At 36.4% G+C, this 66,297-nt stretch overlaps 2 protein-coding genes and 1 long non-coding RNA gene across 3 annotated transcripts; all 3 read right to left on the bottom strand.

The window, feature by feature from the left end:
* Positions 1-21,677: 21,677 nt before the first annotated feature.
* LOC141555047 (proprotein convertase subtilisin/kexin type 5-like) lies at positions 21,678-26,819 on the bottom strand. The gene is made up of 2 exons (XM_074287607.1): positions 26,702-26,819; positions 21,678-22,147 (listed from the first exon to the last, which is right to left on the bottom strand). Exons 1-2 carry the CDS (start codon positions 26,811-26,813, stop codon positions 21,759-21,761), a joined length of 501 nt encoding a protein of 166 aa, XP_074143708.1. The 5' UTR covers positions 26,814-26,819; the 3' UTR covers positions 21,678-21,758.
* Positions 26,820-34,228: 7,409 nt separating this feature from the next.
* Positions 34,229-44,498, bottom strand: LOC141550592 (uncharacterized). The gene is made up of 3 exons (XM_074281403.1): positions 44,274-44,498; positions 37,968-38,195; positions 34,229-37,217 (listed from the first exon to the last, which is right to left on the bottom strand). Exons 1-3 carry the CDS (start codon positions 44,473-44,475, stop codon positions 37,036-37,038), a joined length of 612 nt encoding a protein of 203 aa, XP_074137504.1. The 5' UTR covers positions 44,476-44,498; the 3' UTR covers positions 34,229-37,035.
* Positions 44,499-45,128: 630 nt separating this feature from the next.
* On the bottom strand, positions 45,129-59,328 carry LOC141555055 (uncharacterized). Its single transcript, XR_012486059.1, has 3 exons — positions 59,244-59,328; positions 56,206-56,401; positions 45,129-45,340 (listed from the first exon to the last, which is right to left on the bottom strand). It is a non-coding gene; the product is annotated as an uncharacterized LOC141555055 (long non-coding RNA).
* Positions 59,329-66,297: the final 6,969 nt, after the last annotated feature.

The following is a 66,297-nucleotide window of genomic DNA, read 5'->3' on the forward strand; positions in this document are numbered from 1 at the left end:
CAGGACAACCTAAATCCCTTTCCCTTATAAAAGATAGACAATGGAGGCATCCTTGAACTCCTGGGTGACAACTTCCTCTTGCTATATAACTCAGAAAATTTCTGTATGTATGAGCAGTGGACCCCCTTCCTAGTAATCTCAGCTGAAATGAAATCAACACCATTGCTTTGTCACACAAAAGGAGCATAATGGTGTTCAAAATGTGAGAAATGGATGGCAATTTAGCTTCCACAAAGTTATGAAAAATTGGAGAAATATAACAAATTAGAAAATCAAAAGCTAAGAAATGGAAGGCTGGTACCTAAGAGGAAATTTTTTTTTTTTTTTTTTTTTTTTTTTTTGAGGCTGGGGTTAAGTGACTTGCCCAGGGTCACACAGGTAGAAAGTGTTAAGTGCCTGAGATCAGATTTGAACTGGGGTCCTCCTGAATTCAAGGCTGGTGCTCTATGTGCCACCTAGCCGCCCCTTACGAGGAAATTAAAATAATCAGGAGTAGAGGTTTTAGATTTAAAAAAAGAACCCTCTGGACTTTGCCCTCTTTCCCTATTCAGGTTCCTTTCTAGTGTTATCTTCCTCCACAAGAATGTAAACTTTTTGGGAGCAGAAACTGGCTTATGTAATGAGGGATGGAGATTCATGTCCTGTAATTTTCTATAACACCCAATTAATATGGAATCAGGGGGTTATGCTTCAGGATAGGAAATAAAAGATTGCCTTTGAAGTTAAAAAAAAAAAAGTGCCTATTACTCTAAACACCCATTCTTTCAAGAATGTAAAATAAAATCTTTCTAGCATTCATCACAGAATCAATGAAATTCTTGGTAAGATGCTTTGTTTCATACAAAATAATTAAGTCTTCTTCAGCAGGAAATTTGGTTAGAGAGGGATTGACTTCAACCTGAAGTATATGATTAGTATCTTCATTAATTGTTGATGATCTGTTGAAAACACTAAGAAAGTGTCCAGTCTATCTCTCTAGGATCATATTGATGCAACACCATCATCACTGAGTAGCTAAGATGGATCATAGATTTTTGACCTATAAATAGTCTGTAGGAAATCATAAAAGTGTTTTGAATTGTTACTATAAACATAAAACTGAATTTCACCTGCTTTTTTATTGAACCAAAAATCCTACATCTCTCTAAGTTTTATTTTCATTTTACTTTTGATGGGGAGTGGGGAGGAGAGCTAAACATTACCTTCTTAGATACAGATGAATTTTCCTGTTATTACACTCTGTGGAGTTTTCATTTTTTGTTTAGAAAATTCTGAATTTCCTCATCATTTTTGTCAAACTAGTCTTGATGTTTGCTTGTGATATGGTATAGCTTCTAGGGAAATATAGCAGTGGTTTTGGGATCCCCTGACTTTGGGGGCTTCTGTTCTAACAATGTCAGTAGTTCTAAATTTTCTAGCTTTGAAATCTGCCTCAGGACACTCCCACACCCAATTTTTCTAACAATTCTTTAATCAGCCTCAGGAAACTCCCACAGATCAAACTCCTGAGACAATAGTAAGGATCTGGTCAATGAGAACCAAATTCCTTCCTACCTGAGAACCATAGAATTAGCATATCAATGCAAAAAAGCTGGATAAATGTGTCTTCTAGCTTTTATTTCTCTGCTGAATTCCCTTACAATTCAGTCCTCTTTGTAATAGCATTACAATTGCAATAAAGCTTTGCCCCTTGGCTAAGGAGATGGGGCCAAGCCTCCAAATTCTTTTGAGACATCTTGCAACATGGTCTATGACCCTTTTGGGGTCCCCCTTGCCAACCTCAACACCAATATTCTGGCCCAATTGAATATATGTGGTGCTATACACTAAATCTCTGAAAGTTGCCCATTTCTTTTCTGCTCCATGGTTGCCAACTACGTGTTGCTTAGCTTTTCCTCCAAGTTAGTCCTATCAAAAAACTCTGTGGAATTCAGCAGGATTGAGGAATAAACCCAGGATCAGTTTCCATTGCCCACTGCTTTCCCAGATGCAAACTAGTCCAAGAGTAAGGTTACAACCAAATGCCAGCAGCAAGCTTTATACTGTTAGTTTGTTACCTTACTTCTCCCTTCAAGGTTTGGATGGGTAGGATTTACAGAGTTAGTTATAATTGGTTGGTTTTATAATTTGAATTATAATTTGGTCAGATTTATAATTAGAGTTATAATTTATTGGATTTACAATCCTCTTTATTTGTTCATTCCATATGTCAAAAGACTTGTGTCCTGTCATTGACTCTAGCCATTTTGGGCCAGTTTAAGCCCGTTTCCCTTTATCAGGACTTTTATTTAGTCAGTTCTTTGACTCACATGGTGATTAGTTGGATATAAATATGAATATATATTTAAATTCTGCAATTTAATTTTTAAAATTAGTTTTATAATTATAACTTTTTTTTTTTTGACAGTACATAGGCATGGGTAATTTTTTACAACATTATTCCTTGCACTCCCTTCTGTTCCGAACTTTCCCCTCCTTCCCTCCACCCCCTCCCCTAGATGGTAGGCATTCCCATACATATTAAATATGTTATAGTATATCCTATATACAATATATATATATATGTATATATATATGCAAAACCGAATTTTTGTTGTTGTTGCTAATGAAGAATTGGATTCAGAAGGTAAAAATAACCTGGGAAGAAAAACAAAAATGCAAACAGTTTACACTCATTTCTCAGTGTTCCTTCTGTGGGTATAGCTGATTCTGTCCATCATTGATCAATTGGATTTGAGTTAGATCTTCTTTATGTTGAAGATATCCACTTCCATCAGAATACATCCTCATACAATATTGTTGTTGAAGTATATCATGATCTCCTGGTTCTGCTCATTTCACTCAGCATCTGTTCATGTAATTCTCTCCAAGCCTCTCTGTATTCATCCTGCTGGTCATTTCTTACAGAGCAATAATATAGTTAGAGATTTTTTAAGTCTATGATCAGACAAGCAGTCTGTGCTATATGTTAACTCTGTCAGTCTTGAATCCTGTCTGTTTCTTCTTATAGCGACATAGTCTACTAGATGCCAATGTTTGCTGTAAGGGTGATCAATGAAGTTTTATTGAGTTTAGGTAAATGGAAGACAATGTTAGCTATATGAAGGTCAAGAGACTCACAAATCTTCACAAAAATCACAAATGGTAAGTGACCATTGCTATTGCTGCTGCTGAGACCATTCTTTCCCTGTCATATTCTGATGTTAAAGTCACACAGAATTATCAACTTAATTTATCTTCTTTAGGTACACTGATGATGAGGATCTCCAATTATTCCTAAATTTTTTCTTTGGCTTTAACTGGTTTTGTCATGATGTAGCATACACACTGATAATGGTGGTGTGGTGTTTTCTTGAGTGGCAAATGTACAGTCATGAACCTGTCATTCCCTCCTTTGGGGAGGCATACAAACCTGTCAAATTGATTAATTTTGATTGCAAAACAAACTTCATGGTGTTCCCATCACTGCAGCCACTCTAAGAAAATCTGTATCCGAGTCTAACTTGGTAAATTGGCCTTCATTTGCTAGACTTATTTCACTTGGGGTTGCTATTTGGATGCAATACTGCTGAATATTCTCACAACAAGAACTGTTTGTTTTTCAAGTCCCCTAGAGTTTGTGTTATTCATAAACTTGTACACATGATGTTAGGATTACCAGGTGAGAACTCAAGTTGTCTGGACAGTGACAAGGTGAGAATTCAGGTTGTCTGGACAATTACAAGGTGAGAACTCAGGTTGACTTGACAGTTCTCTGGCTCAGACCTTTGGTTTGGGCCTTTAAAAGGAGTTTACACCTTACTTTACACTTTTGTGTACAGTATAAGATTTTACATACCACGGGCATACCCTTCAATCCTCAAGGGCAGGCAATAGTAGAGAGAAGAAACAGAGATATTAAGACACTCCTCCAAAAACAAAAGAAAGGAGGAGCCACAGGTAACCCTAGAGAACTTCTAAATTTAGTTCTCTATACCATTAATTTTCTAATTTTTGACAAAGATGTACTGGCTCCGGCAGACAGGTTTTATAACCCACCAGAAGAGCAGTGTCCAGTGCAAGCAGCTCCACTGTCCTTAGATAATCGCCAGGTGATGTGGAGAGACCCAGAAAATGGTGAATGGAAGGGACCAGATAGGTTAACTGCCTGGGGGAGAGTGTTTGCTTGTATTTCTTCAGCAGGAGAAGGAATCAGATGGGTGCCAACAAGTCGTATTCGCCTTATCCATCAGAGAGAGATAGAAAAAGAGAAAGACCTCAAAAAAAAGGGTAAAATCTAAGAAACATCTGACACTGAAAGAGCATGGCTAATAAGAAGACTGTTAAAGAACTTTAAAACCAGCAGGAATCATTGGGCTTCCAAGATGAGACTAATGGACAATGGACGTATGGACATTTATAAATTTTCAATTTATGATTATTTGATCATGTTATTTGTTACATACTTCTAGCATGTTATGTTACTATGTTACTATGTGTTTATATAATCTATGTAATTATGTGTAATGCCTCCCCTATTGATGGATTTATGTTTCAAGGTCATGACCACCCCATGTTCTAAATCAAAAGAAAGGGGGAGATGTTAGGATTACCAGGAGAGAACTCAGGTTGTCTGGATAGTGACAAGGTGAGAATTCAGGTTGTCTGGACAGTTCTCTGGCTCAGACCTTTGGTTTGGGCCTTTAAAGGGAGTTTACACCTTAGGAATTCTAAGAGGACCAAGTTCATTGGTTGGAGTACTTCTTCCCAGAAGCCCTTGCATTATCCCACGCCTATTCTCTGGGAGGATAAAAGATCCAGAGATAGAAGAAGTCTCTGCTCTACATCAGGCTTGACGCGGCTATTTGCAGGAAGGGAAGTCACTTCTCTGAACAAGAGTTAACAGCAACTGTCTGGAAACAACGGTTCTCTACAGGAAGAAGAATCTGTCAGAGAGATTTGAGTTGACACAGCAGATCTCCTACCAGAGAGGGATCTGCAGCTTCTGGAGACAACAGCACGTTACAACATTCCATGTATAGATGGTGAGTGAAATTATTTTCACAAAAGTATTTGTATTTTGTGTGTATGTGTATGTGTATGTGAGCGTGCTTCAACCTCAAGCAGCCCAGATATAGCAGACAATTTTTAGGGTAACTACGTCTATATGCCAAAGACATCCAAGAAAGGGGAAGAGTCATATTTGTATAAAAATTTGTACAAAAATATTTTTAGGTAGCTTTTTATGGTAGCTAAGAATGGGAAATTAAGAGCTTGCTAGTCAAATGGGGAATGGCTAAACAAGCTGTAGCATATGATTGTAATGTAATATTATTTTGCTATGAGAAATGACAAGCAAGATGATTTCAGAAAAAATCTAGAAAGACTTCCATGAACTGATGCAAAATGAAATGAGCAATGTACTTGAACAATGTATACAGAATTGTACAATGAAGAACTATGAATAGTGTAGCTATTCTCATCACTACAATAATCCTAGACAATTCTAAAAAAGACTTAAGATGGAAAATGCTATCCACCTGCAGAGAATGAACTGATATAAAACTGAAGCTGATACTGTTGAGATAGGTAAAAATGGTAAAATGGTTTGGATAATCTCTTTTGACTGACACATAATTTGGATTTAAGTGAGGCAGAGTTGCTTGAAGTCAGCCTTACTCTCTGTTCCAGAGTCATCAGAATCCAGTACCAAAATGAACATCAAGACTACTGGCAATGATATGTATGATAAAGCAAGTCCAGAGGAGAAAATCCAGTGAGGTGACTGGAAATCATACTCTAGGAGCAATGATTGGTTTGCAGAAGACAAATAAACAGTATTTCTGAGTGGCTATTGATCCAAGAAGAGCAATTTCAACCTTAAGTTTTGATTTAACTTCTAAAGAGAAAGATTTTATTTTGCCAAACTGTATGCTTGAATACAATTACCTCTCTCTTTAATCTCCATCTTTGCTTTTAATGAGAGAATACATCTCATAAGCCCAGTGGAAATGCTGATTAGATTTCAAGGCAATGATAAATCTTCTTCATTAGTGACACTTTAGTTAATTAAGGAAAGCAGATTCCCTCAAGCATTATAAATGAACATAATGTATTAATTACTTATGTTCATTTGACTTCTGAATGCATGGTTATATAGATTCAGCCTGAAAGATTGGATCAAAAAAATTTTTGATAGATGAGTAGCTAAAACAACAGCAAGAGTTGCAAAGCTTCAAACTTTGCATAATTATAGGTTTTGCTGAGTTAAATGCAAGCCTAGTTTCATCAAATATCAAACATAGATGGAACAAAGATGAGATAATTTGGACATTGCCACGGGGTACTGAAACTCCTCTCTCAAAGGAGAAAAACAGAGAAACAAGTAAGTTCATTAGTAAGAAAAATTTGTTAAAATAGTAATACATATAATAATATATAGTAGTGCACTACTTTCTCTTCTAACTGTCATATCCCAGGTGAACTACTTCTCTTTTCCTTCCTACTCTTTCTCTCCCAATACCAAATTACAAGTACATTGGAGTCTCAGGAACTGGATATTATTCCTTGTAGCAATAATTGTGCCATACCTTGTATAGCAATAGATTATTCTGAGAAGAATTGAGTTATCATAGTCTGTATCAAGCACGTCCCGAATGAAATTGTTACTTTGGGAAACAATTGCGAGTCAAGGCAGGAAGTTCAAGGGAATCAGGATGAAGCAAAGGTTTGCAAATAGGAAATTAGGTAAGGAACAAGGAAATACAGTTTGGCTTGCTTTGTTGTTGTTCAGTCATGTCCAACCCTATGTAACCTCATGGACTTTGTCTTTTTCTTGGCAAAGATACTGGAGTGGCTTGCCATTTTCTTCTCCAGTGTGTCCCCTTTTTACATATGAGGAACTGAAACAAATGGGATTAAGTGACTTGTCTAGGATCACACTGCTGAGGCTGAATTTGAATTCAGTTCTACTTGAGTCCAGACTATTTCATCAGGTACCTTCTCTATGACTTACTTAAAGTCTAAAAAATCACTATGATATGGGAAAAATTGATAGCAACGTCACCAAGGTAGGTGATTTGGTAATATTTTAGAGGAGTGTCATGGTGAAACATGGAGTCAGTTCAGAGCAATGCAATAAACTTTATTAAATACCTACTGAATTTAAAGCACAGTACTAATTTTCCACCTGGATTTTGTCAAGCCCAGGAACCTCTTCATCCTGGAGGATCAGATCAGCCTTGGAATTCACAAAAAGGGAACATTTCAAAATGTTGTAAACCAAAAACAACAACACAGAGTTGCTGGTGGCTATGTGAATATGTGGGGCCTGTACTTTAGAAAAATCATTTTAGTGGCTGTAGAGAGGATGGATTAGAGTAAGGAGAAATTTGAAGCAGGCAGACCACCAAGAAGCTTTTGAAAGAATCCAGATTTGAAACCATAAGGGTATACTACAGTAGAATGATGGCAGTTCTGTCAGAGAACAAAAGAGAAGGAGGGATATTTAAGAGATGTCACAAAGGTGAAAATTGACAAATTGGGAGAGTGTGAGGAGTCCAGGATGAATCCTATATTGCAAGCCTGAGGGACTAAAAGGATGCTGTTGCTCCACGAAAAATAGGAGTGGGGAAAAGATAAGGAATTCCCTTTTGGACATATCGAGTTTAAAATTCCAACTGTACATCCAATTTGAGACATGTGAAAGCAAAGAGTTTGGGGTAGGAAAGGCAGATTTGAGAATCATCAGCATAGATATGGTAATTAAACCCATTGTTTTTCTGTTTTTGCCTTGATCAGTGTGAAGTGGAATCTGAGATTAGCTTCAATTAGCATTTCCCTAATTAGTATTAATTTGAATCATTAAAAGAATTGGCAATAGATAAGTCTAGATTTCTTCCCTTCTAAATGTTCTGTTCACATCCTTAGATGATTAATCAATTGAGGAATAGATCTTCTTATAAAATTGAATTAGTTCCTTATATATTTTCAATATTAGATCTTTAACAGAGAAATGTCATTATTGAGCTAAGGACTTACTATTTGATCAAAAAACCACTGGACAAATTGGACAACAGTATGAAATAAATTTAATTTAAACCGACAGCTTCTTCCTTATGCCAAAATAAGCTCCAAATGGATGTTTAAATTAGATAGAAAAAGCAATTATCACAGACAAATTAGAAAAACATGGAAAATTACCTATTAAATCTATGGATAGAAGAAAAGTTCATGACCCAGCAAGATATAGAGAGGATTAGAGAAGATAACTGGATGATTTTAATTATATGAAATTTAGGTGTTTGCAGAAATAAATCCAATAAAATCAATATTTAAAGGGAAACAAATAATTGGGGAAAATCTTTATAGCAAATTCTATTTTCTTATTTTATAATATAATTTTAATAGTTAACTAATTCATTTGGAATGTGTTCTGATATATGATATAGAATATTATCCTAATTCTTTAATTTTCCAAATTAAATCTACATTATTGCTTTCCAATTTCTAATATCTTTTTATTAAATAATAATTCACTTCTCTATTATTCTGTCAAGTTGCATTCATCAAATTATAGTCCAGTGTTTAACTTCATACTAATTCTATATTATTGATTCTATTCCACGTAACTTTCCTATATTTTACATCTGACAGTACAAGTTCTTTCTCTTCCTTAAGAAAACCACCTCCCAAATTCTTATGTGCCTATTTCTTTTTAATACTAAAATCTATAAAATAGCACTTTGACATAATTGCAATAGCATTAAATCTATATATAAACTTGGGGCTTCTCTTCCCCTAATACTTTGTTTTGGGCCTCCTTTTTTCCTCCCCCTATTCTATTGTACTTAGTAATCCCATCAACTCCCATGGTTGCAATGATCAAGTCTATGTTGAGAATTTTTAGATCTCTATGTATGTTGTTATTTTGTCCTTTCTGACTCTCTGTGAACCAACAAAAGTTTTCTTGGAAAAGCTACTGGAATAGTTTGTCATTTCCTTCTTGAGTTCATTTTACAAATAAGAAATTGAGGCAAACAGGATGAAGTGATATGTGCAGAGTCACACATTTAGGAAATGTCTGAAACCAGATTTGAATTTAGGAAGATAAGTCTCCTTGATATCAAGCTTAGGACTCTATACACTGTGCCATTAGTTGCCACAGATCCAGACTTAATCTTCCTCCTGAGCTAGTCATGCAACTTGGAATCCCTTCTTGACATCTCAAATTAGATGTTTTGTAGACATTTTAAATTTGGCATGTCCAAAACTGAACTCATTATCTTCCTCCCTGCAACTCCTCTTTGTAATTTGTTGTCAGAAGTACCACCATCTATCCTTTCAGTTGTCAAGGTCCAATGTATCATTCTATGACTCCCTCATTCTCTCTTATCCCACATATCCAATCTGTTGTCAAATCCTGTAGCTTTTACTCTTATAATATGTCTAGTATATACCCCTTTCTCTGCTCTGACACTACTAACATCACAGTGCAGGTGTTTATTACTTTATGCATGAACTATTGCAATGGGACCTGCTCCAAGTCTTCCTCCTTTCTAACCCATTCTTCATTTAGTTATCATAGTAATCTTCCTAAAGTATAAGTTTATCCCCTACTCCCATTCAGTACACTCCAATAATTCCTTATCAACTTCAGCATCAAATATAATTTGTTTAGCAACCAAAATTCTTCACAACCTGATCCCTCCTACCTTTTTAGACTTGTTACACTTTATTTCACTCAATCCTTATTGGATCCAATGACATTGGACTCTTTGCTTGTTACTTGAACAAAGCAGTCCATCTCCTTAGCTCATGGCACTTTCATGGCTGTCCCATATGCCTAGAATGCTCTCCTTCTTCATCTATATCTCCCACATTCATTGGCTTCCTTCAGATCACCAAAATTTCACCTTCTGTAAGAAGCCTTTCCTAAAAAGTAGGCACTAATTCTAGTGCTTTCCCTCCATTGAACATCTCCAATTTATCCTTTCCATGTTTTGTTGGTATATATTTGTTTATTGTTTCCCCAATTAGATTGTGAACTCCAGAGTTCCACTGTCTTTTGCCTTTCTTTGTAACCTCAGGCTTAAGTAAAGTGCTTGACACATAATAAATACTTAACAAAAAAGTTGGGTGACTGACTGGTTTGATATAGATAAGCACATCAGCTGTCTTTTTCATTGTTTATTCCTACCTTATTTCTGTTTACAAAGTTTTTAGCTTTGTTTATATGTTGATACATATCTATGTATACTAATGCTCAGGTACTTGATACATTTTGTCTTTAATATGAATTGTGTTTATATCTATCAATTTATTTTCCTTTTTGTTAATGAAATGTTGACATGATGGGGATATTAATGAGGTTGTCATTTTCTCCTGGTACTGAAGTGGTTATTTATCTTTATTCATTTTTGTTATTGAATATCTTAAGTATCATATAGTGCCTATCATATAGTATAGTATAGTATAGTATAGTATCATATATCTCTTGTAGTTTCTATAGTATCATATATATGCAAATGAAATATTTAAAATTCTTTTGCCTTAGATTAGCTCCTTAATTTCTTTTTCTGAGAACTATGGAGTCTGAATGTAATTTGAAGTATACTATTTTTACCTTTTTATGTTTATTTTTCCTTTCTTGAAGTTTTTCCCTGTTGTTCTGATTCTCCTTTTACAACATGACTAATGTAGGTATATGTTTAATATGATGATACATATATAATCTTTACTAGATTGTTTAATGTTTTGGAGAATGGAAGATGGAAGGAGAGGGAGAAAAATGTAGAACTCAACATCTTACAAAAATAAATGTTGAAAAATTATTATACATGTATAAGAATTAATTTCTTTTTCTGGAATTTTTATAACTAACTTTCTAAAATTATATCAAATATCAATGGTGAGTTTGGAAGTATCTTATACTCATTAATGGGAAAGATTTAAATATTTCACCACTAGTGTAGTAGTCAGGCTAATGATTTCTTATCCTTCCAGCCATATAGCATCCATTTCCAATCATTTTTATAACTATATACTATTACCAGAAGAATTTTGGTTTAGAAAAAGTGAGTTATTTTTCAAGAGTGATTTGGGGTTATAGAAAGGATTGATAGTTTTTTGAAGGTAATCCAATCTTCTTTTTCCCATCTCTTCTGGGATCCATGCTAAAGGTTGTTTATTGGATATTCTGTGTGATAAATATTCTTTAGTCATTTTGTTTTCTCTACATGTATCTTTAGGTTGAATTCATTTAAATGAATATAGATCTTATTTAGGAGACTCACCTGGCTAACAATTACCAATGTAATTGATAAATGTATTCTGGATTCAATGTAATCAAAACAATTTATCAAAGGATATGAACACACAATTTTCAGATGATGAAATTAAAACTATTTCCGCTCATATGAAAGAGTGTTCCAAATCACTATTGATCAGAGAAATGCAAATTAAGACAACTCTGAGATATCATTACACACCTGTCAGATTGGCTAAGATGACAGGAACAAATAACGATGACAGGAACAAATAACGATGAATGTTGGAGGGGCTGTGGGAAAACTGGGACACTGATACATTGTTGGTGGAGTTGTGAAAGAATCCAACCATTCTGAAGAGCAATCTGGAATTATGCCCCAAAAGTTATCAAAATGTGCATACCTTTTGACCCAGCCATACTACTACTGGGCTTATATCCCAAGGAAATACTAAAGAAGGGAAAGGGACCTGTATGTGTAAGAATGTTTGTGGCAGCCCTTTTCATAGTGGCTAGAAGCTGGAAGATGAATGGATGTCCATCAATTGGAGAATGGCTGGGTAAATTATGGCATATGAATGTTATGGAATATTATTGTTCTGTAAGAAATGACCAACAAGAGAAATACAGAGAGGCTTGGAGAGACTTACATCAACTGATGCTAAGTGAAACGAGCAGAACCAGAAGATCATTATACACTTCAACAATGATACTGTAAGAGGATGTATGCTGATGGAAGTGGTTATCTTCTATGTAGAGAAGAGCTAATCCAATTCCAATTGATTAATGATGGACAGAATCAGCTCCATCCAGAAAAGGAACACTGAGAAATGAGTGTAAACTGTTATTTTTACCTTCTGAATCCAATTCTTCCTGTGCAACAAGAAATTCGGTTCTACACACATATATTGTATCTAGAATATACTGTAATATATTTAACATGTATAAGACTGCCTGCCATCTGGGGGAGGGGGTTAGGGGAGGAAGGGAAAAAATCTGAATAGGAGTAAGTGCAAGGGATAATGTTATAAAAAATTACCCATGCATATGTACTGTCAAAAAAAAAAGTTGTAATTATAAAATTAAATAAAAATTAAATTAAAAAAAAAAAAAACCAAAAACAATTTGTTGTGCCACAGTTCCCTTTTAAAGTCCTGACCCAATTTCCCTAATTGTCCTATTCAGTTACTCTGCCTCAGGTTATAACCATTCCCTCTTAATGTTAGGATAAAGGTCTTATATCTTAGACCTTAGGCTATAGTCAGTCCCTCTTAATGTTTGGTGGGATAAAGGTCTTTATCCATTTTAGACATCATTAGAATATCAGGAGCCTTAATTTGCATTTCTCGGATCAATAGTGATTGGGAACACTCATATGAGTGGATATAGTTTCAATTTCATCATCTGAAAATTGTCTGTTCATCTCCTTTGACCATTTATCAATTGGAGAATGGTTTGATTTCTTATAAATTAGAGTCAGTTCTCTACATATTTTGGAAATGAGACCTTTATCAGAACCTTTAACTGTAAAAAATATTTTCCCAATTTGTTACTTCCCTTTCTAATCTTGATTGCATTAGTTTTGTTTGTATAAAAGCTTTTTAATTTGATGAAATCAAAATCTTCTATTTTGTGATCAATAATGATCTCTAGTCCTCCTTTGGTCATAAATTCTTTCCTCCTCCACAGGTCTGAGAGGTAAACTATCCTATGTTCCTCTAATCTGTTTATTATCTCATTCTTTATGCCTAAATCATGGACCCATTTTGATCTTATCTTGGTATTTGGTGTTAAGTGTGGATCCATATCTAATTTCTGCCATACTAATTTCCAGTTTTCCCAACAGTTTTTTTTTTTTTTTTTCAAATAATGAATTCTTATCCCAAAAGCTGGGATCTTTGAGTTTGTCAAACACTAGATTGCTATAGTTGTACCCTATTTTGTCCTGTGTACCTAATCTGTTCCACTAATCCACTAGTCTATTTCTTAGCTAATACCATATGGTTTTGGTGACTGCTGCTTTATAACATAGCTTTAGATCAGGTACAACTAGACACCTTCATCTGACTTTTTTTGATGAACTTTCAAGAATCACAGTAAGAGATTCATAAGTTATATATATATATTTTTCATATCTAAGTAGATTGTTTTAAGTTCAATATTATACATTTCATTTCAAGGACACTGTCCTGTGTCATTAACAGAATCTTTTTCCTGGCTCACCCCTTCCCAGAGTCCAGGCCACCTAAGGATAGTCTAAAGACATTAACAGATAGTGCTCCTGTGGATTAGGCATGCAGAAGTTACCTGGCTTCCTCATCTTTGGAGGCTTATATGCTTTTCTGTTTGTATATGAGTGTCTCCCCTAGGCCCATTCTTTACAGAAAGGGAGGCTGAGAGTCTGATCCCCAGGATGGTCAGAGAAAACCTGGAACCTGCTTATTAGAATGCCAGCCATCTCTCTGGGAAGCCACAGATCCTGGACAAGCTCCCATAAACTATGTGGGACAGGTGTTAGACCCCCTTCCCCAAATTAACTGACCAGCGACATCTTCAGGTACAAAGAGAAAGCATTTATTTAGTCCCTGCAGGGAGAGGCCCAGAGACACAGCTGGGAGTCATCCCAACTCTCACCATGTGCTTGTGGGATCTGACCAGCTTCCAGTTTGTTAGGATTTAAATAGCAAAAGAACCAAGCCTTTTCACTGGATAGGCTAAAAAGACATAACCATCCTTGACCAATGGTCACTTCCTGTAACTTCCTGAGGGTCTGACCTTTAGAGACCATGTGACTCCCTGCAACCAAAGGTCCAAGACCTGATCTTCTGGCTCTGGGAATAGGAATCATGTGACTTAGGCCTAGGCTCATAAACTGAAAAAATTTCACCCAATCAGTCTCATTCAATAATATATCAAAATTGCAATAGGGAGAGTTGTAATGTGGAAAGGATAACTGCATCTTCTATTTCTTCCATATATATTTCAATTAAACAGATCTTATTTTTCCTAATTATACAGCATCCATTTTTACTTTGTGCTTTTTATTTTTTCATTCTGCTTGCAGGAACTCCCTTTATATTGTATTTCTCTTTATGCAAATCCTCACCTTCCTACAAGGCCCAATATAAAATCTCACTCCTAACCAAGTCTTCATGGACTAGTCCAGCTCTCAGTTCTCTGAACTCCTGTAATACATATTATCTGTCTTCTTGTCTGACAAAATTCATTACTTTCTGTTGTTGCTTATGTGTTTATATATATTCTCTCTTACCATCCCTAATGGAAGTTCTCTAGGGCAAGAATTGAGTCTTATAACTCTTTATATTCCTAGAACCCAATAGAGTGCCCTGTACAAATAGAGGCTTAATAAATATTTGTTGTTATTCAAGAGCCTTCCCCAAAACATAAGGAGCCAAAGGATAAAAAATTTTCAAAAGAAGGATCGCAAATCATCAGTAACCATGTGAAAAATTTTTCAAATCACTAAAAATAAGAAAAATGTATATTAAAAGTAATAATACATTTCCATGGCACTTACTATTTGCCAGAGAATGGAATAAATGAAGATTTCTCAGGAGACTGTAAAGTAGAGCAGACCTTAGGTCTAAGTTTTAGGAGTCATGTGACCATCATGAAACAGAATGTGCACTGTAATGTCAGCCCTTCTGCTAAATAAGGAGGCATTATTGCACATTGGTTAATTGCCCCTTCCATGTTCGGGAAGAATTAAAACAATCCAATGAATTTAAGAATCAACAGGATAAATCTGTACTCTGCCACACACCTTGCTGGACTGCCCAATTAGTATGCTGGCCTACTTCTTGCAGGAAATAAAGACTTTCTGTTTGTACCTGGATACACCTTCGAGAAGTCAATTTGGGTAAGGGGGGTGTCCCTAATACTTCATCTCATTCACCAGGCATTGTGCTAAATGGTTTATGACAGTTAACTCATCTGATCTTCACAACAACCCTTGGAGGTAAAACTATTATTATTCCCATTTTAAAAATGAAGAAACTGAGGCTATCAGAAGTTAAAATTGCTCACGGTCACCCAGATGAAATGTCTGAGGCTTGATTTGAACTCAGATCTTCCCTAATCCATGTTAGTATTCTAAGTGTCTTAATAATGTTAGGGCTTCTTTTCATTCATTATTCATTATTTCATTCATTTATTCAAAATGGCAATATAAAGGGTGGAAATATTGTTAGAAAAGCTGTGGGAAGGTAGTTGAGTTGTTGGCAAAATAGTGAAATTATTCAACTATGAGAGAAAACAATTTGGAATCACTCAAGAAATGTTACTCTATGTTTGTGCCCTTTGACCTTCAAAGACCTTATTATCTTTTCTTCAGAAGACATCAAAAACAGAAAAAATGACAAACTTATAAATACTAAAACATTCATAGAAATAAGTGCTTTTTGTACTAGATAAAAATAAAATTGTAGAAAAGTGTAGATTCCTTCATGTTACATGAAGAGTAATTGAGTAATATTTCACTTTAAGAAATGACAGACATGAGAAAAAAAAAGAAATGTCTGAAGGCTGTTTTGAACTGATGCAGAATAAAATAAACAGAAATTAAAAAAAAAAAACATACAGTAAAAAATATAACACTGAAAGCCAATCTGTTTTATTATAATGACCAACATCAATCCTGGGGTTCAGATAATAAAACACTTTATTCCTCAATAGAAATGAAGAATTATGAGGATAGAATGTAGCAAACATTGTCAGGATCACAGTGTTAGTGGATTTTGCTTAATAGTTTTTCATTGTTATTAAGTAAGGTCATTGAAGGAGGGGGAAAATGACTGGAGTGGAAAGACATCAATAAAAGACGTCTTAAAAAAAACAAAACAAAACCAAAAACTTTCTGTTGATCATGATGATAGCCTAATATCTTAGAATTGTTTCAGTGAGTCCTTCCTTCCTGATGAGAAAAGAGATTAGATGAGTTCTCAAATTTACTTTTATTTCTGAAACTGAAAGACTATTTGATGTGAAACCTGTAAGATTATTGTTTACCCTTTCCAACTTTCTGAAGGAAAATAGCTAATTTCTAAAACATCCTACCCTTATCCTACTCTTAAAGTTATCAATTTAAAATGTAAGATTATAGCATCATTCCCAGACACTCTAGGATGAAGTTTATTCTTCCATTACCATACAGGGCAGATCTAGCATCTTCTCAATCAATGAGATTTTCTCTAGTTCTCATCTAGTGCCTGCTTGCCCTCCCTTCTTTTTCTTCTTAAATAAGACTCATCCTTTGAATCCCATCTCAAGTCCTATATCTTCATGAAGCAACATTTTTTAGAGGTTTTATAATATAATGGATATGATGTAGGATTATAGAGTAGGGGCTAGAAACAGTTCATTTTCTTTTATTAATTTTTTTTCCCTAGGCAATTGATGTTATTTGTCTAGAGACACAGCTGGTAAATATTAAGTGTTTGAGGCTGGATTTGAACTCATGTCCTCTCCTGCCATCAGGGTTGGTACTCTATCCACTATACCATCTAGTTGCCCCTCCCTCCCCCCTTTATTTTACAAATCAGGAAAATAAGGTGAAATGATACATACAAAGTCACACAGAGTGGCAGAACTAGGATTTAAGGACAGGTCTTCTTAGCACATCAAATGTAAGGAAGTGAGCACATATTCTAGTTCTTCTACTGGCATGGTACCTGTATAATCCTTGGCCATACATTTAACCTCTTTCAGTTTAGTTCCTTTTGCTGTCTCCTTTTCTAAAATTCCTAGTCACAACAGTGCAATTTAAAGGCTTACTTCAATCTACTTTGTCTAATTTGAATTTTTTGAGTCCTAATAAGTGATTTCACCCATTAAGGAACTCCCTTGTGTGGGAACTCTTGGTACTGATGCTGATCAGCACTTTCTCTTTAATTTCTAGATTTAGAAATCTGTCTGTGGCACTGAGATGAAGTAATTTGCCTATAGTCACAGAGATATTATGTATCAAAGGCGAAACTTGAATCCAGAGCTTCCTGATTCCAAGTCTGGCCTTCTAGGCATTTTATCATGCTGCTTCTGTCTTGTGTTATTCCATTATCACTATGAGCCTGCAAGTTTTACCTTTCCAAATAAATTAAAAAATCCAAGATCATGGGGATCATGCCTTATATTTCTAGTGTATCCATATCCATAATTCTGGGTTAATCAATTGATTGCATCCCCATTGTAGAGCAAAAGTCCCTCTAACATTCAGCATTTATTTCCTTTCTGTCCTCAAATTTACATTCATAATCTTGAACATCCCAACATATTATCCCTTTTTTTCGTGTATTCCCAGGGCACACTGATTTATCAGAAAATTACCAAGATTTTTGCAAACAGAAGACAAAACAAAAATGTTTATTTTCCCCCAATGTGTTTTTATCTATTAAACACTTGTTTGCACATTGTTGCAAAGCAACCTGAATATAATGTGTTATTTCTGACAAGGAAGAAGAACATAAACTAAATGTTAATAGCGGATACAAACAGAAGATTCTCATTGTAAATTACAGCCACAATGTGTTCTCAGAATTCAAGGACCTTTTAAAAACTTTAAGTAGTGTATCATAAACACCAATTCTTTTCAAAAGGGGGGACGACAACTCCTAGTTGCCTGAGAGGAGTGTCAGTGCTTTGAAAATATCAAGAACAAGAGACACTGTGCCAGCAATTTAGATGATGTTTATGACCTCAGAGGGGTCTACATTAGATGGGGAATAATCCACTCTGCAAGGTGACTGATTTGTTTATATTCTTTTATATTTAAATATTGTATTGGAAGAGAAATAGCAGAATTTTAAAAAGATTCTTATGGCTAAAGAGTCAGTGTGGTATAAAGGATAGAATGCTGGCTCTGGCATCAGGAAAACCTTTAAGGCTTGCCTATGCCATATATTGACTGTTTGACCCTTAATATCTTAATGCCACAAGCAACTTGTCTAAAAATAGAAGTTGCAAAGTCAGTGTTGATCCACACTCTTAGAGGAAATTTGCTCATTTGAATTCCTTATACATATGAAATTGCAGGTGTGAAGCTCACCCCTTCTCCTCTTCCACCCGGTCGAGTACATTGTGTGTGTGTGTGTGTGTGTATGGGTGTGCGTGTGTGCATGGATGTGTATGGATGTATAAATAGCTGACAGGTTTTTTAAATATGGGTCCATGAACTTTTTTTTTTTTCAATTAAAAGATATATATTTTTAAAATAACCATATTTTTATATAATTGATGTCCTTTGTAGTCCTTTATATTTTATTTTATTCACTTAAAAACATTATTCTGAAAAGGGGCTCATAGGATTCACTGAGCTGCCAAAGGAGTGTATCACCTAAAAAAAAAGATAAAAACCTAATATAGACTTTAAAATTAGCTTTGTAAAAGAGGAGTCCATTAAAGGAACTTAGTAATTCCAAGAATTCTTTACCATAAATGTAAATAGTTACACTTTCCACTAAGAAGATGCTTGCTTTAAAGAAGATAATTCAAGTGTCATAAAAATACTGATGACAAGGGGCAGCTAGGTGGTGCAGTGGATAGAGCACCAGCCTAGAAGTCAGGAGGACTCCAGTTCAAATCTGGTCTCAGAGACTTAACATTTCCTAGCTGTGTGACCCTGGGCAAGTCACTTAACCCCAGGCTCAGGGGGAAAAAAAATACTAATGACACATATGTATATAGCACACACAGAGACATTTTCACACACTATTTCCTTTCCTCCCACCTAGACCCCACTGCACACAAGGTGATTATCCAAAAATGGTTTATCCACTTCCTGATATTTGTATCTCTGCTTCTACCTCTAGGATATTTTTACTTCTTTTAATGGGAAGAACAGTAGCACCATCTAGTTCTGACCACCATGTTTGAAATGTAGTTTTTCTTAGGGGAACAGTTTGACGGAAAGGCTAAATATTATTGCTACTGACATATCTGAAGCCAAGAGTTATGTCCAATCAAAATCTCTGTGTAGACTTCTAGTTTGACAAGAGACTCATTCCAAAATAAGCCAACATATAAAAAGGGCTTTAATTATATTTTATAGTAAAATTTTTTCACTTCATTGTTTATTTCAAGAAAGTCCTTTCTTTTTTAAAGAATTTTAAAATGGACTCAATTTTAAAAACCCTAAAAAAAGAATTTTAAAATGTGACACAAGTGTGGATTCTAGAGCCTCAAGTCTTTGCAAAAAAGTGTTAAGAAGCAGAGAGAGAGAGAGAGAGTGAGAAAGACAATTTGTAGTCTAAGAAATCAAATGCTGATTTTTTCCCTTTAACCTTAAGACTATTTTCAAATGTTCTATCAAGAGTCAGCAGATCTGAAAGCCTTTTTTGAAAAACTTCCCTGTTTTTGTAGGTAAAGCTGTTTTGAGGAGAAAGGATATCTTTTTTTTTTTTTTTTTTTTTAATTTTTTTTTTTATTTTATATATATATATATATTTTTTATAATATTATCCCTTGTATTCATTTTTCCAAATTACCCCCCCTCCCTCTATTCCCTCCCCCCGATGACAGGCAATCCCATACATTTTACATGTGTTACAATATAGTCTAGGTACAATACATGTGTGTGAATAAACATTAGATTCTGAAGGTACATGCAACCTGGGCAGACAGATATTAGTGCTAACAATTTACATTCACTTCCCAGTGTTTCTTCTCTGGGTGTAGCTACCTCTGTCCATCATTGATCAACTGGAAGTGAGTTGGATCTTCTTTATGTTGAAGATTTCCATTTCCATCAGAATACATCCTCATACAGTATTGTTGTTGAAGTGTACAGTGATCTTCTGGTTCTGCTCATTTCACTCAGCATCAGTTGATTTAAGTCTCTCCAGGCCTCTCTGTATTCCTCCTGCTGGTCATTTCTTACCGAGCAACAATATTCCATAACTTTCATATACCACAATTTACCCAACCATTCTCCAACTGATGGACATCCATTCATCTTCCAGTTTCTAGCTACAACAAAAAGAGCTGCCACAAACATTTTGGCACATATATGACTCTTTCCGCTCTTTAGTATTTCTTTGGGATATAATCCCAGTAGTAGCGCTGCTGGGTCAAAGGGTATGCACAGTTTGATAACTTTTTGGGCATAATTCCAGATTGTTCTCCAGAATGGCTGGATTCTTTCGCAACTCCACCAGCAATGTATTAGTGTCCCAATTTCCCCACATCCCCTCCAACATTTATCATTATTTGTTCCTGTCATCTTAGCCAATCTGACAGGTGTGTAGTGGTATCTCAGAGTGGTCTTAATTTGTATTTCTCTGATCAGTAGTGATTTGGAACACTCTTTCATGTGAGTGGATATAGTTTCAATTTCTTCCTCTGAGAATTGTCTGTTCATATCCTTTGACCATTTATCAATTGGAGAATGGTTCGGTTTCTTATAAACTATGGTCAGTTCTCTATATATTTTGGAAATGAGACCTTTGTCAGAATGAAAGGATATCTTTTTTAAAAATCACATCTGTTTGGGGGTTGGCATTGCCAATTATCTTGTATTTCTTGATATTTTTAGTTGGTTTTCTAGAATAAATAGTCTTGGTCCCTTGGAGAAAACAACCATACTAATAAAAGAGAGGCAGTTGAACCCCTTGGAAATCTCATAGTTTTCTTCTACCTATGCTCATTATTCCCTGTTTCCCCACCTTGCCATTTGTGATACTTTTGTTCCTAAACATTATTGTCAATCTATAGCATTTCAAAAAGTTTTTAAATCTAGGAAACTCTGTTATTCTCCTTTGATGTTGCTTCCTTAAATTTTGTGAGGACGTAAGCAATAGCTGACAACTTCAGCAATAAATCTCCACCCCTTGTGGCAAGTGCCAAATGCATGTGCATGTGAGATAAAGAGAGACAGAGACAGAGAGACAGACAGTTGCACAAATTGAGACACAGGAAGGAAGAGAGAGGGAAGGAAGGAAGGGAGGGAGGGAAGGAGAGAATGTGTTTTGGGGAGTTTATGATGAAAAGAAGAGAGTGACTTTTTTGTTAATTTTCACAATTTAACTTAAGGACAAAATTAAAAGTAAACAGTTGTGTTGGGGTTTTTTGTTTGTTTGTTTTAAGTCAGGAAATAAATTAACACTATGTCATGAAGTTTTAGAAAGTCCCCAAAGCTATTCCCAATTCCTTTGTGTATTGTGGAAAAGTGAAGTCTGTGGGGATGTTTGATCACATGCAACTAGTAGAAAACGCATTTATTTTAACTCTGGATGATGACTTAAGTGAGGGTAGTGATGCCTTGATATATTGCCTAGGGAAAAGACCTATTAATTTTTGCTTTTTTTTCCCCTTGGATTCTGAATGAATATGGAGTCACATTACAGCTTAAACACTCAGTGAAATAGAAAAATATTTGAGAATTTCCACAAAACCTGAGTTGGGCTTGTTAGCAATAAAATACTCTCCAAAGTTAATAATTAGGAATGGAAAAAAATAACTCTATCAATATACTCGAATTTACTTAAATGAGTAGCTTTCATCATCATATTCCATCCAACTCATCTTCATCATCATCATCCAGCAGACCATACTTAAATTTCCTATAGACTGTGCCATCTTGACCCATATAGACAATGTCATCATCTTCATTTTCATCATAGTCCCGATCTCTGTATTCAATAACTTGGTCCTCCTGGAAGTTGGTGCTCTCTCGATAGCTGCTTTTATAGGAAGAGAAGGTCTTGTTTTGCTCTGACAGTTTCTCATATCCAGCCTTGTGAGTCTTTTGGGATTTGGCCTTGGACCTTCTCCAGACACAGATTGTGACCCCAAAAAGGAGGATCAGCATGATAGAGGAAGTAATGAGCAGACCTGTCCGCTTTGTATTCTCGGTCTTGGATTTAATCACACCAGCTCGAAAGCTGCATTCCTCTGGAGGAAGATGGAACCAAAAGAAAGCAAGAAAAGAAGAAAGAGGGAGAATAAGGTTAGCTGTTTAGAAATTACATTCCAAATGTTAGAGGAACTATTACTCTAGTTCCCAAGAAGGAAACATCTTGGAATACCTAAAGAATTATTTGAGGCCACAGGGATCCTCCCAATATCCCATACTATTTGGGGTTAACTCAAAAAGACTTCTAAATAGTTCCCTATGCTCTTCTCCCAAATTTCCTTTCCCTCATGGAAAATATTAGGAAAGTCTATTCATGTTCCCAATTCTTAATTACTTGGCATATAAAGCCATCCATAGTCTAGTTCCTACTTACCTTTCTGGTCTTCTTTCATACTTTGCTCACGTAAGATTTAAATTATGACTTGTGGTGGGAATAAGGATTATATTTTTAAATTTTCTTTTTGCTCTCTGGTCTCATAATATTCAGAAATGAAGATCAACAAAGGATTATTTTCTTATTCCTAGATGAATGGACACTACCACAGGTAACTAAGGGAAGACTAAGGCAACAAAAGATGAATCTTGGTCTTTCCTTCACCTGGAAGGTTGTAATTTGGAGTCAGTTGCAAGGTGATTTGTGGGAACCTTATAGTCCTCCAAGTGAAATAGACTAATACAGGATAGAGAAAAGAGTTATACTTTAGGAAGAAAAGAGGGAAGGATACTTGGGGAAATTAAAAAACATTAAAACATTAAAAAAAAGATGTCAAAACAAGTTAATTTATAATTTATAATTTTGTTATACACACACACACACACACACACACATATATATATATATATATTTCAAGAGGTTTTTGGGTGCTAGGTCATTCAGTTGACATTATGAGCTTGAAGTTACCTAATATACCTGAAGCTAGATGGTACAGTATGCCTTGGTCTTGGAGTCAGGAAGATCTGAGTTCAAATTTTACCTCAGACTCTTAATAGCTATATGTTCCTGGGCAAGTTTTCTCATCTGTAAAGTAAGGATAGTAACAGCATCTACCTCCCAGGTTATTATAAGAATCAAATAAAATAATATTTGTAGAGCATTTGGTACAATGCTTGACATATTTGTTGTTTAGTTGTGTCTGACTCTTCCTGACCCCATGCATTTAATGTCCATGAGGTTTCCAGCTAGTGTCTGAAACTAGGTTTGAATTCTTGGTCCAGTGTTCTATCCACTAAGTCACCTAACTGTTTCCTAGCCAAGCAGAGCTAAGTGCCTAAGGTTGGATTTGAACTCAGATTTTTCTGTTTCCATGCCAAGTATTCTATTCACTGAGCCATTTAGCTGCCCTAGCTATCTGTGCCTGGCACATAATTATGTGGTGATGGCGGTGGTCTGAGGATCCCCAGGCTGGGTTACACTACATGGGGGAAGTTACCACCACATCAATAGTAGGTTCTTAGTAAAATTTAAATCAAAAATATTTTTTCACATGAACCCTTTTCTAGTCTACCTCCTCCACCCCTTCTATCATTGCAACTAAGATATGACTATCTTTATAGAGTAATAATTCTAATATTCATGTGACATTGTAGATTTACAAATTGTGTTACATAAGTAACTCATTTGGTTTTTGAAGGTCTTGCTCTCTCAAGGCAGAATTTTAATCACAATCTTCAAAATACAAGACTACTGTATCACAATTAACTTCCATTGTCTCCTTACAATAATAATCACCATATTTTTCAGTAGCAATAGCTTTGTATCAACTGTATTGGTCATTATATACTAACAGTTTCTGTGACACCAGAGAAGCACTTGGTCATTATTTTTCAACACTATGAAAGCTTCAGAGATTTGTGCTTCCAACTGTTGTGCCACAGTTCTCTTTTGATGTTCTGACCCAGTTTCCCTAATTGTCCTATTCAGTTATTCTGCCTCAGGTTATAACCATTAATGTTAGAATAAAGGTTTATATCTTCCACCGTAGGCTACCCTTATTCCCTCTTAATATTTGTTGGGATAAAGGTCTTCATCCATTTTAGACATCATCAGAATATCAGGAGCCCCTCTGGTACCTCCCTCCATCATGTCATCCTAAGTGCCTCCCCCCATTAGGTCTTCCCCATTCAGGTATCTCTCACATTGTCCTCATTCTTGTTGCCCTATAAAAGAGTCTTGCAATTTGACATTCAGAGCTGGATTCTTTGAGATGATAGTCTCATTCAGCCCTGGGACCAACCATTTGGTCTCAATAAATCACTCCATTTAATAAATTCTGTATTGAATACTCTCTAATATCTGTCTTGCTCAGTTTCTCTGGCATTACACAACAAGCCTTAATAGTTTTCTTTCCCTTCCCTTGTTAGTCTATTTCTCTTAGGGTACTATCCCTTATTTTACAAAGGAAAATGGGGTCAACACAAATTGTCTTGCAATTCATCCCAAAGTACACTGTATCCGGATGAGCGTCTTGGTAAAGTATGTACTAGTGGTTAATAGAAATTCATTAGGATTTCAGATAATAGCCTCACAAAATTTGCTGAAGTTCTAAACGATGCTAGTAATAAAAGTGAAGCACTTAGCTGGCATGTGCTCACTGACATATGACAAGAAAAGACCTTGGTTTTTGGTTCATCAGGAACATTGATATTATAAGGGTAATTATTCTTAATTGACACATAAAAATGTAAGGGCAGTCAGGGAGATATAAGTAAATGAGGAGATGAGGAAACCATCTGGTTGTTGGGGTAGGCATGGGCTGAAGGGAAGTTGGCAGGGAGTTGGAGAAGTGAAAGAGAAGAAGGAAGGATTAATGTTTGGAATTGCATATAGATGCTATTATTAAGCTTCTTCAATAAATAAGGTTTTATGCTAAATTCTGGAGATATAAAACAAATACAAGTACAAAACACAACAAAATGTTGTAAATACAAAACAAATAAACAAAATCATTCCAGATTACTCCCCTCTCCTTGGAGGTGAGGATGGAGCAGGAATTCAAGATAAAAACAAAGAAGCAAATGCAAAATATAGGGATAAGGATCAAAAGATGGGGGGTGGGAGGGTAGGGAAGGGAGAAGACATGTGCTTTCACTGTCATAGGAAGAAATTCCCTTTATCAATGTAGGTCAATACCTTCTTTGCCTAGAACATTGAAAGGATCTGAGATCACAAATAAAAAGAGAACATAAATATAATTTTGAGTGAGAGAGAGCACTGATAGTTGGGGGAATCAGGAACTACTCCTCTCCCTGCTCCCACTATAAGAAGTGGAACATGAGATATGCTCTGAATGAAGTTATTGTGGGAACTGAAGGGGAAGATGGAATGTATTCCACATATTGGGGCAGTCTGTGCAAAGCTTTGGATCAAAGAGATAGACTATTTTGTACATGAAAAAAAAAATTAATACAAAACTAACTTTGTCTTTCTTATCTACCAATGGTACAAATTTAACAAGTATTTTGGTTGTACAATGGTAAACCTGAGGCCTAAGCAAAGTAATGCTTGGCAAAGATATATTTACCTCCAATCTATTGGCAGGAGAAATGTCACTTGAGGTTTTCCTGAATGTTTAATTGATATGGTTATTGTAAGAGGCTAAAGACAAAGGACTAGTTGTGGGGTCTAGAGGCAGTGCTGAAATTTCCTCTGCAGATGAAGATTTGCACTTTTCCTGCAAACTATGGTCTGTTTTGCTTGAGGGTTCTGAAAGATTAGGTGACTTGCCCAGAGTCATACAGCTAGTTTGTGTCATTCAGTCAACACAGATCTTTCTGACTTCAAGGTTAATCTTTTCTTCCTGGGCTCCTACAGACATCATCCATTGATATCATTAATTAGCTCCATTGAAAACATGACTAGGTAAAACAGTTCAATTTATTATAGAGGAATACCTCTGGCAATCAGTGAATGGTTTCACAGTAATCTCTGTGACAGTATTAAGGAACAATGTTGGTCAGGGGAAAATGGAGGAATTGAGGTGGGATGGGAAAAAGGGATAAGAACTAAGAAGCAGAGTCTTTCATTATATAGTCCTATCTCAACAATGGCTGTGAGGTCACTTAGTGTAGAGAACATTGGGTCTGGAGTCAGGAAGACTGTATGATCCTAGGCAAGTCATTTAGCCTGTTTCAGTTTTCTATCAAATGAATTGGAGAAAGAAATGGCAAATCCCTCTAGTTTCTTTACTGAGACAATCTCAAAAGGCTCAATGAAGAATCAGACATAACTGAAAAAAATTAAGCAACAACATCCCGACATTAAGACTATATTGGGGGGCAAGTAGGTGGCGCAGTGGATAGAGCACCAGTCCTGAATTCAGGAGGACCCGAGTTCAAATGTGGTCTCAGACACTTAACACTTCCTAGCTGTGTGACCCTGGGCAAGTCACTTAACCCCAGCCTTAGGGGGAAAAAAAAAAAAAAAAAAGACTATATTGGCATTGCTTTCTGAATTGAACAAAAGAACTAAAAAGGAAACACAAAATGAAATCTTTAGTCAAGGAGATAATTGCCATCTCTTCCATTTTCATTCTTCATCCTCATCCTGTGCAGTGCACTTTACCTATCCATATTGTGTGTTTTCTTGTACTCACCTGTAGTCTCTTGGCAGTCACAGTAATCCTGAACATCTGTGGAATTTGAGCTGCTGCAGCAGTGGATACAGCGACCATCCTCTATATAGAGCATCATGTTAGTTGGGCACATGGTGCAGTTTTGGGGGCCTGGGCTCTTACATTCAATTCAGCTCTCCTGGCATTTATCACATTCAAAATTTTCTCCCTGAAAATAATCACCAAGAAATTAATTTTTAAAAACTTCTTGGGGGAGGGGCAGCTAGGTATGCAGTGCATAGATCGCCAGACCTTGAAGTCAGGAGGACCTGAGATTCTATGCACAGAGACATTGAAGCTTTGTATTATTTATAAATCTGTGACACAAAGTCTGCAAAAGTTGCAGTTGTCCATTACTGTATGAGGATGTATTCTGATGGAAGTGGAAATCTTCAACAAAAAGAAGATCCAACTCACTTCCAGTTGATCAATGATGGACAGAAATAACTACACCCAGAGAAGGAACACTGGGAAGCGAATGTAAATTGTTAGCACTACTGTCTATCTACCCAGGTTACTTATACCTTCGGAAGCTAATAATTAATGTGCAACAAGAAAATGGTATTTATACACATATATTGTATCTAGGTTATATTGTAACACATGTAAAATGTATGGGATTACCTGTCATCGGGGGGAGGGAGTGGAGGGAGGGAGGGGATAATTTGGAAAAATGAATAAAAAAAAAAAAAAGTTGCAGTTGTCTTTGACAACATTTCCTTTGTTTGTTGAACGTGTCTTGATCAGAGATTGTCAAGGAGCAAGGGACACCAGCTCTTCTTGTTTCTTCTGAGATAGGACAGTAAAGTGAAGAGAGACAGTCTCTCTCTCTCTCTCTCTCTCTCTCTCTCTCTCTCTCTCTCTCTCTCTCTCTCTCTCTCTCCCCTCCTTTGTTTCCCTCCCTCCTTCTTATTTTCTCTGTTTCCCCCCCTCTTTCTCTATCCTTCTCCACCCCAACCCCCCAGCAATTGGATTAAATGACTTGCTCAGAGTCACACAGCTAATAAGGATCTGAGGCCAGATTTGAACATATTTCTATCCCCTATGATACCTAGGTACCCCTGCAGGGTCCCTCATATCTCTCCAGAGAGAATGGGAAAACAAACAAACAAAGAAATAACAAAGTATGTAATACCTCGCCTACTCTGTATTCTCCAATAAGACAATCTGAGCTGCAAATTCCTCCTAACAGATGGTAGTTCCACATGCAGGATAAACAGTTCAAAGGTCCCTTTCCTAAAAGAAAAGGGAGAAAAAAGACTTGCTTGTAAATATATCCATTCATATCTTTAGTTATGACAAATTCTTATTTTCCTACAAACTCCTTTCAGTTTCCATTTATTATCCCCAACACAATAATGAGGATCCGTGTCCTTCCCATTCCCCAACACAATAATGAGGATCCGTGTCCTTCCCATTCCTCCACTAATTTAAAATACCGGGAGAGTCTGGAGAGTCATTTATCTAAAGATTGGTAGTTTATAAACTACAAAAGTGGAAAAAAAAAAAAAGTTAAAATTTAAAAATTTATCTTCCCTCTTACCCTTAGAGTATTGTACCTTCTTTTATATACATACAGAGAATTACCATTTAGAGATTATCAGATTGGGTGAAGCACATTTTGAGTTATAAGCTTTGTCATTAATTCCTTTCACTTTGGATAAATCATTTAATTTCTCTATGCCTTAATTTTTCTTTTACTGAAAATGAAGACATCAAACTATTCATCTAAGTACCTTTAGGGATTTCTCATTCTTTAGTTTTCTTATAAAGTGTTACAATTTAAAAAGGAGCCTTAAGTAGAAGACCTGAGTTCAGAGGTTTCCTTTGTCACTATCTGAATAATGTTGGGCAAGTCTTAATCTCTGGCCCTCAGTTTCCCACTCTGTAAAATAAAGATCTTCAATTAGATTACCTCTAAGGGCTCCTTCCTGTATGTATATTTGTGATGATATAGGAATGTTTTTTTGTTTTTGTTTTTGTTTTTTTCTAACAGGCAGAGTTTTTGGCTACAGAACTCATAGCTAAGAATTCATTAAAGCAAATACAATGTCATGGAAGGGAACAGATATAAATCAGTGCAGAAATTACACATATAGATCAAACCATGGATCTTTGAACTATCAAAGGATTGAAATAAGTATGCAGTTATTGTTCCCGGGGTGTGTCTACTCTCCCCTCTCTAAACAGAGCACCCCACCCTTCCCTTGATGTGAGAAATCACTGCCAGGAATGCAAGGGGAACGTGTTCCTGACATCCTGCATTTAGAACTCAAAATCATAGTCACAGTGCAATCAAGCATGATCTGATGCAAGCTACTCTTAGTACTTAACAGTACTCTTAGTCTTGTCTATTAAACAGACTTTTGTAGGCTGGTCTGGAAACCTAACCAGAAATTATAGCATTGTTTCTATGCTATGTTTCAAATAGCCAAAGTGCCTAAAGGTAGTCCACTAAGGCTTAGACTGGAGAGGAGAAGAATTTAAAAAAAAAAAAAATCTGAATAATATTTTATTTTTCCAAATACATGTAAAGATAGCTTTCAACATTCATTTTCATAAGATTTTGAGTTCCAATTTTTTTCTCTCTCCCTTAGTCAACAAGCAATCTAATATAAGTTATAGACTTGCAATAACTTTAAACATATTTTCATATTAGTCATGTTGTAAAAGAAAAATCAGAACAAAAGGGAAAAACATAAGGAAGAAAAACAAACAAAAATGGTGAAAATGGGATGCTTTGATCCACATTGAGTCTCCATAACTCTCTCTCTGGATGAGGATGGCAGAGAAGAGAAGAATGAAGGGACTATGTCTGCTATCTGAAAAGTATTTAAAGGGTAATTATATGGAAGAGAGATTAAGGGTTCCAGAAAATGAAAGTAGAACAGTGAGTGGAAAATCTAGATCTGATGTCAGGAAAGCCCTCTTATCCTTTAGAACTTTTAAAGATGAGACAAATGGGTTCCTTCTCATAGAAAGTATTCAGGCAAAGTCTGGGAGACCAAGACTTGCTGTATATATTTCAGGGAAATTCTTTTGGGTATGATTGGAGCTCTGAGGTCCCTCCAACAATTACATTTAAAATTCTGTGGTAAATTTGGGGTACTGTTTACCCCACATTGTCCTCTTGTCTAAATTCAAATTTTATTCTAAATAACTTTTTCATCCAAAATTCAGGAATACCAATTGTATTTTCTGGACTTTGATTCTTTTCCCTTTCTGTTTCATTCTGAAGACTTTTTTTTTTTTGGTGGGGGGGCGGGAGAGACTTGGTCTCCCTATTTCATTTAAGTTGAAGGTCCATCAGTCTTAAGGCCTCATCTCCAAAATATACAGAGAATTGACTCTAATTTATAAGAAATCAAGCCATTCTCCAATTGATAAATGGTCAAAGGAGATGAACAGACAATTCTCAGATGATGAAATTGAAACTATTTCCACTCATATGAAAGAGTGTTCCAAATCACTACTGATCAGAGAAATACAAATTAAGGCAACTCTGAGATACCACTACATACCTGTCAGATTGGCTAAGATGACAGGAACAAATAACGATGAATGTTGGAGGGGATGTGAGAAAACTGGGACACTGATGCATTATTGGTGGAGTTGTGAAAGAATCCAACCATTCTGGAGAGAAATCTGGAACTATGCCCAAAAAGTTATCAAAGTGTTCATACCCTTTAATCCAGCAGTGCTACTACTGGGCTTATATCCTAAGGAAATACTTAAGAAGGGAAAGGGACCTGTATGTGCCAAAATGTTTGTGGCAGCCCTTTTTGTAGTGGCTAAAACTGGAAAATGAACGGATGCCCATCAATTGGGGAATGGTTGGGTAAATTATGGTATATGAATGTTATGGAATATTATTGTTCTGTAAGAAATGACCAACAGGAAGAATACAGAGAGGCTTGGAGAGACTTACATCAACTGATGCTGAGTGAAATGAGCAGAACTAAGAGATCATCATACACTTCAACAACAATACTGTATGAGGATGTATTCTGATGGAAGTGAATGTCTTCTACATAGAGAAGAGCTAATCCAATTCCAATTGATCAATGATGGACAGAATCAGCTACACCCAGAGAAGAAACACTGGGAAATGAGCATAAACTGTTTGCGTTTTTGTTTTTCTTCCCAGGTTATTTTTACTTCTGAATCCAATTCTTCCTTTGCAAAACAACAACAACAAAATTCGGTTCTGCACATATATATTGTACCTAGGATATACTATAAGATATTTAATATGTATTAAATTCCCATTCCCATGCCTGCCATCTAGGGGAGGGGGTGGAGGGGAAAATTCAGAACAGAAGGGAGTACAAGGGATAATGTTGTAAAAAAATTACCTATACATATGTACTGTCAAAAATGTTATAATTATAAAATTAATTTAAAAAAAGAAAGTCCATCAGTCACTCATGGACTCTTTCCCACTGTTGATTGGCAGAGAAGTTTTGACCTGTTTTCTTTCCCTTCTCAGTTGGTTCTCCAATCCTGAAGACTCATCAGAGTGTAGAGTGTTATCAGACTTAATGAGGATATCTGTTCTTGAGGGATCCACTAGCCTTGGCTTTTCAGATAGATTACAGAACTGTTCTACAATGCTATACCAATCTCCAGTCTCATTTGCATAAAATCTGAATATCATAATTGTCCTCTTACTGCCTTCATTGCTAAGGCACTTATATCCATACTGGTTACTCTTTTTTCTACAATGCTATACCAATCTCCAGTCTCATTTGCATAAAATCTGAATATCATAATTGTCCTCTTACTGCCTTCATTGCCAAGGCACTTATATCCATACTGGTTACTCTTTCCCCTCTGGGTTTTTAACATAAAATATTTACATTCAATTTACTTAATATCACTTGAAAGAGAAATCTTCTTAATTATTTTAGTATATTTGAAATATTATGGACTTGGATTTAGGAGAGCCACATTCAAATCCTTTTCTGATACTTGCTGGCTGTGTAACATTGGGCAAGTTATTTAAACTCTGAGCTTTAGTCTGTAAAATCATTATAATAATAGTTATACTACCAATCTTAAAGGTTCATAACAGGAAAAATGCTTTATAAAACTTAAAGCATCATATGAATGATAGTTATTATTAATAGTGTCTTACATTTAAATAGCACTTTAAATCTCCCATCTGGTGTCTAATTTTATCATTATAATTCTGTTATGTAAATAGGGCAGGTATTGGTAAAAATGGGGAGTGATCTTTAATCCATCTTTTTAAAACTGAATTATTATCCTCATTTGACGTTCCATAAACTTGATGCATAGAAGAGCTAAATGACAGCTGAAGTCACATAGCTAAGAATTAATGGGACGTGACACCTATCTTGAAATTTGTCAATGTATCTTAATTGAAACCAGATTTTCTGATGGCCAGCTCAGCATATTTTCCACTAGTACTTTGCTTAGCACTTAATAAATGCCTTTATCTATCTATCTAGATCATGCTACATTTCATTCCAGCAGAATATAATCTCCTTGAGGGCAAGGTTTATTTTATTTCTGTCTTTGTGTACCCAGTTCCCAACATAATGCCAGGCACATAATAGCTGCTCTAATAATTGAAAGGTAGAGATAATAACCAAGCAGTTCTGAAGTGAATGCATTATTTTTCCATTGATTATTTTTTATTTTGTTCATTTATTTTTGGTGGGAGTAAGTAATTTGCCTAGGATAGCTCAGTTAGTAAGTGTTTAAGTGTCTGAGACCAGATTTGAACTCTAGGACTGGTGCTGGGGTTAAGTGACTTGCCCAGGGTCATACAGCTAGGAAGTGTTAAGTGTCTGAATTTAGATTTGAACTCGGACCCTCCTGAATTCAGGGCTGGTGCTATATCCACTGCGCCACCTAGCTGCCCCAGTTTATAAGTTGTTTCTAGGTTTCTAAGTAACAGTCCAATTGTCCTAACCTTTTTCTTCCAGACTGTAATTTGTTCTCTTTTGGAAGAAGAGAGGAATAAGCCTATGAATGAAAATGTGAATTTCATTCCCATATGTGGCTCTATTTATCTATATTTTTGAGGTTTGAGGAAGTGTCAGCTCTAACACCTTCCCATGTGTGAAGTGCTGGATTCCTAGGTTATACTCTGGTTAGAATGTACTCTTGGGTAAGCTATGTGTGGGATGAAAACATCAGTCTATTCTCATGCCGACAGGCTGACAATCTCTTTATTACATGATGTGATCAATGTTAATTCTTCCCTGTGTTCTCATCTCCCCATGGGGCTACCCTTTCAAGCTAGTCCAGTGCTCTGCTTAGATCAGCTCTACGGGCAATTTGAAGAAAGATGAAAAATGAACTCTCCAAGGAGAGCTTTTTCAAGGACTTCTTGTTCCATTTTATTTTGAAGTTTCAGGTATCAAATAAGGCCTTGGGCTTAGCAAAGAGGGATTTGGATGTAATTTCAGAAGATCAAGAGCTAAGATTCTTGCCAGATCTGATTGAATACTGGAAACACACACTCACAACACAAAATCCTAAGAAATTAGAAGATATCTAGAAGCCAGGTGATTTGTTGACCATGAATGCTTAGTAGGGACAATTGAAGGATGTGACAAGTATAAGAAGTTATCACTGTACCTGCTTATTTAATGGCAAATATTTTTTGAGGGGACGGTTGACCTTAAATTAGTAAATTTATGAGGTCTTGGTGGAATTCTAGGTATATCTCCATATCTATATACATATATATGTATGTATTATGCATGTTGCTTTGTGTTACTCATTTCTTTATCAAGTCAATGAAAACCAACAAGCATTTAATAATCACTCATTATGAAATAGACACTGGGCTAAGGATACAAAGAAAGACAAAAAATGGTCTCAGCCCTCAAAGACCTCACCTTATGAGGAAGGCAATAAGATGTGTGTGTGTGTGTGTGTGTGTGTGTGTGTGTGTGTGTGTGTGTAAATGTATGCATGTAGGGGTAATTGATAGGTACTTCCTGAAATTGAAGGGACTTGAGAACATTGAAAAATGGACAGAATTTGAAAACCCAAGGAGGGAAAACAATATTCTCGGGTGAGAGAACCAGTTAGTACAAAAACTTGGCAGTAGGAAATGAGATACTAAATGGGAGTTTTAAAGTGTTATTTAAATGTAAAATGTTACTATTATTAATAATAACAATTCAGATTTATATGTCACTTTAAGTTCTACAAAGTATTTTTTCTGCCATGAACCTTTGAGACTAGTTTAGAATTTAAATGATTTGCTGATAATTACACACCTAGATATATTGCAAGTCCACCCAGACTCTACTAATATCATTTTAGCAATAAGGTTAAGTTCCCAGTGGACTTAGACAATGTGAATCATTTTGTCATTTTAAATAGATTGCTGAGGGCTTCTTCATGTCACTCAATCAAGACAAATCTACAATATGTTTGAAAAGTACAATGATTAAAAAGAATGATCAAAGACAGTAAAAATGATGAAAGAAAGGCACATGCAAGGATTATTACCACACAGCCCCCAAAGTATTTGGTATTTATTTTGTATGAAAGGAAATATATGTAATGGACCTGTGTTCAAAAATATAAAAAAAGATAAAGTTACAGAAAAGTTGCTAATCAGTATCGGCAGAAGCTTCTTTATTGATAGTCCCTTATAGCAATGAGATCATGAGTCCAGTCCCTATTTCATATACACTTATACATACATGTTGCCATATTGTTTTGTTCCACCCCTTCCACCTCCCAACTCCCAATCCACCAAGGGTAGATTATTTCATTTCTGTCTTTCTTTCTAACAAAAGCATTTAGCACAATGCCTGGCACCTCATAATCACACCAGACATTCATATAGGGATTTAAGGTTTGCTGAGCTCTTTACAAATGTGATTTCATTTAATCCTCATAACTATGGGATATTACACTGCCCTTCCTCCTCCCCCATTTACAGTTGAGGAAACTGAGGCAGACAGAGCCTAAGTGATTTGACCAGACTCTCACATCTTAATAAGTATCTGAAACCAGATTTGACCTCCAGTCTTCCTGCCTCCAGGTTCCCTGCTCTATCATTTAGCTACACAGAATAGGTGTTTAATAACCATTTGCTCATTTCAATACAATTCCATGAACTTTTATTGAATCCTTCCTATGTGTAAGATAGAGGCAGTTACTCCACAATAGATAGAAAGCCTTAGAGCTAGGAAAAACCTGGGTGCAAATCCTTTCTGGGTTGTCATTTAGCCTCTTAGTACTCTAGGAGCTTAAGACTATAAGTTGCAGAGAAAATGACAACCTGTGTTGATAGAGGGAAATAATTTCCTTATAGAAAATGAAATCTCTGATACAGGTTCTTTCTTGACACTACATGCAAAGCTGATTTGGGGCAGCTAGGAACACACTGTATAAAGTACAGGGCTTGGAGTCAGAGAGATTCATCTTCCCAAGTTTGAATCTAGCCTTAGTCACTTACTAGCTACAGGACCTTGGGCAAGTCTGATGGCCTCAGTTTCCTTATTTGTAAAATGAACTGGAGGAGTAAATTGCAAACCAGCAGTATCTTTGCCAAGAAAATTCCAGGTGGGGTCATGAAGAGTTTGACATAACTAAAAATGACTGAACAATAGCATGGACTGAGTAGGGAAATATGAAAAGAAGGTAGCTCCCTATCCTCTAGGAGCTTAAAATATAATTGTAGGGTGTGAATGAGATAAACTGAGTGAAGACCTCTAATAAAAATGCAGCCCCAACCCATACCCTAATTATAACTTGAAAGGTTGCAATAACAGGTTGTTCTGTAGCCAAAAGCTGCAGGTATTTGCTTATCTTAGCTAAACATACATTTCCCTCCAGTTGCCCCTGCCCCTTTTTGCCACAATTAGCATTATGGCAAAGAGTGTGTCATTGGTTAGTATTCTTTATCTCTGGATAGACTTTATGTAAACCTGGACTTCCAGCCAAGGGGAAAAAAGGTCATAAGATGGTGGGGGCTTCTGTGTTAGAGTCTTTATAATGCTGTTTTGCAGCCTGTACTTTGCATTCTTTACCAACAATGCTATCATTAGGAACTGCCCTTTTTCTGGAGATTGTAATAAATCCTTTTTGCTTTTTACCTTGAGAGTCTCTGATTTTAATTTGGGTAAGGGTCAATGTCCCACACAGGTGAGTGATGCATATAATGTTACATAGAAAAGTTATGATACAAGGTAAAAGGTGATAAAGTAGGAGAGCTAACATATTCAAGTAAAAAATGAGAGGAAAGATGGATGCCACTGGGGAAACCTTCGTAAATGAGATGTCAATTGAGCTGGGATGTGAAGGGTAGAAAAGATTTCAATGGATTCACATGGGGAGGGAGTTCATTCCAGGAACTGTGGTTCAGTTGCTCAATCAAGACCTATTCTTTGCGTTTCTTTTTGGGATTCTTGGCAGACACTGGAGTAGTTTGCCATTTTCTTTTCCCATGGAATAAGACAAATAAGGGTTAAATGGTTTGTACAATATCACACAGCTGGTAAGTGTCTGAGGACAGATTTGAACTCAGATGTTCCTGTCTCCAGCCTCAGCACTCTATCCACTGAGCCATTCAAATACCTCATTTCAGAAATATGGGTGGCCTTTGTGATGACTCATAAGTGATAAAAGGCAGGATGAGATTAGGGAAACAATGAATAGTCTTGTTTGCCTGAAACACAGAGTATATTAAAGGGAGTAGAATCAAATGCCAGAAGAATGGAGTCCAATTATGGAAGGTCTTGAATGCCAGGCTTAAGAGTTTGCATGGTACTTTATGAATTTAAAAAAAAAAAAAAAAAAAAAAAAAAAACTTGGAAAGGAAGTTTGGCAACAAGGTGGTATAGTGGATAGAGTCTTGGAATCAGGAAAACTTGAATTCAAATCTGATCTTAGAAAGTCATTAGCTGCATAATCTTGGAAAAGTCACTTAATTTCTGCCTCAGTTTCCTCAATCATAAAATAGGGATAATAATAGAAATAACCTCCCAACAGAGAACACAGCAGAAGTGATCTCAGAATCATGAAGATGTGTTCAAGATCCATTTCTGACTCACTATCTGTTTGATCTTGGATAAATCATTTAACCTCTCAATTGATTAAATTTCCCTCTGGGAAATTCTCTTAAGATTATAATTATAGAGAAGATGTTGACCTGTATTGACAGAATTTCATATACTCATGAAATCCCAGGTTCAATACCTATCCCCTTAAATTCCAGGCTCAAGAGTTTAAAAGGCATTCTTTGCATCAAATAAACTTGCTGAGGAGGGTTGAAACCAGACAGACTTGAATGCCAAGCTTGAGTTTGTAAGATAATCTTACCCTTCCTCACATTGTAGCATACATTTGTTTTCCAGCCTGAACCAACCAGGGTGACAGGATTGACACTGGGTGCTATGCTTCCCTTCACATGTCTCACAAGAATTATGGCAGGGAGAACAGTGTTGATTCTCTGTATCACTATAGTAGCCATCAGGGCATTTTTCAACACAAGTTGTATCTTAAAAAGGGAAAAAAAGGAATTAGTATCATTCTTATCATTCACTGATATCATGAAGTGTCTTCTTCCTCCCTCCCTCCCTCCCTCCCTCCCTCCCTCCCTCCCTTCCTTGCTTCCTCCCTCCCTCCCTTCCTTCCTTCCTTCCTCCCTCCCTCCCTTCCTTGCTTCCTCCCTCCCTCCCTTCCTTCCTTCCTTCCTCCCTCCCTCCCTCCCTCCCTTCCTCCCTTCCTTCCTTCCTTTCTTCCTTTCTTCCTCCCTCCCTCCCTCCCTCCCTCCCTCCCTCCCTCCCTCCCTCTCTTCCTTCCTTCCTTCCTTCCTTCCTTCCTTCCTTCCTTCCTTCCTTCCTTCCTTCCTTCCTTCCTTCCTTCCTTCCTTCCTTCCTTCCTTCCTCCCTCCCTCCCTTCCTTCCTTCCTTCCTCCCTCCCTCCCTCCCTCCTTCCCTCCCTCCTTCCCTCTCTTCCTTCCTTCCTTCCTCCCTCCCTCCCTCCCTCTCTTCCTTCCTTCCTCCCTCCCTCCCTCCCTCTCTTCCTTCCTTCCTTCCTTCCTTCCTTCCTTCCTTCCTTCCTTCCTTCCTTCCTTCCTTCCTTCCTTCCTTCCTTCCTTCCTTCCTTCCTTCCTTCCTTCCTTCCTTCCTTCCGTTTCTTCCTTCCTTCTCTCCCTTCTCTTTTTCCAACTTTTCTTTGTCACTCAGGATTAACCACACCAGATTGAACCTTTTTTCCCTGACTCAGGGAAGATATAGATACTCACTGAGAAGAAGGCTGTTATTGGGGCAACTGAGGCACTCATCTTCATCAGGTCCCGAACAGTGAAAGCATTTCATGTGATAAGGTTTACAGTCCTGGGTTTTCTCATCCTTATACTCAGAAGCAGTGCACTCTTTGGTGGTCACACAGGAGCTCAGCCATGTTTTCTTCATGCCTTCTTTACAGGAAGTGCACCCCCAAGAGGAGCAAGTCTTACAGTTCTCAGGGCAATCTGCAGCAGGACAGGAGGCAAATCTTGCTTATGGTATCACCTAAAGAAATTCCATCTAGTACAATGCAAAGATCATTGGCTTTTGAGGCAGAGGCCTTGGGTTCAAATTCTACCTTTCTCATTACCTTGATATTAAGCAACTTATTTAACTTCTCTTGGCCTCAGTTTCTTCATCTTTAAAATGGAGAATTGGACAAGATGTCCAAAAGTCTCATTCAGGTCTAAATTTGCCATCTTTTCATCCATCGCACTAGCACCATTCACTAAAAAGATGCTGCAACTCAATCCCCAAAGGGGGAGATGTACTCTGCTCAGGCTAGAATATTTCTAGGTTGAGTTCTAAGGCTCTGTAATAGCCCATAAATCACCTGGGACAAAGTGGCAGGGATTGCTGCTTTTGCTGTTACTTTCTTTTTCATCACTTTAAGACTCTTCCCAGGATTAAAGTCTTAGAAATGTGACCTTTCTCCAGGCAGTTTTGATGAAATGGAAAAAAACTTGGTCCTTAACTAAGGGGAGTTGGGTCATCTACAACTTGGCTCTTTCACTAAATACCAGGGCAGCCTTGGTCAGATTTTTGAGTATCATTTTTCTCATCCATAAAATAGACATAATCCTGCCTGTATAACCTATCTTATAGGACTGTTGTGATCATTTTTACTTTGTAAATCCTGAAGCATCACTTAGATGTTATATATTATTATCAATACTATCAAGTACCATGATCAAAGCTAATCGTTGTGATTTTAGACAAAATTATTTTATCAGGGGTGAGAGATGATTTGGCTGTATAGGGGCAAAGTGCAGAGTACAGAGCAGCAAATCTGGTGTCAGGAAGACTCATTTTATTAAATTCAAACCCAGCCTTAGATAGTTATTAGCTATTTGACTCTGGAAAGTCATTTAATTCTATTAACTTGTATTTAAGTCTCAAGTAGTCATTGTTTGGGGTCCTGATTGATTCAGTGAACATAAATAGCTATCAGTTGGTTGGTTGTTGTCTTTTGTTCTAGAAGAGGACCAAAATAACATCACTATATTAGAGTCAAATTACAGTGTGTCTGACTGTAGCTGATCAGACTAATTAATATGAGGTTAAAAGGTTTTGCCATGGGTCAGACACAAATAGTCCCTACGACATTTGGGGTGGACTCTCTAGCTTTGTTCATCTTGCTTTTCTTCTGAGCTAATTCAATTATGCTTTGCTCATAGATCTGAATATGATGTATGAAGTTCTGGGTATGAAGGATCTGGGTTCAAATCCCAGCTTTTTCAATGTTTACCTTTGTGATGAAAAGCAGGCAGGTAAGCATTAAACATTTATTAATCATTTACTATATTGTAGGCATTATGCCAAGAGCTAAAGATGCAAACAAAAAGATAATTCCTGCTCAAGAAAAGCTTCTATTCTTATTGGGGTAGGGAGAAGACAATATGTAAATAGGGTAATGTGTCTAATTAGAGGGTTGGTGAAATCCAAGAATGTTGGGAACACAGCAAGGAGGGGAATAAAGTATGTCACTAGGGCAACTGGGTGGCAAAAGTGAATAGAATATAGGGCTTAGAGCCAGGAAGACTCATCTTTCTGAGTTCAAAACCATACTCAGACAGTTACTAGCTCTTGTGACTCTGGGCAAGTCCTGTTTGCCTCAGTTTCCTCATCTGTTAAAAATGATTTGGAGACAGAAATGACAAATCGAAAATCACTCTAGAACCTGCCAAAGAAAAACACAAATGGGGTCCCAAAGAGTCAGTAGTTACTGAAAAACAACTGAACAACAATAACAAAGATCAGTCCCCAAAATGGAGGCATCAGAAGGAATATACCAATGAAAAAAATGGGGCTGACATGGCAGAAAACATTTCAGGGTCTGAAACATCAGGTGATGAAGATAATTACTTAACCACACTGACTTTCACTTTAACTATAAACCGAAAAAGTTGGATTGGATAAGCTAGAAATGTATGCTCTTTTGAATCTGTGGTCTAGAGAGCTTAGTCTCTCTAGACCACATTCTTTTTTCTCTTTTGTCTGAAGTGTTCATTTTCCAGATGAGGAAAATGAGGTGCAGAGAAACTCTTTATAACCTATTTGGGTTTTCTTGGCAAAGATATTAGAGTGGTTTGCCATTTCCTTTTCCATCTCATTGTATAGATAGAACTGACACACAGGTCACACATCTAGTAGGGATCCTAGGTCAGATTTGAACTCAGGTCCTCTGCACTTCATCCCTGGCACTATATCCACTGTCTCTTGTAAGAGCCCTTTAAATGGGTGCCACAGCAAATCGTGAGATTGAGGCCCGGAAGTAATTTCTGTGGATATTAGGACTGCCCTTGGGCGGGATCCTGGCCATTTTGAGATAGCTTCCTAATGGGTGACTCTCTCCCTGATTGGCTGTGTGTGTGACCTCACAGGCCCTATGTAAGCCCACTGCAGGCAGCAAGCGCTCTCTTTAATCTGGCGCTCTTCACACCCTGGCTCCCTAGCCTGGTTGGCCAAGCCAAGATGGATAGCCAAAAGAGGTAAGGGTTTTGGTAGTGAACACATGGGTCTTCTGACCAGGTGTTCACTTCGGGAACCAACAAGTCAGGGCATCAGTCAGGGCATTATGTGAGTAGGTATAATAAAGGCTTTTAAGATTACACGTGGTTGTTCTTGAGTGCGCTACCAGTTATTAAGGTATAGATTCAAGAGATTGTGGCCAGAGACCTTAGAAGGCCTCAGAGGAGGCGAGCCGGGTAGAGTTCACACTGCAAAGGACAGTGGTCAAAGGTACTCTGGTGGGTCTAGGACAGACTAGTAATTGTAACTGCCAGGAGAGCACGTTACAGTCTCTATTTGAAATTAGAATTATGTAAAACATGGCCATTGGTTCGAGCCCAGTCAAAATATGCAGTACAAATTCAAATATTATAACCCCTTTGGCTGGTTCATTATTTGCACTAATTAGCACCTGACTCTGTCTTTCATCATTTACAGAAAATTTATAGATGGTAACATCTAGATTAGCACTTGTCAATCCAAATTGTATTACAGAAGGTAAAGGGTTGGGGTAGCTCGGAAGGTAGTGGAATAAGCATTATATTTTCAGTCAGAAGACCCAAATTCAAATCCTGATTCTGTTATTACCTATGTAATCTTGGAAAAATCTCTCCAATTTTTTGAGCCTCAGTTTTATCATCTTTAGGATTTGGATCAGATAATCTCCAAGGTCCCTTCTACTTCTACATGGAAAAAGCATTTATTAAGTGCTTACTGATGGTGTCATGTGAAGAAGTTTGGGAGAGCAATGATGAGGTACAAAGATTGTGAAAACTCATAATAAGGCATTCTCTCCCTGCTGAAAAGTGCCTTTATTAATGAGTAAAGGTCATGGACAAAATCTAAATATGATTTTGTGCTATGCTTTGGGAAAAAGTGATTTTTATAGATAGAAGGAAAGGAGGAGAAGCCCGGAGAGATCTGGAGATGTTTTGAAGGAATTCAGGAACTATTAGGGGGATGCTTGAAGAATAAAAATGGAGAGGAATGGGGGAAAATGCTTGAGTGATAAGAACAAAATCAGGGGGAAGTTGGAGAGAACACCTGAGAGACAAAATTGGGAAGAGTTGGGGAGATAGTCTCAGAATAGATTAAGGAATTTCAGTTTTAGTTGGAGGATAACCTGGCTTGAGTTCCCATCACTTATTATGTGCCAAGGAATGTCATCTCATTTGATCCTCAGAACAATGCTGTGAGATAGGTGGTATTACTATGCCAGTTTTTTACTGTTAAGAAAACTGAGGCAAACAGAAATTAGTTGATTTGCTCATGGTAATCCAGCTAGCGAGTGTGTGATTCGATTTCATCTCCCTGATTCTAGGACTAGCACAATGCTACCAAGATACCTAATCCTGTAAAATACCTAATTTTTATAACCAAGGACTTTTTGGCCAAAGCAGGCATACCTTTGTGGTTTCAAAAGTACAACAGGTCAATGAAATAAAATATCTCAGATCAGAGATAAGAGATGAGCAAAGAGATTTACAGCTTTTCAAAGAATATTTGGTATTTTTAATGGCCAAATCTCAAGCTCAGAAAGCCACCTTTTTGGAGGGAGGAGGAAAAAGGTATTTGATAAAGAATTAGAGAAAATACATAAGAAAGTGAAAAGACTAAGAAGAAAAGCTTGATGACAGTGATTGATTTGGACTTCAAAGTTTCTTAGAATTCCTATAGTCAAATTCTTTGATTTTACATACAAGACCACTGATACATTAAATATCTTTCCTAAGATTACACAGACAATAAGTAGAAGAACTCAGGTCTTCTGATTCCAGATTCATCACTCTTCTAACCATACCATGCATCCTCTATCTTAGCTCTGCTGAAAAGTTTAAGATTAGGGAATCTTCCTACCAGGAATTTGGTGAAAAGCTCACCATGATCCACAATCTGAATGGGGAGGAATTGGGAGATGAGGCTAGGAGAAGGTACATGTGACCAATCCTGAAAAATGTGGGATGTTAGAACTTTGTGAAAAGGATCATGGAAACCAAGATTGCATTGTTCATGACCTCCAGAGAGAAGTGATAATACCTGCCAATTTTAGGGAACAGAGAAGAAGAGCCAATTTCTACAAACAGTTCCATGGCAAAAGTATACAAGGAAGATAACCATAAGTTCATTACAGAGACCGCTGGGTGGTGCAGTGGATAGAGTGCTGGGTTTAGGGTCAGAAAGATCTGAGTTCAAATGTGGTTTCAAACACTTACAAGCTGTTAAGTCACTTAACTTCTGCTGGTCTGTATTTTTAATCATAACATGCAGAAATATTATAATTCAGACTTGCCAGGATTGTTGAGGGATCAAATGAGATAATATTTGTAAAGTAATTAGCACAGTGCTTGACATATAATGTGTTAATAAATGTTTTCCTTCCTTCTTTTCTTTCCTTCCTTCCCTCCCTATGTTCCTTCCTTTTTTCTTTTTCCTTTCCCTCTGTTCCTTTCTTCTTTTCTTATATCTATTTCTTTCTTCTTTATTCTCTCCCTTCTTTCATTCCTTACCATCTCTTTTCCCCCTCCCTCCTTTCTTTCTTCTCTTCTTTCTTCTGTTCCTTCCCCTTTCTCTCTCCCTCTATTCCTGTCTTTTTTCCTTCCTTCTCTTCCTTTCTTCTTTCTTTTCTCTCTCTCCTTTTCTCCCTCTTTCCTCTCTTCCTTCTTCCCTCCCTTCCTTTTTGTCTTCCCACTTCCTTTCTCTCCTCCTTTCCATCCTTCCTTCCCTCATTCTTTTTTATCTCCCTCCTTTCTTCCTTTGTAGGTTTGAAGTCTAGAAAAAGTCACTTTTGGTAAAATAATAATAATAATAATAATAATGATAACAATATTAATAATCTCCTTATGTCCAATCTTCTGACAAAGACTCTCCCTGAGTTTAGTGAGATTAGTTCTCTTGGAAACAATCTCTTCTTTCACACTCATAGGCTTTCTGGATTAGTGGACATACCTGAGCTTAGCAATCACATATTTTATAATTATTACTTCTCTCTGGACTTTAGTTTCTTCTGTCAAATGAGATAATTAGTTTAGATGATTTCTTAGATCTCTTCCAATTCAAATCCTATGGTTCTTGGGAATTATGAAGTCATTGCTCTAGAGTTGGAAAGGACCCCAGTGATCTCTTGTCTAATGCCTTCATTTCACCATGAGGAAACTGAGGTTTAATGAGGTAAAACAATTTGCCTGAGGTCACATTGATTGCAAGGAATAGAGTCTGGATTTGAATCCAGGTCTTGTGACTCCAAAGTCAGTGCTCTTGCCAAGACTTTTTTTTTTCACAAAACAGGGCAAGAAAGTAGAAAAAAAACCTATTTCTTTTTCTATCAGCAACATTGATCAACTTGATCACCTCCATAATATTGCCTATAATCAACCAAATTTAATATATTCCAGACCTATGTTTTATAGATGTGCAAGTACTCCCACTCAGCCCATTCTGACACATCAATAACCTAGCTAAAAAGGTAGCTTTCCATTCTTTTCTCCCTGGACACTTCACCAGCCCAATCCATCATGGTTCCCTATAGTCTTTACCTTTACAGCTTTTAGAAGCCTTTTCATAGTAAGTCCCATCCGGGCATGCATCCAGACACTGTCCATTATGCAATACCAAGGAATCATGGCAGACTTTACAGTCAACATCATCTGGGCCATTGCACTCTAAACAGCTCTCACTGCAAGGGGAACACTTGGAAAAATCTTCATAAAATCCAGGGGGACAGTCTCGAAGGCACATTTCATCATGCAAGAAGAAGGGAAACATGCATTCTAAATCAAAAAAGAGAACAACCAGTTACAGAAATAGGGAATACATTAAATTTCCAGAGACATATTCTTACTCCCTAATGTAGCATAGACTCCATGAAGGCAATACTGTATTTCCCCTCTTTGTATCCCCAGTTCCTAGAATGGTGTTTGGCACTTCCTATATGCTTCTTGAATTGAATTTAATTATATACCTTGGGAATACTGAATAATAAAATGTTTATTTAATAGCTTGGGATCTTCTAGACAGGATCAAAGCCCTTTTCTCTAGATACACAAAGGTCTGTTTAAGTTTGAATCAGAGAAGGAACCACCTAGTTTAGGCATCTAATCCTATGTGTCAAATCCCTCATAGTTCAGATGTGATTCTATTTGTTTAATGGGAATAGAGTCCATAGTTTTCTTTGGATTGAGAGACAGGCTGACAAGATAAGGAATTCCTCAATTCTATATTCAATACCTTTCTTCAGCTGACTGACAACACTGAAAGGGTCAAGTCATCATTGGGAAACGTGACACTCACAGCTCTTTCTGGGTACAAGAATCATTTGCTGTTCCCTTGCCTCTCCTAGAGAGAGGTCCAAAGCATCAACTTTTTCTTCTATCTCTCCAACATACCTTCACAAGTTTTTTCATGTATGCACTTTTGACACATCTCTGGACAACGTTTGCAAGTTCCATCCACAGCAATATGCCTCTCAGGGCAGGATTTCTGACACATGCCTTGGGCCAAGACCAGGTCCTTTTTACATGAATGGCAATTGGTGGCATTTCCTTCACATGTTTTACAAACGAAGTCACAGGCTTTACAAGTGCCATTTTCTGCATAAAATCCCCTATAAAAGGAAGAAAAGAAGTGGTTGATTGGGGGGAGGGGCATGACTTGCCATGTGCTATATAAGCTAGAAATAGAGATAGTGTAATACTTTGAAAAAAAATCTATATTTTTGCTAGAATAAGGACTCTCACTACACTGCTGGAAATGGCAAACTTTGGGCAATTTGGTAGAGTACATTAGCTGGCAATTTTTGCATCTAGGGTAAATATATTAAACGTACCTCTGAATGCTATTGATGAGGTGGGGTGGTGAGGCAGCAGTTCCTCAGAGAGCTTGCCTTGGGATGAAGCCATCAGTGTGCCGTCTACTAACTCTCAATTCCCATCCCTGATTCTTTTGGTCTAGATCTATGATTTTATTGGTGTAATATAATTCCCTTACCAACACAGATCTGCCATTCTTCTATGACTTGTAGAGACTTTTCTGAGGGCACTCAAAGGTTGTGACTTATTTAACATCATGCACTGAGTAAATGTCAAAGACAAGAATTGAATCTAGGTTTTCTTCTACTTCATTCATTGTGCATGTAGATAGCTTCCTATTTTCATTATATTTTCACTATTTACTTTTGCTAATGAAATGCTAAGCTGTACTGATGAAGGTTGGTAGAAGTCTCTAAATTTCAACAATCTTCCTGGAACAGTCTTCTTTGCCTTAGTACTTGCTTTGCTTTAGTAGATAGTAGATAGTTTAGTGAATTTATCACCCCATGCCAATCCATCTGGTGATGACTTTTTCCAAATAGGGTTACACTAGAAATCTTTCTTGTTTCAAAGAATTGACCAGAAATCCCATTCAGTTAGCAGAACCTCTCAGTTTACCTTCCCTTCAGAATAATGACACAACAGAGTAGGACTATAGTGGAGGTATGATATATATAATTAGCATTAAAAATGGAAAAAAAAAAACACATGTATTGACAATACAAATTACAGTAAATATTTGATAAAATATAAAATTCCTGGGGACAAGAGAACTATTTTCTTTTTTAAAAATGCTATCTTTATCTTTTACATGTTCAGTGTCCAGCGCAGTGCCCGCATACTATAGGCACTTAATAAATGCTTGTTGCTTGGTTAACTATTTGGTATAATAAAGAGAAGAGATGAAAAGAGCAGAACAAAGAGCATGTTTTATTATAACAAGATTTAGTTTTCTGGGATATGAGTCATGTTTATTTGTATCTACAGTATAGACTTTCTCTTTTAGCACCTTTTCCCTCCTCTTTTGTATTACCTTAATTTAGTATAATTAAATAATTTATCAAAATAAAAATTTAATACACAAATAGCATGGATCTATATATGGTTAATATATTAGAAAGTGGAAATTTTTCTCTAAATTCTACTCAGGAATTTCTTTTTTTAAAAAATTCAGTTTAATATTTAACTTTCTTCTATAATTATAGGATAATAGATTCAGAACTAAAAGTATTTAGAGCACATCTAATCTTTTTTTTTTTTTTTACTTTATTTGGATTCTAATTTTTTTCTTTTGAAATTATAGCTTTTTATTTTCAAAATATATACATGGATAATTTTCTTTCTTTTTTTTTTTTTTATTCATTTTTCCAAATTATCCCCTCCCTCCCTCCACTCCCTCCCCCCATGACAGGTAATCCCATACATTTTACATGTGTTACAATATAACCTAGATACAATACATGTGTGTAAATACCATTTTCTTGTTGCACATTAAGTATTAGATTCCGAAGGTATAAGTAACCTGGGTAGATAGACAGTAGTGCTAACAATTTACATTCACTTCCCAGTGTTCCTTCTCTGGGTGTAGTTATTTCTGTCCATCATTAATCAACTGGAAGTGAGTTGGATCTTCTTTATGTTGAAGATATTCAGTTCCATCAGAATACATCCTCATACAGTATTGTTGTTGAAGTGTATAGTGATCTTCTGGTTCTGCTCATTTCATTCAGTAACAGTTGATTTAAGTCTCTCCAAGCCTCTCTGTATTCCTCCTGCTGGTCATTTCTTACAGAGCAATAATATTCCATAACCTTCATATACCACAATTTACCCAACCATTCTCCAATTGATGGACATCCATTCAACTTCCAGTTTCTAGCTACAACAAAAAGAGCTGCCACAAACATTTTGGCAGATACAGGTCCCTTTCCGCTCTTTAGTATTTCTTTGGAATATAAGCCCAATAGCAGCAGTGCTGGGTCAAAGTGTATGCACAGTTTGACAACTTTTTGGGCATAGTTCCAAATGAGCACATCTAATCTAATTCCTTCATTTTATATATGGGGAAACCTGTCCAAGAAAGTTATGTGAGTGACATAGTTTTCCATTCTGCACCTGCTACTTTGCCTACTTTCAACTCTAAGGAACAAATTATTCTTCCCAGTTTAAACTCATAATTTCTTATCTCTTCAGCATTGCAAACTCAAGCCTTGATTGAAACTACCTTCTTCAGTCTCAGCTTCCTTTTGATTGGAGGGCTTGGCAAACTCCTCCAAATGCTTTCCTATATAGAAGGTAGAAACTAGATGGTTCTCCCTTTACTTTCCTGTTGCTTTTATATGTTGTTTACTTCAATTAGATTCTAAGTTCCTTGAGGGGAAATAATCTTTCTTTTTATTAATTGTATCCTAAATTCTGACAGCTAGGTGGCATTTCAGAAAAGAGTACCAAGTTTGGAGTATTTATCCAGACTTATCCTCCTAAGTTCAAATATATTCTCAGATATATACTAGATGTATGAGCTTGGGCAAGTCACTTAAATCCTGTTTGCCTCAATTTTCTCATCTGCAAAATGATCTGGTCAAGGAAATGGCAACCTATTCCAACATCTTTGCAAAGAAAACCCCAAATGGAATTATGAAGAGTTGGACAAGATTGAAAAATGACTTAACAATGAATTTAGGTATTTGGAATTAAAAATAAAATCTATAGACAGAACATATGCTCTCCAATACAGAGGTTAAAATCTAGTTCAATATACAGTTTTACCAAACAATCATCCCAATCTAGTTTTCTAATCTAATCTAATCTAATCTAATCTAATCTAATCTAAAGTTTTGGGGATTCTAGTGTTAATCAAGTTCTCAGAGGAATAGGAAGGTAAGGAGAGATGATATACCTGGTTTTTGTTGCAACCTTGGTTAGATATGTAAGAAGGATTAGGAAGAACCAGGACATAATCTGAAATAGTATTTAGTTCTATAAATATTTACCAAATGCCCACTATTTAAAAGGTACCTTACTAAGCACTTGAAATGTAAAGTAAAAACAAAAAAACAAACTATATATAATATATATGCATATAATTCTTGTTCTCTGGAAAACTTGTGTTCTAAAAAGCCATTCCCACTGTTTTTCATTCATATTCTTTTCTGAATCTGGCTCAGATTCAGTTCCTTCTCCAAAATAACAAAAGTCCTTTCAGATAGCAAAGCTTGCTTCTCAGTGCCAACAGAATAAACTTCTCTTTGCCATTCAAACTTTTTGGGTTCATGAATTCTTTTTACATTGGATCTGTGCCTCCAACCAAAGAAGGGGATTCCTACAACTCTTTGCACTGCCACTAGAACAGCATCAGGGCACAAAGAGTTGGATAGGACTGAACAACACCAACACCCATTGTGATTGTCTTGCTCTTATTGTGAGGGGAGGGAGCAGTATTGAAATTGTTCTGTTGCACACATTGTGTTTTACCTTGGGTGCTAAACTAAATTACATTTAAACATTTTTTTTCTGCATTTACTTTATTCACTAATGTGAAGCATTAACCAAGATTTCTTTGAACAAAACTTCTTCTCCAGAAGAATGTACTATCCACAAAGTCAAGTGCTATCCACAATTCTTGGCTTTCAACCCTTTGCTGATTCGTGCCATGGTGGTTCATAGGTCCTATTCCTAGAGTCTTGCCACTATTGCCTCCTTTCCATGACCCATATTCCCCAATCCCATTCAGGCATAAGAAAAAGGCTCTCTAGGATAAAACAGCTACTCTCCCAGGGCAGCTGCACTCATGCCTCTGAACTGCTATGTCCCTCCATCAATTGACTTTTTATTTTGATGAAAATATTCCTAGTTACAGTTCAGGAAGAAACTCTTTCATATGAAACTAGATGAACAAAGCCATTCATAAACTGTGGAAACAAGTTTACATTCTCTACCTGAATTTAACATTATACTTTAAAGCATAGGACAGCAAATTACATTGGTGCTGGTTTTCTCTGGAACCTTGAATTAAGAATGGTTTCTACATTTAGCTCTCAGGCATACAAAAGCTGGTTGGAGCTGATTCACATAAGAAGCTCAGGAGAAAGAAAATAAAGAAATTAAAAGAAAAAACAAGGCTAGCCAAGGGGAAACAAAGTGATAGGAAAGTTTTGAAAGTTACATGTTGAATTTATTGCAAACGTTAAAAGAAATGCAAGTTTCATGTATTAGTGATTCACAATTTCCTTTTTTTTTTTTTTTTTTTTTCTGATGAAGCAATTGGGGTAAACTAACTTGCCCAGGGTCACACAGTTAGAAAATATTCATCTAGCTGCCCTGATTCACAGCTTCCTAAATAGTTCTCTTGTATTCTGCAATATATGAGTAAATGGGTTGCTTCTATTTGGTGTTTGTAAAGTTTAGAATACATTTTTTAGATGGAAAAATAAAAGAACGCAGTCTTCCAAATATTTTGTTATTGTTATTAAGTCATTTTAGCCATATCAATGTATAAGGCACTGTACTTGGCTCTAGTATAAAAAGACAAAATGAAAAGAGTTATTGCTCTCAAATAACCTACATTCTATTAATCACTCATGTTGTTGCTCAGTTATCTGTGACTCTTTGTGACCCCATTTGGGATTTTCTTGACAAAGCTACTGGAGTGGTTTGCCATTTCCTTTGTTAGCTCATTTTACTATGGGGAAACTGAGGCAAGCAGGGTTAAATGACTTGCCCAGAATCACATAGCTGGTAAACTTCTGAAGCCACATTTGAACTTAGGTTTTCCTGACTCCAGGCCTGGTTCTCTATCCACTGCACCATGCAGATGTCTCTCAATTATTTACTATTACTATTTAGATATTACAGTGTTTATTCCAAACCTACAAAAAATCAGGGAGCCATTTTATTCAACTTCACATTTACTGGATGTGTTACCTTTTTTTGGGGGGGGGATCACTTATAATTATTGGATTTTAGCCAATCTATTGAGATTTTCCCAAGTCAGTTGGAATTCTCAAGGTGCCAGATTGCTTTTATATCAGATTGGCTTTATGCAAAGTAGTAAGGATTCTTACCCTAAGGACCTATTTAATCAGATTGGTTTTCAAAGGTGGACTTGATCTTGATATTAAGTGATTAGTTACTGGGCAGGGAGGTCAAAACAGCCTCATTACTGGAAGAACAGGGTGGAGATGGAAAAAGGGGAGGCTGAGGCCACAACTTAAGATAAAGAAATCGTAGCCAGGGCAAGTCATAGATTTCTGCTAGGGAGGACAGGAATGAGAGATTTGGCTGATTCTGGAAGAAACTGCAGTGAATAGTGTGTGTTCTTGCCAAAACCCTGTTTATGATCATATCTAATTCATAGATAAAACATCATCAACTTAAGTTCAGGAAAGAAGCCACCCAGAAAGTAAGATAGGAGAGTGTTGTTCATAATAGTATTGAGCTAAAGGAAGCATTTCTATATAACACTGATCCAGTCATGTATTTTTTTCCTATTTTCTATGTGAGTCTAAGGAATTTACTTTTTTTTCTCCAAAGGGAAATGAGAGAAAAATAATAGAGACACTAATCTATTTATAGAGTCAGTTTTCCCCATATGGGGAAAATTCTCATAATTAATTATGAAAAGGAATTATTATTTGGTCCCTGACTTTTTCCTTAGGTCAAACCAATTTTGCAAAAATGGGATCTATGCTTTAAATAGGTCATCTAATCCTCAACTTCAAGCTATTTGAAGTACTTGAAGAAAAGTATTGAGCATCTTTTTTCAAGAACCCAAAGCATGACTGCCATGACTGAAGGGAGAAAAGAGTTCCCTCTGGTGGGAAGATGGGTTAAAAACAATAAGGGATACAGCTAAAATGTAAACTGTCCACAGGCTGTTATTCCCATCTTGTCCTAGAATTTGTAGTTATCAAACTACTTTGTTCTCTTTCACCTAGCTCTGGAAAGACATCAAGTATAGTTTGGTTACTCCAAATGTTGAGGGCGGTAGCCCTTTGGTATTCCTTGTTTGATCTACAACTTCCTTTGGGACTTGGACCTTTGATACAAGATGTGGTCAAACTAGTTTGGGCTATCTGAGGTGGCCAGGGTTTTACAGCCCCCATTCTAATCTGCTCAGATAGACCAAATGACATCAGGAAATTCCTTTTGGGAAGAGACTTCTGTCTGTCCCCAAAAGATAACAAGAGAATCCTTATCTTAATTTACATCACTCTCAGGAACCTCCCTACATCACTGCATAAAAGAGAGAACGGGAATCTTCTCTTTGCAAATGGTCTTGTACCATGCAGCCATTTTGCCCACCAGCTCTCTGGTGTTTCCATTCTAATCAATAAAGACTATGTTTCCATACAGCATTAAGTAGCAAATTCCTTTGCTGCCGAACCCGCCATTGGTTACTTTGGGGAAGGAAGGAGAGGGAGAAAAGGAACTGATCCATCTCTGTTTAAACCACAATTTACTCCTCAATTTACTACTCATCACAAAGGCTACTAGCCATTTATTGTTTGAGCGCCTAGCTATGTTACAGGGCTTTTCTGACTCTCATCTTGGAAATAAAAAGGGATACTAGGAAAGATAGGTGGCATAAGTAGATAGAATAGAGGACTCAGAATCAGCTAGATTGAATGCAAATGAATTGTGTAAATGTTTTAAAGAATAAGTGTGACTCCAAAGAAAATATATGAGAAGATCTCTCCCCTCTCTTTGTAGAGGTGAGTGATCTACTTTTGACGTACATTACATAAAATTTCATATTTTTAATGTATTGATTGTTTTGTTGAAAATATTTACTTATTCCTGTTTTCTTTTAAAAAATTATTATGAGGGATGCCCTTCTGGAATGGGGAAGAGGGAAGGATACAGAAGAAATTTAGGTGATTTAAGAATAAACTAATCTATACAAAATCTTTTTTTGCTTTTTAAATGAGGAAGAAAAAAATAGCTCTGGTTTAGTATAAAATATTCAAGAGATGGCTCCCTTAAGTAATATAAGAAAGAATCAGCTGAGTTCAATATCAGTTCAGGATGGCCCAGCTCAGGGAAAGACTTCTAGAGTTAAATAGGGAAAGTATATCTTCTACCAGAAGATTTATTCCAAGAGGTAAAACTAGAAGGGAGATTCTAGAAAGTGCTAAGAATCTTAGTAGTTCATGTTTATCTGAATTTTCAATGTTCTTTGGCCTGGGAGCCTGAGATTTTAGCAGAACTAGGGAGAGTATGATTCCCAGGACAAGAAATACAGGATTAACCAATGAAAAAAGGAGAAATATAGGACTAACCAATGAAAGAAGAAAAATGCTAAGAAAGATAAAGCCTAACTAGTCTCTAAGTAGGAGGCTTAAAAGATGGATTTTTAAAAGTTTCTTATTTGCAGGGGGAAAAAGATTAAAATTAGAAAGAATTTTTTGCTTTTTCTTCTTTTTTTCTATCCTAGATTGCACCTTTTAGAAACTACTCTGTATTTCATTGGGGCAGTTAGGTGGTCCAATGGATAAAGCCTGAGTTTAGAATCAGGGTGATTCATCTTCCTGAATTCAAATCTAGTTTCAGATACTTACTAGTTATAAATCACTTAACCCTATTCTTCTTCTATGAAGAATATATGTTCCATATGTTCTTCATAGAAGAAATGGAAATGGCAGACCATTCCATTATCTTTGCCAAGAAAACTCTAAAATGAGGCCATGGAGTATTGGGCATGACTGAATAACAACAATTTACTTCCTTGTAATTAATTTTTAAATTGAAAATCTAAAGATGAATTTTATTTTTGTTTCCTTGAAATGAGGGTAGGAAAAAAAATGGGAATCCTGTATCTACTACTGTAACAAGTCTAGGATAGAATAAGACAGGTTGAAGACAGGATTGCAATATTGGCCAAAAGAAAAACATTAGAAAACCAAAATGATGGGGCGATAGCCCCTTTAATATTCCTTTGCTGATTTCCAGCTTCCTTTGGGACTGATCTTTGATTTCAAGATCTGGTCAAGCCAGTTTGGACTGTACCCAGCCCCCACTGGATCTGAGATGGCTTGGATTTTCTCAACCCCTAACTATCTGTTCAGGTTTCCCCAAAACAGTTTCTTCCTTATCTGAAAGGCATGCCAAGAATTTGGCACTGCCCTAGGCTCCTTGAAGCAAATAAAAGAGCCTAGGTGGAATCATCCTTGGGCAGAGAGTTGAAACATGCCAGCAATATGCCTAGCATCACAGACTCTCTATCCCGCCACCTCTGGCTGGTGTATGTCTTCCTCTATCTAATGCCTTTTATTAACCAGACTTTAACCTTGCTTTCAAACCCTGCAATAAACCTCTTTTTGTCAATCTAGGTTTTCGGGCCTGTAAATTCATTTACAGGGGACTCTCACTGCCACTAGACCTGATTTAACTTTGTATCCTTGTGCCAAATCCTAAGGGGGTTGCAGGGGAGCTCCATGTGACTCCCTGTACCCCAATCCTGCCAGTAGACCTCAATCCTATTGAGGTATTTACCTCATCATTTGGTTCCCTGTTACCTCATCATAAGGATTAACCTGTGGGAGGTAATCTGAACCTCAGAAATGCCTCAATTTTTAAAGGGTTTGAAGTCACAGAACTGCTTATTACTCCCACATTTTTTGTCAGACAACTTGGCATTAGGTCCAGAGATAGTCAATGAATTGTGGATATGGTAGGACTTGGGGCCAAAATAACAGGATCTCATTCCAAAGAGGAAATCCTTATTAGCAGGAAGTGGCCTTTCTAAGTCATAAATTGGGTGAATTCAGTGCTGAGGTTAAAGGATGAAGGGACATTATTGGAAAAGGCAAAAAGCCCAAACCAATGCCTCCTTATGAGTTTATTTACAAATTTAGAAACAATTGATGATTTTTTAGTGTTTACTTTTTCTGAGACCTAAACTGAACTATGCTTCTCAGATATTAAATGCATAATGATGCAGTAAAATAAGAGTTGAACGTGGGTCCAGGGAAATTGGATACAAGTCCTGTTTCAGATATTAGTTATGTGACTAGGGCCGAGTCGCTACGTTTCTTAGAGCCTCAGTTTCCTCATCTGAAAAGTAGAGATAATAATACATGAACCAACCCCATCACAGGGTTGTAGTGAGGAAATTAGAAAAAAATGTTAAAATGTGATACAAGGGTGAGTTGTTAAAAATAACAAAGATATAGGAGTCAAGGAGACCTATATACTAGCTATGTGATATAGGCAAGTTGCTTAACTTTTCAGTGCTTGAGGCATCATAGAGTAGGCACTGATTTGCAATTATAGAGGAAAACTAATCTTTAAATCTTGCCTGAGATACATACAGACTGTGTTACCTTGGGTAAGGCATTTAACATTTCAAAGATTTAGGCTAGTGGTGTCAAACTCAAATAGAAATGGGAGCCACTAAACTGTAAAAAAGGATTTCTGTAGGTTTCATATTGACTTAAAAAAAAATCACATGTTGACATTATGTATATGATATAGTATTTTTCTTTATTTTTGTTAACTATTTCCCAATTACATTTTAATTTGGTTGGTGCCCATTAGATAGCATTTGGTGCATGTTCAATACCTCCATGTGATGTCTCCACAAGATTATAAATTGGAGAGCAGTTGTAAATCTCCACTTGCAGAGGTGAGCCTTACTGACAACTCCCTTCATTGATGAAATAAAAAAGCTAGTTAAAATACAAAAAACAAATTTCTATCCCTCCAGCTATAGTCATCTCTTATACTCATTGTGTTGAACTTCTCCAGGAGTTCTTCCTCATTTAATAATAATAATAACTCACTTTGATAATGTGCTCTTAGGTTTATAAAGCATTGGCCTTAGGTTGGGACTTGCCTGATTACTGTATGACTCTGGTTGGCGATGGAGAAAAAATGCTGAAGATGTTTGAATGAAACTTTAATTCAAAGTGAAAAATGCCCAAGTTTCTAAGAAATATAACGTCATTTTGTCTATGATGTATTTGGATGTCTGTGTGACCACAATGTATCCAGCAGTGATGATGTGAGTGGTCTTTTCAAGAGAGAGAGAGAAGCTTTGAAGAAGGTATTTCCCAGGAAGAAGCTTAAATGAATTTTAAAAGGAGGATGTGGGAAGACAGACAATCAGAGATAGAGAAACACACAGAGAGATATACATATAGACAATCAGATAGCGACATGCACACAGACACAGAGATATAGACACATAGAGACAGAGACAGAGAAACAGATACTGAGAAAGACACAAAGATATGCAGAGAGACAGACACATACAAAAAGACAGACAGAGAGAAGGACAAAGAAAGTGACAGATACACACACAGCAAAAAGACAGAAAGAGACAGGGACAAAGAGAAAAACACAGAAGGCACAGATTGAGAAAGAGACACAGTGAGGGACAGAGAGACAAACAGAGGGACAGAGTGACAGAGACACATAGAGAGAGATAAAGAAAACAAAGAGAGTGACAGACACACACGTAGAAAAACAGAGACAGAGACAGAGACACATACAGAGAGATTCAAATTGAGAGAGACAGAAAGAGGGATAGAGAGATAGACAGAGACACTGAGAGATACACAGACAGAGAGAGACACAAAGAGATGCAGACTGAGAAAGAGATATAGAGAAGGACAGAGAGAGGGGAAGAAAGGAGGAAGAGAGACAGAAATATACTTACTCAGGGCAATGTGTGTAGCACCTGCCATGATGCAGGTAGAGTGGGTGGTCTGGCTGAGAAAGACACTTGATACAATTGTTAGTTGTAGAGCAATATTCACAATCCTCCATGCATTTCTCACATCTCCCACTCTTCTCCGATGACCAGGTTCCTTGGGGACAGGAAGGGATGCAGGACTGAGAGAAAAGATATGTTCCTAGAAATATACCAAAGGGAAAATGTAAAAACACTGGAGTCATATTAGTCATGTATCTCTCTTTCTAAATCAGGAGTTCTTAACCTAGGGCCCAGGAACTTAAACTTATTTTTTATCCTTTCTTGTTTGTCATTTATTAAAAAAGAGCAATTGATGTTATAAATCAAGACACAGTCCTAAGAGTTTCATTGTAACAAATTATTTTCCATGGACAATATAAAAGTTACCAATGTTCAGTATGGAACATGACAACCTGATCACAGTAACTATTGATGTAACTTTGTTCAATATTTATTACTATCAAGTGAACCATCAAGAAGAGCCTAAATTTATCTCCATGCATCTTCTATCTATTTGTTCTATTTCATCTCTCTGGGGCCAAAAAATAAAAATCTAAATCTTCTTCCTATGAAAAATCTTCAAAAACTTTCAGACAGCTATTGTATCCCTTCTGACCTTCTTTTTTGCAAGCTAAGCACTCCCAATGTGGGGTAGTTAGATAGTACAGTATATAGAGTGCTGGGCCTGTAGTCAGGAAAATTGAGTGAAAAATTTTGCTTTACACACATTAAAACTTTTAAAAGGTGTATTTTGATATGTTGATTTTCTTGGTATTCCTATGTGTTTTATTTTATGCATTTAAAACATTATTCTAAGAAGTTGTTCATAGGCTTCAATAGAGACTGCCAATGGATGGAGAATTCTTCCTTTAAAAGTAATATATTTATCTATTCAAAAATGTGGGAGACAGAACAATGTCTTTCAACTTTCTGTGAATTTTCATGGACTTAGGATGATGCTGTCTTGGATACACCAAAATATTTAACAAAGAGGCTCATTTCTACCAACTTGACCAAAACTGCTGGAAGCCTGTGTCCAGAAGAGTTCTGCCCCATCCAGTCATTGTGGTCTGGATTGTGAGCATTGGATTGTGGGAGTGAAAAGAACATATAAATAAAAGTAGGAAAGCAACTAAGTGGGAAGTCATTCAAAGACATAATCTTGTTTAAGACTAGCTCCATGCTCAAACTTCGGATTTATTTTCTTCTTGACTTTTACCAAAAGAGCACTAAGCTAAACCAGTCCCATGAAGACTAGAATGGAGCTTTCATCAATGCTTAAATTAATACCTTTATCAAGCCCTAGGAAAGTATTTCTTTCTTTCTTACTTTTCTTTGGCAAGGCAATTGGAGCTCAGGGTCATGAAGCTAGGAAATATTAAATTTTTTGGGTTGCATTTGAACTCAGGTCTTCCTGAGTGCAGGGCTAGTGCTCTATTCACTATGCTATCTAGCTACCTCATGGGAAAGTATTTCAAGAGCTACTATGGCAAGAACTGAGGGAGGGAAAGATGAAGATCGACAACTCACAGAACAATATCCATTTATCCAAAACCCCAGGTATCCCCTTGCCAACTCCCCTGACACAGGTGTATTTTCTAAACCAGAGGCCAAGGATTAAGTTTAAAGATTTATCTCTTTAAACTCTGAAAATTCCACTCACTTCATTGGTTAGTGTTTTTCATGGCTCATTTTATCAAGGCCATACTTTACTCTACATCCTCCCTATAGTTAAGTTGCACAGTGGAAAGCATGCTGGGCCTGGAAATAAGAAGACATGAGTTCAAGTTCAAACACTAGCTGTAGAACTCTGAGCAAGTCTTTTAACTTCTGCTGCCTAGGTTTCTTAATCTTAAAATGGCTATAATATTAATATCTTTCTTTCAGGATTATTACGAAAATCAAGAATTAATATTTATAAAGTGTTTAGCAGAATGACTGGTACAAGTAAGAACTTAATAAATACTTATTCCTTTTCTCTTCTCATTCCTCAATATTTGCTTTCTATCACTGAAAAGTATTACCCCATCCTCTAATTTCCTTGTACCCTTTTGGCCCCTGGAATCATAAAATGGAATTATTTAGTTCTTTTTTTTTTTTTTTTATTTTGCTGAGGTAATTGGGGTTAAGTGACTTGCCCAGGGTCACACAGCTAGGAAAAGTTAAAGGTCTGAGGTCACATTTGAACTCAGGTCCTCCTGACTTCAGGCAGGTGTTCTTATCCACTGTGCCACCTAGCTGCTTCCTTCCATTTAGTTCTAACAACCCCTGGCAAAATGGAGAGGGAAGAGAGGGCAAAGATTTTCATGTCAGGGATTTTGGAAGGAAACAAAATGGGAGAAGGGAGAGCTGGAGTTTACAAACCTATCAGTCTATGAGATGACTTCTAAATGGACAAGCCAAGGAGTATGAACTGGCATTTTTATTTTAAGGAATGCTGAGAGAACCAAGCCATGCCCAGAAGAATAAACTATTAATTTTTAATTTTACAGAAGAAGAAGTAGACTAGACACATAGAATGATTTTTCTAAAGCCACAATATTTAGTGGCATTGCCTAGAATTTATTTCCTATCTACTTAGTTAGCTGCTCAACAGCTAGTTGAATCAGTCATAGAATCATTAAAGTGGGTGAGGAGAAAAATTGGATTATTTAAGAGGTGCCAGTTTAGGAAAACAGCTTTCAATAGTGGAAAGAGCTCTAGATTAAGAATTAAAAGATCTGGTTTTGATTCCTGACTACTAGCAACACTGGGAAAGTTGTAGCAGATTTGTAGCAAATACTTCCTAAGGGTAGCAAATACTTCCCAAGGTCCCTTTTATGATTTAAAATCCTTAAGATGATATGATTTTAAGTTTTTAGGGCTCTGGTTCAAAAACCTACATAAGCATTTTAAAGCCCAAAATGGAGGTATTTGAATATTATAAAATTTGACTTCCTGGAACAATGCAAACTACAGGAATTGCCTTCTGCTGTCAAACTCTTTTCAAAGGCATGACTAACCTTTATGACAGGAAGTGCACAGAGTGGCTGATCCATTACAGGTTTTACAAGAAGGATCACAAAGTTGATGTTTTTGCAAGTTACCTATAAGAAAGGCAGGGGAAAAATAAATAAATTAATCTTTTATGAGTATAATTATAGATTTTTTTTTCACCATTATACCAATTTCAAACAGGTTTTAATTCTCCTGGAAAAAAAAGATCACATTTCAATTTGTTTACAGTACATGTTCACTTTTCTCTCTCTACATACATTTTGGCATTTGGGATAGGAATAGAAACAGGAATTAAATCTATCATTTCTTCAATTTATTATTATTTTTTGATTAATAAGCATTTATGTTCTCTCAGTTGAAATTTTAAAATTCCATCTCCCCCAAATTATAAAAAAATAAACCCTCAAACATTTCTAACATATACCCAATCAAACAAAACAAATTCTCACATTGGTTATGTTATATGTATGTGTATGCATATTTCTGCATATATATATAATCCATATATATTATTGCTACATAATGTATCAATAGAAAATATATATATATATATGTGTATATATGTGTATGAGTATGGGTATGTATGTATACATATACACATGTATGTGTATTTATATGTATATATGCCTACATATGTGTGTATATATATACACACACACACATATATATCTCTACCTATCTAATTAGTGTACTGAATGTATAACCTCTCTGGATCCTCTAAAATGATGGCTGGTCATTGTATTAAAGAGAGATTTCAATGGAATAGGTAACCTTCAAATAAAAAAGACCTCTATTGATGCAAGTTGGCACCTTTTTGATAAATTATAGTCTTGGCTATTTGCCTATGATTGAATGCTGATTGGTTAAGGAACTTGTCTAGGGTCACAGAAATAGTATATGTTAAAAGTAGGATTTGAATCCAGTTTTTTTTTACTCTAAGGTATTCAGTGAACAGTGAATCAGGATAATCCTGTGTTCAAATCTTGCCTCAAATATTTAGCTGTGGAACCCCTGACAAGTTGTTTCATCTCTTATAGCCTCAATTTCCTTAATTGTAAAATGGGGGTATAATAATAGTACTTATCTCACAAGATTATTGTGAGAATCAAATGAGATAACATGTATAAAGCTATGTGGATATTAAAGAACTCTATAAATGATAGTTACTATTGCTGTTCCTTTTGTTGTTGCTATGTCACAGGTATATATAAAGTCCAGAATTATATAGAAGCTCTAAGGTGATTTTCAAATTTCCCTTGTACTCAGTCTTTGTTCCAGATTTGAATGCTTTGATTTTGAATTTCCCCCACTCTAGTCCATAATCCATTTTACTATCAGCATGATCTTCAGGTCCTATCATGGCATCCTCCTAGTCAATAAACTCCAGTGCTTCCTATTATCTCCAGGATCAAATATAGTCTTCTATTTGGCATTCAAAGCCCTCCATAAATTGACTCCTTCCTACCTTTCCAGTCTTCTTTTATGTTATCCCCTTTCCCTTGACTCCTACACACATATTGATTCAAATCCAGTGATACAAGACCCTCTGGTTCAGCTCTGAGAATGTTCTCTGGCTGCCATCCACATCTGGAATACTCTCCTTCTTCATCTCTGTCTATTGGTTTACATGGCTTCATTCAAGCCCCAAATAACCAGTCCCTCCCTCCTATAGAGAGCCTTTTCTGACCTCCCTTAATACTAGTGCTATCCTTCTGTTAATTATTTTCTTTTCATCCTATATATAGTTTGCTTGTATGTAGCTGTCGGAATTAGATAAGAAGGTTGGTGCTAAAGGGAATTTGTTGAACTTTGACTTTGGAGATGATACTTGCAGTATCTTTCCCATAAGATGAATTCCTTGAGAACATTGTCTGTCTTGTCTTTCTTTACATCCTCAACTTTTAGCACTGTTCCTGGCACATAGTAGGCACTTAATAAATGTTTATTGACTTCCTGACTACTGCATTTACATGAGCTATTCAGTAGTAGTTTCAGAAAAGATACCTTTAAATATTCTTATTTAGTTCCTTTCAATTAAGTCCTGAAAAAGTTTTTTTGGGAATAAGAATGGACCTATCGATCAAAATGATGTCATGGATCTGAGTCTTATCCATTTTATTTCTTAGGGCCTTTCACAGAATGTACAGTGTTTCAAAAAAAGGCTTCATTCAGCTTTCAGTGCAGACACAGGGAATGAAAGTTTAAACAGTTAATCTCAATATTAACCTGGAAAGGTATGCAGTATAAAAGTGGAAAATGGCTCTTTTGTTCTCACTGATGTTTTTATTCTGTTTGAGTTTGGGCTCTGCAGCAATGGTGGATCATCACTTCTCTATATGTATTGTCTTTCCCTTTAAATGTCCTTGAATATGGTCTTTCTCACTTTTGTATTTGTATCTCTAATGCTTATTCTAATTAGTGCTTGGCACACAGTTGAGAACTTAATAAGTACATTTCCTCTGTTCATTTAAAATCCTCTCCATTCAAGTGTATTATCTGCTATAGATGTGACTTCAAAGATGCTTCCCATAGCCAGTGGTCCTGATGGAGACACTGAAAGTATCACCTCCAAAGTCTAAGTTCAATATATTCCCTTTGGAATCAACCTTCTCATGTAAGTCAAAAGTAAGAGCAACAGTAGTAGCCTTGTTGGTGATTTAGAATAGCATGAGGCCAGTGGTGTTGCCAGCATTGTGGGGTGGTTTGATATAGGAGTCCTAAAATAGGCTGTTGTTGTGTTCATGGCACTGGTAACAGTTTTTCTAAGATAAGCTACAGCAATTCTTTCATCTTTATCAAGACCAGAGAAAATATTCTTTTTGGATAAAGGTTTTTTTAAAAAAATCATCAGCCTATTTTTTTGTGAAGGCAATGAAACTAGCAATGGTCCTGTTTTCTTGGTTATTAGAATGATCTTTGCTATTTTGAAAAGTTTTCACATGGAAATAAATAGTGCCAACATTAGTGCCAACTATGGGCCCCTTCCACAAGGCTATTGGGCTATTCCTGTTGGTACTGGGAGTACACATACTGAGTATATATGCTCCCAGTATATGAGGACTAGAGTCCTAAAGTTGAAAGGGATCACAGGGGTTATTTAGTCCATTCTCCAAACCTTTTGTTTATCCTTCATTCTAGAAGAGGACCATGACATCTTTTTATAGTATGTCTGAATGGTCATACAGCATTTACTTTTTTTTTTTTTTTAATTTAAATTTTATTTTATAATTATAACATTTTTTTGACAGTACATATGCATGGGTAATTTTTTACAACATTATCCCTTGCACTTACTTCTATTCAGATTTTTTCCCTTCCCCCCCCAACCCCCTCCCCCAGATGGCAAGCAGTCTTATATATGTTAAATATATTACAGTATATTCTAGATACAATATATGTGTGTAGAACCGAATTTCTTGTTGCACAGGAAGAATTGGATTCAGAAGGTAAAAATAACAGTTTACACTCATTTCCCAGTGTTCCTTTTCTGGATGTAGCTGGTTCTGTCCATCATTAATCAATTGGAATTGGATTAGCTCTTTTCTATGTTGAAGAAATCCACTTCCATCAGCTTACATCCTCGCACAGTATCATTGTTGAAGTGTATAATGATCTGGTTCTGCTCGTTTCACTCAGCATTAGTTGATGTAAGTCTCTCCAAGCCTCTCTGTATTTCTCCTGTTGGTCATTTCTTATAGAACAATAATATTCCATAACATTCATATACCATAGTTTACCCAACCATTCTCCAATTGATGGACATCCATTCATCTTCCAGCTTCTAGCCACTATGAAAAGGGCTGCCACAAACATTTTGGCACATACAGGTCCCTTTCCCTTCTTTAGTAGTTCCTTGGGGTATAAGCCCAGTAGTAGTATGGCTGGGTCAAAGGGTATGCACATTTTGATAACTTTTTGGGCATAATTCCAGATTGCATACAGCATTTACTTGAACAATTTCAGTACTAGGGAGTTCATTTCCTCAGAAAATTAAGCCATTCTATTTTTGGATTAGTTTTATTACTATCTTGGTCCTTTAAAATTATATTTGGTTTTTTAGCCTTAGCTCATTTACTCTCCTCTACATATTGGACAATTCAATCAGCTGGCCTACTCTCTGTCTCCTAACACTTCACATAACCATTTCTACTGTTTTCATACTGTTCTTCTGCCTGGAATACCCTTGTGAAATTCCTACTCATTTATTAAATTTATTAAATCCCAATTCAATTGCTATCTCATCCAGGAAATCTTGTATGATCCTACTCAGGAAATACATACATACATACATACATACATACATATATATATATTTAAGCTGCTCTAATTTTATTACTTCTTTGCAAACTGTTGTATATTATAATTCTCTATGTTTGGTTATCAGCCTCCTAATGGAACATAAGCTTTATGGGGATATTTATGTGTGTGTTGAATTAAATAGAATTGAACTGAATTTGAAATTAGATTCAACTCAATTTGATATATATTTAATAAGTATTTTCTAATAAACACTTATTAAGTGTTTACTGTTTGCAAAGCACAGGAGACAGTAAATAATGAATGGACCTCTCTGCAAGGAATACTTTGCATTGACCCTTATTTAAACTTCCTTCAGTATTTTTTACACATTCGACATTTAATAAATTCTGGTTAAATTGAAGTGAGAAGTTAAATAGCAAGCAAGGCTTTTAGGTAGACAGGGCTCTCTCCCATTATCAGTATAAACCATTGTTCACCAAAAGGCTGGGAAGAAGGAAAAAGAAATGTTGAAATGGTTATTGTGTTTCCAAGTTGAGATTGAAAGGCTGAAGGGCTGATAAGGCACTCAGAATTGGTCAAGAATGATCCCAAAGGGAAAACTGGAAATTAGTATGGCAGAAATTAGATATGGATCCACACTTAACACCATATACCAAGATAAGATCAAAATGGGTCCATGATTTAGGCATAAAGAGGGAGATAATAAATAGATTAGAGGAACAGAGGATAATCTACCTCTCAGACTTGTGGAGGAGGAAGGAATTTATGACCAGAGGAGAACTAGAGATCATTATTGATCACAAAATAGAAGATTTTGATTACATCAAACTAAAAAGTTTCTGTACAAATAATACTAATGCAAACAAGATTAGAAGGGAAGTAACAAATTGGGAAAATATTTTTAAAAACAAAGGTTCTGACAAAGGTCTCATTTCCAAAATATATAGAGAACTGACCATAATTTATAAGAAACCAAACCATTCTCCAATTGATAAATGGTCAAAGGATATGAACAGACAATTCTCAGAGGAAGAAATTGAAACTATATCCACTCACATGAAAGAGTGTTCCAAATCACTACTGATCAGAGAAATGCAAATTAAGACCACTCTGAGATACCACTACACACCTGTCAGATTGGCTAAGATGACAGGAACAAATAATGACAAATGTTGGAGGGGATGTGGGGAAATTGGGACACTAATACATTGCTGGTGGAGTTGTGAAAGAATCCAGCCATTCTGGAGAGCAATCTGGAATTATGCCCAAAAAGTTATCAAACTGTGCATACCCTTTGACCCAGCAGCGCTACTACTGGGATTATATCCCAAAGAAATACTAAAGAGCGGAAAGAGACATATATGTGCCAAAATGTTTGTGGCAGCTCTTTTTGTTGTAGCTAGAAACTGGAAGATGAATGGATGTCCATCAGTTGGAGAATGGTTGGGTAAATTGTGGTATATGAAGGTTATGGAATATTATTGCTCAGTAAGAAATGACCAGCAGGAGGAATACAGAGAGGGTTGGAGAGACTTAAATCAACTGATGCTGAGTGAAATGAGCAGAACCAGAAGATCACTGTACACTTCAACAACGATACTGTATGAGGATGTATTCTGATGGAAGTGGAAATCTTCAACATAAAGAAGATCCAACTCACTTCCAGTTGATCAATGATGGACAGAGGTAGATACACCCAGAGAAGAAACACTGGGAGGGGAATGTAAATTGTTAGCACTAATATCTGTCTGCCCAGGTTGCATGTACCTTCGGATTCTAATGTTTATTGTGCAACAAGAAAATGATATTCACACACATGTATTGTACTTAGACTATATGGTAACACATGTAAAATGTATGGTATTGCCTGTCGTCGGGGGGAGGGAATAAGGGAGGGGGGGTAATTTGGAAAAATGAATACAAGGGATAATATTATAAAATATATATATATATATATAATAAAAAAAATTTAAAAAAAAAAAATCTCTTTGAAATGCAAAAAAAAAAAAAAAAAAGAATGATCCCAAAGGATCCTTGCCTGACTTGTCTATGAATTATTCCAAGGACTGCTTAATTTCAATTAACTGGGTCTCAAATTCATTTCTTCCCGCTCATTTGTTTTCCTTTCCATTATGAAAGACAGACTTATTGACAGATCAGTATTGTTTATTTATCTCTGCTATCAGTGACAACTTAAAATTGTCATTTTCCAGCGCTAGTTTAAAACTGCAATATACTCAAATGTCCACCAGAGGGAAATATGCACCAACATTTGAGGCTCCAATGGTTCCAAAAGAATTTATCCAGTTCAGTCTAGCTAAGGATTTTGACCATTTAGAGCACTAAATGTAAAAAAGATTGTCTTTTTCATTTAAAAAATGAGATTAAGGGCTTAATTTTGTCAAGTTCATTGCTTTATATTTATTTCTGGACCTTAATCATCATGTCCTCATTTTTTCTTATTGACCAAGGACTCATAGAATAAGAAAAGTCTCTGAGAAATGAAACTATTTAGTTCAATCCCCTGCCTTCAGCCAAGATCACACCAAAATTATTTGAAAAAGATGAATCTTAATTCTGTTTTTAAAAAACTCCAAGGTCAGGACATTTCCTTTCTGATTTGCACAAATCTCTACTGTTATTTATTTAGGGGCTGTTTCTGTTGGGGAATTTTTCTTTTCATTGGTTGATGTCCCCTCCCTTCCATTTATATTTAATTTCTCTTGAGTCTCACTTGTCTTCTCTTCCCTTCCTTCATCCTTTTTCCCACTATTAATGTTGGGCTCTAGATTTTCTTTT

The sequence above is a fragment of the Sminthopsis crassicaudata genome, chromosome 1 (genome assembly GCF_048593235.1).
Source record: "Sminthopsis crassicaudata isolate SCR6 chromosome 1, ASM4859323v1, whole genome shotgun sequence".
NCBI classification, from domain to species: domain Eukaryota; kingdom Metazoa; phylum Chordata; class Mammalia; order Dasyuromorphia; family Dasyuridae; genus Sminthopsis; species Sminthopsis crassicaudata.

What these genes read in the sequence shown, in the direction of transcription:
- LOC141555047 (XM_074287607.1), bottom strand. Translation starts at nt 26,813, where the DNA reads ATGTGCCCAACTAACATGATGCTCTATATAGAGGATGGTCGCTGTATC. An exon ending in TGACTGCCAAGAGACTACAG is followed by an intron (nt 22,148 to 26,701) that starts GTGAGTACAAGA and finishes ATCTTCCTCCAG; the next exon opens with AGGAATGCAGCTTTCGAGCT.
- LOC141550592 (XM_074281403.1), bottom strand. Translation starts at nt 44,475, where the DNA reads ATGTGCCTTCGAGACTGTCCCCCTGGATTTTATGAAGATTTTTCCAAG. An exon ending in GGCTTCTAAAAGCTGTAAAG is followed by an intron (nt 38,196 to 44,273) that starts GTAAAGACTATA and finishes GTCCTGCTGCAG; the next exon opens with ATTGCCCTGAGAACTGTAAG. An exon ending in CAATAACAGCCTTCTTCTCA is followed by an intron (nt 37,218 to 37,967) that starts GTGAGTATCTAT and finishes TCCCTTTTTAAG; the next exon opens with ATACAACTTGTGTTGAAAAA.